The 72,089-nt window shown below is 37.8% G+C and overlaps 1 protein-coding gene and 1 long non-coding RNA gene across 5 annotated transcripts; both read left to right on the forward strand.

Annotated features, from left to right (window-relative positions):
- The first annotated feature begins 22,198 nt into the window (after positions 1 to 22,198).
- Positions 22,199 to 48,831, forward strand: LYPLAL1 (lysophospholipase like 1). Of its 4 annotated transcripts, none has more exons than XM_080586583.1 (5): positions 22,199 to 22,252; positions 26,235 to 26,334; positions 36,197 to 36,366; positions 47,034 to 47,149; positions 47,752 to 48,831. In XM_080586583.1, exons 2-5 carry the CDS (start codon positions 26,288 to 26,290, stop codon positions 47,989 to 47,991), a joined length of 573 nt encoding a protein of 190 aa, XP_080442709.1. In that variant the 5' UTR covers positions 22,199 to 22,252; positions 26,235 to 26,287; the 3' UTR covers positions 47,992 to 48,831. The 4 variants fall into 4 exon arrangements, with proteins under 4 accessions (XP_080442709.1, XP_080442711.1, XP_080442710.1 ...); XM_080586585.1 differs by lacking the exon at positions 22,199 to 22,252 and adding an exon at positions 22,271 to 22,601; XM_080586584.1 differs by lacking the exon at positions 22,199 to 22,252 and adding an exon at positions 22,271 to 22,596.
- On the forward strand, positions 36,373 to 42,866 carry LOC308192698. The gene is made up of 2 exons (XR_013949023.1): positions 36,373 to 38,232; positions 41,646 to 42,866. It is a non-coding gene; the product is annotated as an uncharacterized lncRNA (long non-coding RNA).
- Positions 48,832 to 72,089: the final 23,258 nt, after the last annotated feature.

Here is a 72,089-nt window from a genome sequence, read left to right on the forward strand (position 1 = left end):
TGTGAACAACATAAACTGTAAACAAACCTAAAGAGGGAAATTTGGTCCACGAAATATAGCGCTTTAGGTTCCAGAGATTATTAAATCAGACAGTTTGCTCTACCATTAGTTTCTGTTGAACAAAGGTGGTCTACTTGTGTCTTAAGTGTGCATGACAAACAATGAGATAACGTTGTGACAAAGTGGTAGGATGCCAGGCAGTGCTGCAATGTTATATTAGAGGGCACAGTGCTGTTCTTCAACTCCTATCAAGAAACATCACACATCTTTAAAAAGATTTATTTTGTAAATATTGTGTGAGATTTTACCAAAGTGGAATGCTAAATGAGGTAAAATCATAACAATGCTACTAGACAAGATGCCAACATATCTTAATTTATCCAATTCCTTATAAATTCTCACAAATCATGTTAATTTATCTTTAGAAATGCCCGAATGCTCTCAATGTGCCATAGTGCTTAGTCAGACTGGGAAACAGGTCATCGTTCTGTAAAGACCTTTCTGAAAAAACACCCACATTTCTCTTCCAAATTGTCATCCGGGATGACATCTCACTGCAAAGTCATTGCTCTTGTTCCCTTTTTTGGTCACAATCTTTCTACTTCCTTTCCCTTTTTCTAAAGAGTACATAAACAAAATTTCATCTAAAATGACAAGTCCAGTTCATGATAACTCTGCTGGTGAACTACTAGGAAGGACATTTGTAAGCATTTAATCTTGATTGCCAAAAATGTTGTTCTGTCATCTGGAAACATGTCTCACCATCAGGAAAGGCTGGAACAAACCTGACTGCAACTAACACACTGTCATTATTTTGGTGACATGAACATTCTGTTGCAAGACAGCCCACTTTTATGCACATCAACCCATAACTTGATTGGCTTGCTTTGACTGCCACTCCAAGTATCTCGCTAAAATTTATACAACCCATATTATATCTCTATAATAGAAAAAATCTGCTATTTTAATGGAACATGCAAAAGAAAACACCCAAAGCCATGCATGTTTAAGTGATAAAGGAAAATGTGACTGTTAATGTTTTCATAAAAATTAGAAGTGAAAAAACTTTAGCTTGCCAAAATTATCTGATGAAGAGCCTTATGCTTCCTTATATTTTTAAAAATATGATCTTGTCTCTCTTTCCTGTACAGCCAAAATTCTGGGATGGCAGCATGATGAATTGTATTATAAAACATATTTAAGGATAGAAATCCAGTATACATAATGCGTTTGAACTCTGTGAGTAACTCATAATGCAAAACATACAACCGTTCCAAAGAAAATCTATTTGTGATTCCCATTTAGTACTCCAAAATCAAGTGAAAAAGTAAAATATGTCAATATAAAAATGCAGTGACAAGCCATAACCACAGAGATCACTTCAGCATAAACTTTGAAGATCCTGCATGAGACCAGGGATAATTATAAATAAACATGTATTCAATAGTCAATGTTACCTTTTGATGCTGTTTTGATGCCTATAAAATAGGCCCAATACAAGCAGAATGGAAAAACATAACTGTATCTAGTCGTGTTAGAAGCAATGACTTTCTTGAACACCACAATCAACACGCTTGAACACTCAACATTTCTAACTTGCCTTGTCTGTTGAAACACTGAAAAAATTCACAAATATGTAATGGAACCATGTACTAGCAGTAGCCAGGTATGTTCACGATTGCATTTGCATTGTTGTCATACATGGAATTGCCCATCAAAGTCTGACCCAATACAAGGTACTATTCAAAGACAAGAGAAAATAAAAAAATGCTATCAAGCTAAGACAAGGTGCCATAAGGGCATAAAGAGAATAGTGCAGCCAGGATGACAGAAGCAGCATGAGAAAATGCCTATGTGGAATCAATGAATGTCTATAGTTAAGGTGGGCAATCTATTCTGTCCTTTGCTGCTATATCTCTTTTATATATTTATATCTTTTTAGCCTGATGCCTAAAAGGGGGGATAGACAGATTTCTTTTAAAGTGAAAAAGGAAGTAGTGAGTTCTCTATTCTATTACGTCAATATTTTGTCTGACAAAGTAAGATATATTGATGCAAAAATTCTGTGTATGTTTACATTATGAATCTAAATGGTAGCATACACTTTGAGGCAGTCTAAAGAACCGGGCATCATTTGAGAGTCCTTTAGGAAACTAAGCTTGTGCTTAAATTGTTGATTCGCTCTTGCATAAACTGTCTATTCCATAGATTTATGCCTTACAATAGCAATTAGAAGCCACACAAACAAGATTTCCAAACATTTACAAAGGACTTGTTTGTTCTTCAGTTTCTGTTGTACCTTCCAGCCTTCTCCAGTTGCACAACAAAAGAAGAAGCAACAATCACAGGTGATAGGAAGGAAAGGTCTGGCTGGACTTCTGAGAAAAAAAAAAATGAAAAAAAAATCACACTGCAGGACTGGAATAAGTGCGCAGAGGGGCTGTAAAATCTCCATTGCTGGAGATACCCAAAATTCAATTGGACAAGATCCTGAGCAACTTTGACTTTGCAATTTGACTAAGAGGACTCCACAGGTGTAAAAGTATACAATTCCACTACTGTGACAGGGGCCCTGTCACATTACACCAGCAGAGACTGGTGTGTAGGGCCTGATTTTCTGGAGGGAGTAAACTTCAGTTGTTTCCGCTGAAGTCTATGAGAGATGTCAATTTTCATTAGCATGAGAAAATTAAAGGTAGGTCACTGAAGATTCAAGGACTGGATTTTTAAAACTCCTTTATGGAAGGTATTAATCATTGAGACAATTGCAGACACATTGCTCCATTTACCTACCCTAAAACTGTTACTAAAACTCCATAGAAAATTAGGCCTTCATTGTCTTACGTGTCTCTTTTTTTAGTTACAAGGCTCAGATCTCTTTTGCTATCCCACAGTGCTAATATGTGGTGCTGTGTTTATTTTCCAGGTCAAGTAGTTTCATGCACTGGAAATTTAACTTTGTACAAATAATATGAGGGAAAAAAAAAAAGAAAAAAAAAAGAAAAAAAAAGATAATCTTAAATCTACTGAGTTTAAAGGGAAGAGAAAAAACTTCAGTTCACATGATTAACTGTCATAAGCACAGTACATACCATCAGAGGTGCCAAAGCCCAACTTAAAAGGTTTTAAATGTTTCAAGCTGTGCAAGCATGCGTTTCTTCAAACAGGCAGAACTGATTATGATGATCACAGGCAAAACCTTAGTTAAACAGAGGATGTGCAATTTTTGTAAATTGTTATACTGTGATTACTAACTATTCAAGTAAATGGTTTGAAAGTTTATTAGCATTAGAGTCTTTTTTTCCCTTCTGTATCGCTGTGAAGAATAAAGAATGTTGCAGGTGAAGAAAATTTTTGTCATCAACAAAGAGTAGGCAATGAGTTCGGGGAAAATCAAACTTTCAATAGATTCAATAGATTTCAATAAGTTTGGTAAACTTTGGGATACTTTTTATTCCTGAATAACTCATTTTTTAACAGCTAAAGTAAAAATACCACAAAAATGCTGATTTATAGATTTTTTTACCCCTTTATTACTTAAAGTCTATACTTTCTGTTAGTACCAAGAAGCTGAATGAACACCTGCTCCCCGCTGTGTCAGATGTCAGGAGTATTCTTGACATATTAGATGAATGGACAAAACGAAACACAGGAAATATTGAAAGTAAGGATAGGGTCACAAAGTCCATACATTATATCTTACCATTCATGTTCTTAATTCTAAATAAAATGTTACTCAGCTGAAATATATATATTTTAATACTTTGCTCAATCAGATAATGACAGTACAAGGGGGGATGGTTTTAAACTAAGTGAGGGGAGATTTAGATTAGAGGTTAGGAGGAAATCTTTCACTCAGAGGTTACAGAGGCACTGGAACAGTTTGCCCAGAGAAGTTGTGGATGCCCCATCCCTGGAGGTGTTCAAGACCAGGTTGAATGAGGCCCTGGCCAACCTGATCTAATGGGTGGCATACCTGCCCATGGCAGGGGATTTAAAATTAGATGATCTTTAAGGTCCCTTCCAGCCTGAGCCATTTTATGATTCTGTGATTCTATGATATTTTTAAAAATCAACTTATTTAAACTGGTACAGATCATTGTTTGGCTATTCCCAAATCTCATTTAACTTGTACAACAGACTGAATTGACAAAGATATTGACCAAGCTAAGTATTTAAATACGGCTTTGTAAGGGGTAAGTTATATCAAACTCAAGTTAAATTTTAAGTTAAACTTAAAGGCACATATTATTCTAGCTAAGTAGTACCTGATAAACAGCTAAATCCTCCCAGCCTACCTCCAGAACATCATCTTCACAATTCAGCTGCAGAAGCAGATGAAAACTTCTGGAGGCTGTGGAGGAGAACATCTGAAACTGGAAAAGCTCTTTGCCTGGAAGATGATGGAGTTTACATCTTCAGCTTAGTTGAAGGCTAAATCTGCTCCTTGCTGGGAGCCTCCTCCCATCATATGGCCCAATTAACCGGTAGTTCCCTAGTACAGAAAGGTCTGCCTGTGTAGATAAGATCACAAACGGAGACTTAAACGCATACTTGGTATGTTGTGTATATCAGAGTCAGAAATTTTAGGAATAACATTGTGACTTTCAACCTCTCCAAACAACAAATGATCAAAACTTATTTTCCAGAGAAATATGAGATTGTTTTTTTCCAAAGGGCCTAGTTTTACAGTCCTATCATTTGCTCTCCCAGCTGGAGACATCTGAAAGAGGCCTCATTTTCAATAAATGGTAAACATACCCTTCTTTTTAAAATGTTGCTACCATTAGCCTTCCATAATACAATGCAGTGTTCCACTTGTGGTTCATGAAACTGTCCATTGTCAGGATGGACTATGCTTAAGTCCACTGAAATAATGATGTGCTTAATATTTTCCTGGTGGGATTTCCTGACTAGTGAGATTCAGAGCACCTGGAATAAGCCAAAATTATTTGCTCAATTTTTTTGGAATATGAGCAAATTTGATTTGTTCAGGGTGACAAAACATCCTGACTCCTATGCCTGGCTCTTAGTCATAGTTTCTTCTTTCTTTCATTTAATTATCTATTACATGAAATAGGATCTATAACCAGCAATAAAAAACTGGGTTTGTGTTTTTTTTTTCTTTAAACCAAGCATCTCATAATGAACTGATGCACCCATTGGCAAGTATCTCTCTTCCTCTCCAAATACAGATACATACTTGTCTGTCTATTTATACTTAGCCATTTCTCATATACACATAAATATTTGTACACTTTATGAATATGTATCAATTTCTGCACGCATTATACAGAAGGATAACATACAACCCCTAGTATATTGAGGTTGTCATTCTAAAATATCGTTAAATTTGTAATGGAAAAAGTCAGATCCAAAGGGAAATCTAAGAGGTTGATTAATACCAGAAAAGGAATAAATAAGATTGGAAACAGAGTAGACGCCTGAAAATCTTACTTGTTTCTACCTAAGGTCACTAATTTAATTTTCTCCTACCGTCCATGTGGTTTTTGTTTTTTAATTTCCAGGAATTCCTGACTGTTTATTCTATAGCAAACCAATGGGATTTTGAGGCCACGGTATGTTGTGGGAAATGTCTCAGTAGTATGTGTTCTTTGTTAAAAGTTGCTGTGGAGCTGCCTTGGTGTAATTGAATAAACACTAACTATCCCACTTTTAAAAGGGAGTGTAATCACTACATCAATTAATGCCAAATGTCTGCTTAATGGTTAAGACAGAGCTATGTGTCATCCTCCCAATATTCAGCAAAGAAGTGTTCCATAAGTGCCTTGTAATCAAATTGCCAGCTTAAAAAAAAAATAAAAATCTTCAAATAGATGTGTGAAGGCAGATGGCTTGTTTATATGCGATTTTAATAGGAACAATGTTTTTCTAATAAAATCTTGTGTGATTCATCCAACATGTACAGCACAACAAAGGAAAACAAGGAGCGGGCTATACACACACACATACCAGGCTCTGATTATGCTAAGTGCTCCAACGCCTGCCCCATGCCCGGCCAGCAATGCTCTCCCTCCCTCCAGCCCAATGCCCCAGCTGTCTGGGTCAGGGTGCTGAGCTGGGGTTCAGCCTCATACTGATAACTGAGAACCTCCTCATTTTTACCCTCACCACATCCCTCCCCACCATGGAGAAACCCTTAATTATAAATGCAGATGAAAGACATAACAGAGGTGCTGCCATTGGCACTTGGTAAATATCTGTCCCTGATCTGGGTCCAACTTCATTTGTCCCTCCTTACCTCCTCCCATTGCTAATACTCTTCCTAGTGCTTCACAGATGTTTTCTTATCATGCTACTGAGTGGTTATTTTTCAAGTGGCTTCTTATAGCAGATGTTCTCCAGGCATGTGCTCTTCAGCCTTCTGTTGACATTATTTCTCTTACAAAAGAAGCGTAGTGCTGCGCTACTTTTAAAAGGAGGAAAAATAAAACCCAGAACTTCAAATAAACAAACAAATCATTGGGGATTTTAAATACCTACTGATAATATTATGACATCCCTAATCAGCTTGGATGTTGTTATTATTGCATACTTTACAAAGCAGCTCTTTCAAAATGTCTCTTGCTCAAAGGCTCTAGTCATCCTATCTAGTTGCAAGACAATTCTTTTAGCACTTAGCAATAAAAGCTACATGACAAATAAAATGTGCCATGCATATACTTACTCTTTAAACACACTGTTTCACTACCATATTTTGACTAGTTGCTTTATCAAAAGAAGTCCGAAGATAAAACAATCTATGTTTGCTTTTATGCTAGCATGTGAATTAATGCACGCTTCATGTACTGGGGCTTGTTCTCTTACTTATTTGGCTTGAGCATCTTTCTGGTGTTTCATTTTGGTTGCTAAAGCAGATAAACTTGTGAAGAAGAACTCATTGCAGAGAAATACCATTGGAGGCTGGATTTCAAATAGAAATGTGCAGCAAAGTAGTCATGTGGAAATAAAACTGGGTTGGAGGCACTACCTGGGTGGAGAAAATAAACAAATATCATACAAGTTTGGGAGCTACAGCCAGTGGTCTGGTTTCCTGGCGGGTATAAGCTGGAATTGCTCCATGAATTAAGACTTGGCTTCACAGGATCTCTGCCAGTTAAAACCAGCTGAAGAGTTAGCCCACAGCCCACAGCTTTTGGCTTTGATGGAATTGCACAACCCAGTACATGCCCTTGATGTGGAAGCATGGCCTTGAAGAATGAGCACAAGAGTAGAAAATCTTGACTCAAGCCACCTCGTGCCTCTGCTCCAGTTGGCCTTTCTATACAACCAGTTTATTAAACAATGCTTAAAGTGCCTGATTCATCCTCTTTTATGCCAGTGAAATTGTTGGACCCAAACCAACATAAAACTGGAGCCACACACGGCTCAATTAAGCCCAAGGATTTTGAAAGGGTTGAATTAGCTAATGCTTTTTCAGTTCTTGTTCATTTAAAGCAGCAAATTCATCTCTGTCTCAGAGACTTCTTTGACTTCAGGAAACTTGGACTGTGGGGTTGACAGAGAGCTGCGGTGTGACAATGACAGGGAACAAGGGAACAAGGCAGTCCACCCACCGGGTAGCCTTCCGTAACTCTCTGAGACTTCTGCTCTGAGGCTCAGTTTTAGCCCTGAACTCACCAGTTTAGGGAAAAAGAATCCAACTTTTTCTGTTCACAGACTCTCTGTCCTCAGCCTAACATCACTCCTTTCTCACTGTCCCACATACCACCAAAACATCTGGGCTGGAGGCCTGTGCCAGAACTCACACCAAGATGTCCAATCAGTCAGGATGTCCCCAAGGACAGGACATATGCCTCCTATCTGACGACTCTCTATTCCACTACTAGTTTTGCTACACAAGGAAAATCTCAGTGCAATGGTCAGAGGAAAGAGTAGGATGTAAGCAAAAAAGGCTAAATACAGTTCTGTGTGTGCATTCACGTGTATATTTACACACACACACACATATATAAGCTTGCCTCAAAATATATAAGACGGATGAGAAATTTCAAGGGTGAGTACAAAATATTACCGTAAAGCATAAGAGAAATAAAGTAGCTGACTTCGAAAAAGTGGAAAGTACTTTTGATTGGATTTCTACTAACTGTGGGAAAGCTACTAGGGGAAAAGTGGGAAATGTTTAAGCAACTGTTGGAAAGAGTGCAGTTGAAATTCTTCCCACTTCAATCTAAACAGGGAAAAGTGCAACATAGGCCATTGTGGTTAGGTAAGGAATGAAATGCAAAGAGTTTTACAAGCAGAGAGCTGAAAGCTTTTAAAAAAGATAAACAAATCTGGTGCAGAGGATTTTGAGGCACTGTATGTAAAAATAAGCAGAAGTAAGTTAAAGGATCAAATTAAAGGAGCAAATGGAATTACTGAATGCTAAACTACATAAATATTTCAACTGACAACAATGGGCTCTTTAGACATACTCATATTAAAGAAAAAGGAAAATATAATAGTGGTCTCCTAAAAATGCACCAGAAAAAAAATGAGAAACAGGGACAAAGGAAATGGTCTAATAATAGTATAGAGAAGCAAGGGAAAAAACAAGGATTACATTACTGTTCCTGATTTAGAGCCCAGTCCTACAGGAACTGAAATGCATCTCTTTACTCCTTTAGGGACAGATCTTCAACTATGCCAGGTGGAGGCGAAAACAGAAAAGGCAGGAAAAAGTGGACACTTTGTCCCCCTTTTCCCCCCATTCCCCCACCTTGGGGTGACTAGGAGGGTAGTTCAGGTTGTAGGGGATGGAGGGGAGGCATGAAATTCCTGCACATTTCACCTGGCTGCAGTGATCCTGGAGACACCTTTCCGATATTTGGGAGTCACTGGGATGAACTGTTTCCTAATCACTTACTAAATAAAGCCCCAAGCTGATGCCAGAGAGCAGGGTGCTATAAAGCCATTACGCTTCAGCACCCTCTTCTTTAGAGAAATCCCAAGGCAGCCTAGTAACACATAGATTAACCTCCTACCTATTTTGTTTATACCTTGTGTCCATGAAAGGGAAAATGGTTATTTCAAGAAAATATCAAATCTCAGTATAATGGAACAGATTGTAAAATGCTATGAATGCCAATCAGGTGGCCAGTGGCCTGGGATTTTTGGACAGCAAAGATTTGCTTTACTTTGCTCTCAGTCCCATGGGCCTCCAAAGCAAGGCACTCATGCAGAGGAGGATTTAGAGAGGCAGTGGACTAAGAAGACTATACCCCCTTGGCATTAATGTATGCTCATGCTGTTTGATGGAGAGAGCCCTCTGCACTGCACTGCAGTGGATATACTAGTATTTTTCCTTCAAGTTTTCTCTCCCCATCTGGCTCCACACCTGGTATGTGTTAGACTTATTTTCAACGATGATGAAAAACATTTAGGATGACCTAATGGATGTGTACAAAATAATGAAGGAAGTGATAATGATGCACATGGCAAAACATCCTCCCATCCAAGAGGCTCAACAGCCATGAAATGTGGCAGAAGCACTCTAAACATAAACATCAAAAAAAAAACCAGTAAGAGCCTTTTTCACTAAGAGATATAAACACCTGGAATAAGTGGTCACACTGGGCAATAAAAACAAATTGCAACAGTGATTTAAGTATTTTCATGCTGCTGCAAATAAAAATATGAAACACTGGAAAGCAGGAATGATATAAATAGAACGAAAATAGAAAGAAGACACTTGGACACATCCATATACAGGCCGCAGATGAAATAAAAGTGACTGTAAAAGAACAACTGTTTATTATTATTAGTTATCATTATTTATTTGTATGAAGCCAAACGTATACGAAATCAAAGCCAGATACTTAGAGTAGAACTTTATGCATTTACTTACTAGCCTCACAAGAACAAATCCTGTTTTCTTACTTTGAGCTATCACTGTTCAGGATGTTGGCACTGACATATTATGCCCGATCACTCAGGAAAGATGCCAACCTTTCAGAGGTTATGACCACTGTTACCAAGAGTATGTTCTTCTTTGAAAAACACCCTCCTGGCCTCTCAAACTGATTAGCTCCATTTCAAGCTAAGTCTGAATCCAAACTCCAAATCTAAAACCTCAAAGGTGTAGTTTTGCCCCTAAATCTGAAACTTGGACCCTTTCCTGGTCCTCCTTCTTAATAGCCTTATGGGTGCCACAACAATTTACACTTGCTGAGTGTGTAGCTGTGTTCATTTCCTAAAGACTGAGGTGAAAAAATACATCATATATCCTATGCTTATATACGTTTTGACACAGCTTTTGAAAGTAGTGTTAAAACAGTAATAATGTTAAAAATATGGAAGTAAATTAAATTTCTTCTTCAACAGCTCTACTCTCTCTCAGTTCTGCAAATTTTTGCCCCGAGGTGGAATGCTCACATGCTCAGATAATACTACCCAAACACACTGGATGACAACCCTCTGTTTATACACAGGACAACTCTCAGTCCAAGTTTCTCTTCTCAGTCCTCACAAGCTGCTTTTTGTGTTGTTCTTGACAGATGGTGCCTCGGGGCCAGAAGCAACATGGTTTCGTTACTGCGTTGCCTCGATGACTGCTAATTACTGCCCGCTCTGGATGTAGGCTTTTGTGATGTCTCAGCCTCAGCATGCTGCAGCTCCCGCCCCACGTCCCACAGCCAGAGCAGCAGAAGATGGAGAAGGCTGGAGAAGGCTGTCAGTCCTCACTCCTCATTGCTCTCTGCTGCCTTGGGAGCTGGCCACTGAGAAGCTGCATCTCATTACTGCCTCTGGACAGTGCCGAGCCACATTCACGGATGATGATTAATTCAATGAATTTGGCACGCAGAAATGTATTGAAATTGCATTATTCCAGTGAAAACACCTGGATGCCCTTAGGAAACAAATATAACAACACTAGTATTGAGAGAAAAAGAATTACTAGGAATTTCAAAAGGGGGAAATAATTCGAAGCCATAGCTTTTTTATATCAGAACCAGCTTGGTAAGCCAGACCCTTTTGTAATGTTATCAAACGCTGACACATGGATGACATGCACAGTACATGTTTCCTTTTCTGCTAAGATATTAGGGCAGAACTTTCATTTGTTGAACTAACAAGTTCTGCTTCAAAATTAAGTTTTTGCAGATGTTTTCTACACCATCACAAAACAAACAACAAAAAATATCAAAGGAGTTATACTTGTAAGCCTCTTAAATTATATGAAAATCTACAATTTTGCCTTACTCCTTCATCCTTATGCTTTTTGTTAAGATAAGGCACTGGACAATTTGTGTGTCACTCAGTTTTCTTGCTTCTCCCTTAATAAAATAGAGTAATATTGGAAGATGCAATAGATTTACGAACCCCATCCTCATCTAGCAAGAGTGAAAGCTCCTGGTAAAACTCAGAAGGCAGGGTGTCTAAACCCATAATTCTTCTACGTTACCACTACAAAGGCTCTACTATTAAATCACCTCAGGTAAGTCAAAAGTCTCGTGGTGGCTCAGATTTTTGGAGCTTTTCTAAAGCTGAGATTCGGAATTACAAATGGTCACACAATGCAAAGAATCAGCAAAAAAAACTTTACCTGAACAACCCCATTTAGTATTTCAAACAGGCCACATGGAATGGCAGTCACCAGGTCAGACAGGGGTAGAAAACAATTTCACCCCAAAATCTATTCTATAGGATTTTATTTGTTGTTTTAATTAGAAAGAATAAAACTCTGTATTCCTAAGCACTGGCATCAGATACATAACAATTTCATGTACTTTGAGATACCAGTCATGTATCTCTCAGTAATCCATTTCAGGACAATACAATCTTATTTCAGTACTCTGAACTAATCAAATGAAGGCCAGCACTTTTCTGCAGATATCTCTCACGGTCCATTCTATTAGCAAAAATGTGAGATTCCTTTTAAATCTTCAATTTCTGCATTCAGTCAGCAGAGCTAAGTTCATATATGATCTTATGGAATGAAAGAAAAGGTATATCATATTGTGACAAAGGCGTTTATTTTTCACTTTGCAGTGCTATGCAAGTGCATCTTCTCAAGCTCCCTGCTTGTAACATCAATTTAAATGAGATAAAACAGAGCAATTCATTATTTTTCTGCAACTTTGACCTGGTTTGCAAAATCTTTTCAGCATATACAATTTCTTGTGTACCTTTCTGAAAGAGTTTTTTAATTCAATGTTGTGGTAAGAACATTTTACACTTCAAGGACAATCACCTTTGATAAAAATATAAGGCTTCAAAACCTGCAACGTTTCTTAACGTAAAATACAGGAACGATTTTCACTGATAATCACTGTAAGAAGATACACAAAGGTATTATGTTTATATAAAAAATACACCAGAAACTGAGTTGCACCAGTCTTGCCTACACAACTATACCTACAATGTGATAGATGACAAATGCTTGCATCACATTATGGACCTCAGTAGCTTTTCATTCTGTGTATCTGAATAGCAAAATATGTGATACAAAAGCCATAGCATCATTAGTAACTAGAGCTAAACTCATATATTTGCATATTTAAACTGCTGTGTGTGTACTTGCAAATTGGCATTTGCTTGTTCAAGATCTTAACAATTTTGGATGAGAACCTTCAGTAAAAATACTGATTTTGTTCACTATAAAAACTAACCATGACAGAAATCTCTTACTGAATCTGTACTGAACTTTGGCTTAACTTGAACAAAACTTAGATAGCAGTGACTCTTGCTTCCAGAGTATCTCTAATTAATAATACACTAATTTGAAAAAACTTCACCCAAAGTTCCTCTTGGACCTCCTCTTAAAAAAGGCCTATATTCTCTTCCTGACCTCTTTCCTAGCAAAGACACATAGATTGTGTGCAGAGTTTATTACGAGATTGATCAAGATAATTGAGGTATAATTTTCTCAGCGATTTCTGTCATCATTTTTAAAGGCAGAGATGATTATGTTTCTCTTTCACCCATCTGGGAAAACACACTGTGTTCTCATGTAATTTGAACATTTCAGCAAGGATGTGAGACCATCTTTTTGGATGTCTCTGCCATTAGGCCATCCTCTCCTGAGACTTTATTTTTTCTTATTAAGAATTGTCAACACTATCTCTTTTTCGGAAAGAACCAACCACACCTAAGTCCTCTCTTCCTCTCTGGCATAACAGCCAATTTAAAATCTAAAATGTGGCTTACGGTTATAAAGATCATTTAATATTCATTTGCTCCTTATGAAAATCTTCATGGAGAATTCCTTTTCTATAGCACATGCTTTTTAAAGAATGATTATTGAACAATTATGTGAAAACAAGCTCTGTTTTCTTAAAGGTCAATTCAAACCTAAACTCCTGAGTCCCCTAATCTTGCTTGAGTGACCATATGAAAAGTTCTCTTATTTATGCCAGTCTTCCTGGGCCATAATTTCAGTGAATTGCTCTTAATTGAATCTAACCTTTCAGAAGAACAAGATCCTGACTGCTTTGTTATATTTCACTCAGACTTTTTTTTCCCTCTGCACTATTCTGTGTTTGTAACTGTGATATCTTCCACCACAAGAAGCATTCTTTTCCTGAAATACAATTTCTTTGGTCCAGTATTAGATAATTCTCTGGATCTGTGATGACAACACTCTGTTTTACTGTTATCACCTATACTGCAATCTACTTTAACCATCAGTGTTCTACCCAGGAACTTTGTATCGATCGCTTTCAGTCCTTAACACTTGAAAAGGTTAAGGTTTCAAGTCCAAGTTTTACCTCAGCTTACTGTTGAGGTAAAACCAAGACATCAAATAGCTTAACACAAGCTCTAGTGTACATTATTGCGTACGTAGTTTGTTTTAGTGGTTTGACCCCCGACTTTGTTATTTTTCTCTTACTGACAGAGATAAAACATTCCTACTGGATGGATATAAGACCAGTGATTCCCAATGATATTCGTGACACAAGCATATCTAAGCTACAGTGTCCACATCATCTCTAAGTGTCTATGTCCACATTAAACATTCTTTGCATTGTATATGTACAGAATCTTTGATGTACCCTGTGCACCAAATCCAGTCACTTTATAAACATAAGCAAATATAGCTGCTTGCTCTCATTTGACTTAGAGTAATAATAATAATAAACACACTGTTACAGCTTACCCTTTGGCAAGATTTTTTCTCTACTACCAAAATAATGTATTTGACCTAAGCTGATTTCTGAAAAGAATTAAAAAACTTAAAAATAAAATTAAATTGCATTGTAAACTTTGAAAATTTGGATCGTAATGGTTGCTTTTAGTTAATTAAGCAGGACTTCCTTCAGGACTGTCAAAATCTCTTTTAAAAGGAACTGTAAATTATTCAGCATCTATCTGGAAAGTTCAAAGCACTTCAACATTTTACCCAAGAGTTTGCCTGATCTGACTGGCAGCAAAATAAATATGATGGGTGGTCTGTTTAAGGCACCTGTCCAAGTCCAATCACATTACATTTCTATAGTATCAACATTTGAAAACACTATAGCTGTTGCATCAACAAAAGTGCATGGGAATATCTCCAAAGCAGATGGCAACTAGCACATCACAAAAACATGCAGATTCCTGAGCCAATTTATATAGCAAAACAGCATCTACCAGAGAGCAAAGAAAAGAATAATTAGCATATTCAAACGTTCAGAACTCCACAACATCACATGGTTTATGCTAGGGACCATGAAAAGTAATTGCTCTCACGTAATACTGGCTTTCATTTGGATGGGCCCCGCTTCAAGCAGGGTTCAGTCAACTAAGTAATTCCCTTTGAATCTGAAAGAATATACAATTCTTTTGAAAATTGTGGCTAAATGTTGCATAATGGAAAGCACAGAAATCCAGGCAAGGATTTTCATAATCCAAACACTTAAATATTTTAGTGTCAGCCCCTTTAAAGAGATATGTTTCTAATGTCATAAACTTAGCATATTTTATTCTAATTCACAGGCATTTAATAAAGGTCACATTTCCAGACAACAGTGAGCAATTTGCACCTACATAATACATAACTCTTCAGGCCAGATTTGTTCATATACCATGTGCCTAGGCCTCTCTGCAAGTGCTTCCAAAACCACTGATTATGTTTGTCTGAAAATCTATTTAATCTTCTACGTAATTCTCTCTGTGTTAATTGACTCAGAATGGAGTCATCCAGTTTTTCAGTTTTCACAAGCATGAGAATTCATCCAGGTATATAACGGAAGAACTGCTCTACAGCTAGACTTAGAGCAAATACAACACCCCAGTGGGTAACTTTTTTACAGTGACCTGTTCATAATTTCCATACTCTAATTCCATAGTTCCTCTGTTGCAGAAAACAAAACAAATCCTTGTTATTGCTAGCGTGACGGAGCTGGTTTTAAAAATGCAGGTACATTTCAGATATGGCATAACTGGATAATAGCCACAGCCGTCATCTTCCAACTATGAGAGTTTAGAGATCCAAACTGGGATTGACTTAGACTGCTGAGAGGCATGATTTTCAGTTATCTGCTAGTAGTTGCATGGCATTGATCTGGAATCCAAAAACACAAAACCAAGTTAGAAGCTTAGGGTGTGTTAAATCTCACTGTAGACATCCTGACTTCAGGTGACCATAAGTGTGCTAATTGCCATAGGCACCTGCTGCCATCCATAAATAGACCAGTGTCTCTCTTGACTACAGAAAAAAAAGTATTACTGAAACAGAAAAGGATACCTTAAACTCCAATTATTTGTGAACAGTAAGGAACAACCACAGTTTTTATGATTCTTAGCACACAGAAAAAAATGGTATATCCAGAATTTATTAGCAGAAATTACAGATCAACTCTTTTGGGACATAATCCATTTAAACACAAAACAAAACCCATAACTTAATAAATATGTATATGATATTCACTCTGCATATTGTCTTTATATTCAATAATAAATTTCTATGCAAGAAAATTTCATAGATGTATCGTATGCACTTATACCATATCTGGTCTATAATGAAAAAGATAGATATACCACATAGTTTTATCTTCAGGCATTACAGGTGTTATCTTAAAAGCTCAAAGTACAGTATTACACCACACAATTTACCTCAGTGTTAATATTATACATGTATGTATGTACATGTTGGACACTCTTTTAAAAGAATTTGTAGCACTGACATTAAAATAATTTAAAATAAAAATATGACACATTCCATTTAAATAAATTGGGTTTCCATTAATCCATTGTCTGAAAGTGGAACTATATGTCTTTAGGATTCTCTCAGATTTCCAGTGTTCCAGAGGTCTTGGTGGTTGATCCTGTCAAATAGTCACAAAATTGTGCTGGAAATGTGAACAAGATACTCATTTTCCCAAATGAAACGCTACAAATTTAAGCCAATATAAACCTGTCAGAATTATGCCTCTATAAGTCTCACACCAGGGTGTGGTGCTGCACAGCTGAGAAGCTGAGCTAATAAGTGTTGAAAAATGCAAAATGCTGCTTTATGGCATCACGTAAATTGGCACAAAAAAAAATAAATAAATGTTTGCACCTACGCCCCAGTTTTAACAAATAAATGCCAAAATGTGGAAGCCATAGGAATGAAGTCCCACTGGTATGAAAGCGGGAGGAAAACAACAAATAGGTCTGTCAGACTGTTCCATATGATACATTTCCTGAGTTAATAAAAATGTGTATATTTTACCTGCTGAGGCTCAGAAGGGGTAAATTAATCAAAAACAATAAAAATGTGAAAAAAGATAGTTTCTACTTGCAGATTTAAAAAGTGATTTCTGCTATTTCCATGTTCCAATGTCATGACAAGGTCATGAGTCCAAAAGACTCTTTAGTTGGGTCCAACATATCTTTGGGTCAACCAGAGGAGTTACTCCAGATTGACAGTAATGTAACCAAAACCAGATTTTAGCATTAAGAAAGCAAATTTAGATATTGTTGTGACTGTATAAAGACTTGCCAATATATTTATGAGCAAAGCCCTCTTTCAGACTTCCAATTTATACTGGCAAAAGTACTTCACATCAACACGAGATCCTTTGGTTGGATAGATTACATTTCTGTGGAGAAAATAGGAGAGCTTGCTAGCACAGCTATGTTATTTGAGAGCGTGATATGTTTAACACTCCCAATTCCCATACCTGTGAACGCAGAACAGGGCAGCATGGAGCTGAGCACACCCATTTACGAACTCCAGTGCAGTAATCTCACTAGAAAGCTCCCATTAATATCCAGAATTCCTAGTTCATAAACCAGAACTCAAAAAAATGGAGTCAAAATTATGAGAATCTAAAAACAAGAATCTTGGGGATTTTTTTCTTGTATGTCTGGATTTTAGGTTCATGTTTTCAAAGCTTTTTCCTTAATTCAGGAATGATTATGTCCTTTTAAACTAATAACAACCTGAGGTTCATATTCAGTCATATTATGTGCAAGAAGTGGTCTTCAAGAGAAAAATACCAAAAAATGCAAGGAAACCAGGAGTAACAAAGTATAAATGGACAAAGGATCCTTCATTCTGAGATCCAAAATTTTCCAAAGATTGGGATAATGTTGTGTTCCCAGGACAGCCATACTTCCACAGGCGATCCTCCAACGGAGTCAAACCCTCCCAGAGCACTTTAGCCTCCTCCAAAACATCCTGAACTCACATCTCCCCTGGCCAAGGTGAGTATGGTGATGCTTACCCAGGGTAAGGGGATGCTTACCCAGGGTAAGCATCTCTGAAATACTGTTTGCAATTTAAAGCAGCTTGGCCAGCAGCTGTCAAGTCAATGTAAAACCAGCCATACCAGTTAGCAGCCGTAACTCTAATTAGTAACGTATTAAAAAAAGGCAGACAGCACCAGTCCCTGCATTAATAGAAAGCAGCTTCGCTATTTGCTGAAAACACTGTTAACGTGGTTTTGGTAAGCCCTGAGCATGTCTGTGGGATTCCTTGGGGAATTCTGCATGAGGAACATCCCTCCAGGCTCCAGCAGGCTCTAAGCTGAACAAGATGGGCCAAGGAGCTTGCCTGGGAGATGACTGCAGATGCAGCAGCCGAGTGGACGTCCAAATGACTCAGAAGCAGCAAACCCGCTACAAAGAACAAGCAGAAGAAACACACAGGCCCTAGTAATGTAGCCAAGACTGGATTTGTTTTGGCAGGGTGTTGGCTAGCTGCAGACTCAGATTTCTAAAGAAGGGAACTGCCTCCTGTTGTCCCTGGGACTGTGCCCTCATTTGTTTTTAAACTAATTGGATGGCATGCAGTAAATATCTGGCTTCTGCTAGCAAAATTATCTCACAAGACCCTAAATACTAATTATACATTGGGCCAAAAAGAACACCATTTGTTTATTTATTACTTGTTTACCTTGCTGTGGTAACTAGAAACACTGGGTCAAGATCCCGTTGTGCCAGACTGTATTCAGATGCAGAACAGTACTTGATTTTCTCTTTACAGACTAATTTTGCCCACCAAACTGGATGGTAAATAATATCTGTAATGCACAATATAAGGGATGTAGCCTGGGAGCTACAGAGGAGCTTTTTTTTCCTGGTAAGGAACAGAAGAACCAGGGACCAAAATATATTTCTCACTGGACAGAAAAACAACTTTTCAAAATCCACATATTTCGAATGTTGATCATTTGCTAAAAACTAAAACTTTTTATTAAAAAAAAATCAATGTAAATACATTTTTTGTTTGGATTGGTGAGGGCATGAATCATTTAGCATGATAAATGGGGCACTAAACCGTGCATTTGAATAGCAACCACTACAGCACTTCCTACCTCTACCGTGGCACTTTAGCAGAGAACTATTTGGAAGAATTTTTTTTTAGAATTAGCTATGCCAAGATAGACACTCAAAGAGTGTCTAAAAATAAAACGTGCCAGATAAATTTTGTCAAATTGCTGCAATTCATCTCCTGTGAGTGAAACCACCTGCAACCTGTTCTAAGGAACTAACTTATTTTATCATATCACAGTAACTGGCATGATGGTCTTAACAGACAGAGTGGACAGATCTTTCAGCATGCAAAAATATGGGAGAAAGATATAAGAGGAAGTATAAGACGGATGGAATGTACAAAAAAAGTCAAAGAAATTCAGCATACAACTTGAATGCCTTTAATTTTTGCTTTCATTAGAAGAAAGGAAGTGTATGATGGCTGTCACTCAAGTAATAAAGACTAAATATAAGTGATGCAATCTTCTGACACAGTGACAATGCCGTGTTATTGAGAAAGAAATATAGAGCGTATGTGGAAAGATCCAATACTTGATATTTTTATTTCCTGCTTCTGTCAAAATCACCTAAATTCAAGCAGAATTCAGATATACTTCTTTGTAATCTTCTATGATGATTCAACTCATCACACCTTTAAAAAACAAAAAACAAGGAGAAAAAAAAAAAAGACCACCACAGTAACCATACAATATCTACAAACTATTTTTCAGTGTGGGATTCAAAGGTATTAATTCTGCATATACAATTATAACAGTATTTCTTGATGTTACCTACGTAGACATGGTGTACATAAACATTACTCTGCAACTTACTGTTCTCAGCTAAAATTAATTTTGAAGTTTAAAGCCATTTTAAACGAGAAAAATATCAAAACAGTTGCAAGTAAATTGAACTCTTCTGGTTTCTTCTGAATTCAGTCAGTATGAGAGGACACAGTCCAAACAGAAAGCCCTGTGAACAACAGCCTATCATACGGAACAAAACACAGTTCACACTTCACATTTAAATTTGTTAGAAAACTTAAATGTGTGGACACATATTTCAATTTTTTATGCAGTATTTAAGTCAAAATTGAATCAATTTATTTAAGGCCAGGAAATTTTTTTTCCTGAGAGAAGCAATTGCAACACAATAGGCTTTTAAGGGTGTGAGAAGACATTTTATTGAGGTTGTGAAATGTAATAAATTCCTTTTAGAGATGTTACATGTCAGCAGTGAAAGACTAGTAAAAAAACATAAGCATCAGAACTTAAGCTTATGCTGGTTTAAAAAAAATAAATTTGCAAGCTATTTTCATACTGTCTAAAATTTTCTAGAGCTATTAACATACTGTTAATTCATTCAGGATAGTCCTTCCAGTTTTAGCAGCAGCCACAATTTTCATGGGTTTTCTGTCTGCTTCATAGCCCAGTGAAATAACTATAATCCTTTTCTACTTCTTACACCAAGCATATTCCCTCATTCCCCTCCTTCTTAGGATAGAAGGCAAAACTGGCAAGGGAGGAGACATTATCTAGCAACAGAAAACTCCCAGAATTGAAAAAAAATATCTCGACCATTTCTGAGCACTGATTTCAGCTCTATCACGGTTAGAAAGTGTTGTTTGTTGTTTGTTTTTGTTTTTAAAGCCATTAAAGTATTTTCAAATATAATTAAAATTTAATATAATTAATGCAATTTAAAAATCCTAAACAATGGATTTTCCTCTGGTCTGTAATAACAAGTTATTACAGTAAGTTTGTTGTCACCAGAACTGTAATTCAGCTCTTTTCCATTTATGTTTTTTCATAGCTCTTACCCTCTCCAAAAGTTTCTACACTGTTGGCTAACTTGTGTTTAATTTTTGAAAATTAGTGGTCTTTTCCCTGAAGCCCTCTTCATTCAGTGAAAGACAAAGATAGCTCTTTGCTTGTTTTCCAAGGGAAAAGAAACTAGATTTTAGAACTTGACTGTTTCTCTTCAAAAACAACAACACACAAAATCCTCTAATCCTAGCATACTATTTTTGCATGGTCTGATATTTTATCCTTTGTTTTGTTCCTGGCATCAAGCTTTATTTACTGGCACAAAGAAATGTTGTACCTCCAGCCTTCTAACTCACCAAGGCAGGGAATGAAAAACCATAGTTTTAAAAAGGCTTGACGATGGTTTGTTGCCATAACTGTGCAGAAGAGTTTGTCCAAAGCCACCCATCACTGTCGTACTTTGTTCAGTCATCCCTGACATACAATAGCCCTCACAAAACTATAATGCCCATGAAAGAGAACATGATGTATTAAATTATTATAAATAAGTATGATGAAGTGAATGGCTATGTCCTATAATCATGATTTAAAAACTTTCCTGCTAAACTCTTTTTTTTTTTTAATAGAACCTTGATGTCTCAAATATAATTATTTTTGTATTTTGAAAGTCAAACAAAAAGTAAGGTATGTCTCAGCTATCAGACACTAACAATACTGACTGACTGCCTGGGTGATACCACTTTGCTGAGATTTCGTTCTTGAATTGGGCAAACGAGACTGTAGAAAATCTTGGATATATCAAGAGGGATATTTCATCCCTCCCCAACATGCAATTTTCTCACTTTCCACAACTATCAGATTTTTTCCTTCTTCTATTTACTTCATTGACCATCTGCAGAATGCTCCTAGCTATACTAAAAAGACAGCTGCTCACATTTTTGTAGGGACATCATAACATGCTGGTGTGGCACTTCAGTTTTAACTGGTGCCCTAAGATTTCATGGCCTAAACATTTAAGAAAATAGTAGGCAGAACAGTAATACAGAAATACAAGTACAGCATGCTCTTCATATTACACACACACCAATGTTTCATCTACTTAACCCACAGGCCATTCTTAAGGTAATAACATGCTACCTCAAGAGGCTAGGGTTTCATTACATATTTAAGGACTAACAGGTGTGCCCCTGTGGCTTGCCAAAATACTTCATGATGAACTGCAAAACTAATCTGTAAACTTGCTGCTCACCCCCTGGATCACACTGCACCTGGCTAGTGAAATGGCAATAACGGAGTTTATGCTTGGTCATCTCTGTTCCAGTGCTGCAAACCTCAAAGCATCAAGGCAGGTGGTTAATCTACACATTACTAGAAAGAAGTCTTATGACCCTGATGAAAGTGCATATTTAACATATTAAAAAAAAAAAAAAAAAGTAAACGTGCAAAAGAATACTCCTACTTTTTATTCCCATATAGCAGCACAGTACAACCTACCAAGAACATCAGGGTCACTATGCTCAGAAATTAATTAAGGTCAGATAAGCTTGCAAATGGTCACTGGGCCTTTTTTATTCTGGTCCTTGCAGACCTTTCACTTTCTGAAATGGGGTCTGAAGGAGCCATCAAAGGGCCCTTTGCCACCTGCCTCTCCTCAGTTCATTTGCCAATGGGGCCTTTATTCTCACAAATGTGCACCTGGTGAGACTGAAGCCTAATCGCATTTCCAACCACCTAAGCTACATAAAAGGGACGTCCTCCACTCCCCTCCTTTTGCTGTTTGATCCCTGGTTTGCCCACCATATGGTATTTCTAAATATAGGGTCTGTACAGATATAGTGTCTTCTATAAATAGATGGCAGTGATAGAATATGGAATTGAATGGAGTGAGAACTTCAGAGCCAGGCCTAACTCAGAGAGCATGGCAAGATTTTTACTTGGCCTAGTAAAAAAAAGGGCAGATTTATAGGTACCTATAGAAACCTAATTTTAAACCTAAGACAATGCTGCTTGAAAGGCTGAAGAAGTACAGACGAAGATGAAAAAAATCAGTGAGAACAACCCAGTAACGCTGCAGTTTTTCTCTATGGCCTGGACAAGAACAAGTAACAAGCTGCTTCCCCTGGAGTGACAGTGCCCGGAGCTGGGGGCTCTGGGCACAGCTGCGGTGAGGCAAACCCCTAATATTTATTTATTTTTATTTTCTCAACGTAAAGCCCCCAGCCTTTCAGGCCCGGCTGCAGCGACCGAGTAGCGTGAGAGATATCGCTACACAGCCCGACTGTGCCAGAGGGGCGAGGAAAGCTCCCCCGTCGGCCGGCCGGGCGCTACGAGGCGCCGGCAGGGGCAGGCAGCAGCTGCTGGGCAGGGCCAGGGCCAGCCCGGGGCCGCCTCTGGGCCGGGCCGAGGGAGGGAGAAGGAGGCGGAGAGCTCCGGGCATGGCGGCGCCCGGCGTGCTGCAGCGGAGCGTGGTGCTCCCCGCGGGCCGGCACAGCGCCTCCCTCATCTTCCTGCACGGCTCAGGTGGCTGCCTCCCTCCTTCCCTCTCCCCTCCCACCTTCCCTCTGCGGCGGGGCAGGGGCTCGGCGGGCGGGCCTGGTCACGGCGGGGCCGAAGGGCGAGGAAGAACCGTTCCGGGCGCTCGTGTCCCCGCGGCTGTGGCCTCGCCTTCCCCGCAGGGAGCCAGCACGCCGGGCCGGCCCGCAGAGGTGGCGTGCCCCCTGCTCTGCTGCGCCTGGTCATTCGGCCTCCTGCGAAGGATGGGGGCTCGGGCTGATGGCAGAGTATCGCTAGGTTCTTCTAAGGTTGATGGCAGAGTATCACTAGTTTCTTTTAATGTGTGCTTCTGCTGTGCACAGTGCCTCGTCAGCAGGTTGCCGGCCAGTGCCTTCTGGCCCCTGCCTCAGCCACATCGGTGAGCAGCCTGCGGGCAGGACCCACAGGGTTAACCGAAGGGTTAACAGAACCGTTAAATAGAGCAAAAAGTCTACGTAACAGAAAAAGTGGTCATAGGTCACAGATTAGTAGATACAAGGCCTTGGAAATTTGTTCTGTTGGCCTTTGTGCACGTGTCAAAGTGCTTAATTCCTTCCGTCTATCTCTAACCTTTGCTTTTTGCTAGTAATTATATCTAGTTTAACGAAGATGTAGGTGCTTATTAATTTTATTTCTATAATACAGATTATTTACGTTTTTCTCAAATCTTGTATGTTAAAAAATGAAAGTGAAAGGCTTGGTAAGATGTGTTCAGCCCTCTTGTTAACACTAATGCTTTTATGCTTGAGGAAATAATTTCCTCTCATGTTGGAAGAGTAAGGAAAGATTATGGTTAGAGGCTGATGCCACATGTGGTTAAAGTACTCTACAATTTTTCATTTTTGATATGATTTCAGTCATAGTATTTGCGAGGGAGAAGTACAAGGGTGCTTTTTTTTTGGTTTGGTTTAGCAATTCCGCAGAATAGAATTTAAAACAGAGGTGGCCACAGTGCCGCTGCTGTGGGCTGGCGTATGGAGCGGAATTGGTGCTTTCTGTACAGTACTGGTGATGGAAAGTGGCAGTCAGATGGCATGAATCCATAATGCTTTCTGCAGACAAAATGTAACAAGTGGAGAATGGAAATGCAAAATGGTAGAGAAAGACACTAGAAAATTCCCAGTGCTGTACGTCTAATTTTAAATAAAGGATCCATCCGTTTCATAGCACGGCAAGGAAGGCAAATAAATCAATCTTCTACTGTGCTAGATGTACAGTAACTTTATAGACTTCAGTGTATAACTTTGCATGTTGTAACATGCACTTACGTGTAAGTTTACAACTTTACTTGACAAATACAGAGACAAGATTTGAAAATTCAAGCTATATTTTGAAGGAAAGTAATTCATGTTTTACTTCAGAGGGGAGAAAAAGATAGTGTTACCGTTCGTTTATTTCAGGTTTGCAACAGATCTGACTGTGTTACTTGCCTATTACCAGTAAAGGTCGGAAGAACATAGTGTTGAAATCTACGAACAACTTGAAAGACAAGTTCTTTGGAAGTCTTCTGCTGTCTCCTCTCCCTCTCCTCAAAATCATGTTATTACTGAATCGAAATGCTTTACCTCTGCATACAAGTGCTTGCAGATTGCAGAGCCCTTGGACTATGGGGACTCTTGGCACACACAATGCCATAATCAATTTTTCTATTACTAACTGAACTTTGTTAACTTTTCGTTGACAAACTAGCTCAAGAACTGTAGATGCTTGTGCTGAAGTTGGCGAAGCTTAAGAAATGCGAGTAAATAATAAAAGATGTGTTCTGCATCATTAAGGAGTTTACAAAGACCTAAGTCCTAATCCTGCAACTGTTTGCATAGTTGCTTAGGTTTACTTTCATGAGGGTTGGTCCTGTGCAAGTGCTTGAAATGTGTAGATTTTCTTTGTAGTTGGAGGGGAAAAAAGAGTGTAAAAAAATTTTATTGATGCCTTCTTAAGAGAAACATTTGGGTTTCAACAGTGTCTTCTGAGAGGTTGTATTGGGACTTCAGACCTTACAACTCGTGTGAGGAAAGTGCTTGTGTTCAGGAGCATCCAGTTAGAGATTTAAATTTGATTTTTACAGTTTAAAATAGCATAGAGTAAGATCTGTGTTGGTTTGCAGACCCTATTGTTTAATTGCCACTTGGAATACTTAGGTCAAACAGAGTTTCGTAGGCTGTATGTGCTCAACCGAAAAAAAAATGCTGGGCTTAGATCCTTCTTGCTTTCCTTTTTTTTATTTCTGAAAATGTATTGTAAATGTAAATAAGTCTCTAAATTTTCTGTGAATGGTAAAGCAAGAGAAAACCTTCACTGGGGAATTTTAATCACTTTAGGAATAAATTGGTATATTCATGTGTCATTGTTTGGAATAAGCCATGCAAGGTGGCAGTAAGCCTGGATTAGGACAATACTTTTTCTTGTGCCGTGGGTGTGTTATTGAATACAGTGAGTTTTAAAGTCAACCTGACCAATCTGAGATAAAGTAATGGAGCAGACTAACTCTGATGTATATTTGTTCACAAGGAACACGTGCAGCATTTGAGTTCTTGTATATCTGTTCATTGCCCTTCAGTCAATAGGGGTTTTGTCTATATGCTGAGTTGATAAGACCAGGAAAAAAGCACGCTGAGAATCAGATCTCAACTAGTCTTCAAATGGAACTGTTGGATTAATGTTTTTGAGCAGCCTGCAAGATATTTTAATTCAAACTCCCAACTATTCATAAAAGTGTTCAAGATATGAATGTCTGATACTTTGCTTAAAGCTTATGTATAATACTAGCATAATTAAATGTGAAGGTCTTCCTTATTGCTTGACTAAATTTTGAAGTGGATTAATATAAAATGCTGTAGTAAAAAATGATCCATTTTTTCTAAGGGAAGCAGCAGGTTTTCTAACTCACTTTTTAAAATGTTCACTGGTATGTTTTGTTTGTTTCTGTTACCAGCAAATAAGGTAAGTTGCAAGTAAGACACAAAGCCTTGTGGCCTGATTAGGAGGTACACTGGACTGGTATACACTGGATGTAGTAAAGTATTTGTTAAGCTTAAGCTGTTGAGACTCCTAAAGAGTCTGTTTCTGGGAATCTTTGAGTCCATCTTCATTGTGAAAGCAATAGAGGTTATTAAAGAATATATATATATAAATATACAATGTCAAATATATTTACACTACATTTCAAAATTAGATCTGATTTTTAAATCACAAAGTTAATCCTTCAAATTGTTATAGTTTTTCTTCTAAATGCACAGGATAATTCTTATTGTATGCTTCATTGTGATACAGGTGATACTGGCCAAGGAGCAAGAACATGGATAAAACAAATCTTGAATCAAGACATGGCTTTCCAGCATATAAAAGTAATTTATCCAACAGCTCCTGCCAGGTATTGCACAGTATATTTTAACAGTATGATTAAATTACTGTAGTCCAGTACTGTAAAATATGCTTTTAAATATTGGTACAGATTGTGGTAATATTTCCTTCTTTCTTAGTCTATGCTTTTTGACAAAAATCAGCGCTCAACAGTGCATTGCTGTCCTGCATTGGTAATGCTGAATGGTTAAGACTTCACATAAGTCACAGTTTCTAATTCACTTTCAAATGTTGTCCTCGTAGCCTCTTTCCACATCCTTGGTGCATGTAGAAGATACTCCAGTGTGTGTTGTAATGGTATTACAGAGCTGTATTCTGGGTCACTGTCCTACCTATTTTAACTTCCGTAAATTAACCACTAAAATACTTTTTTGTATTTAATGCCAAGCTTCAGTCCTTATTGGTGGTTGATCTTTGTGACAAGTACGATATGAAAGATCTTCAGCTACTGGAGGAAGGACTGGGAATTTAAAATTACACGTTTCCTTTACTTTGCGTCAGACGCAACTTTTTAAAAGAGAATTGTGTTCAATGGTCGCTGTAGGTAAAATCTTGTTAGGTGACATTTGTCATAGTGGTATACTAGAAATAGAGATAAAAATATATACTCCTGTCAATTTGGAAGCTAAGGAGGTTAACCAGAAAAGGCCAGAATTTGGGTACCTACCTTCATATTTAGCAACCTAAAGACTTGCCTTTATATTTCAAGGATGTTTAATTTTTCTTAGTATCAGTCCATTTTTTAAGGTGTCTTTGGGCCAAGGTTATGTCTCCTTTAAAGATAACAGGACTTAAGTTTCAATCTGAATTTGTTCTGAAGTGTGGTTGGATGCTGAAAGGGAAGGGAAATTGTGACATTCTACATGGACTTTCAAGGTACAGAGGTTTGAAAGAAAAAAAATCTTGGAGGGTATAAACAAGTATAATAGTAGATTTTGTCTGGCACTCACTAATATGTTAAAAGCCTTTCCTTGACCATGTATTTTTGTGATCTACTTAGGCAGGAAAAGCCATTAAGAGACTGTGTGAATATACTCACTGTAACAAAAATCAAGCCCATGAGAAGTTTTTGAACCAGTGTATCTGGGGTTAGTAGGTAGTAGATATGACTGTCTGTAAATAATGTGATCATTAGCTCATTGACAGGCTAAAGTGATGGCTAGAGTTTTCAGTATTGTATCAAACATGCTGATGGGCTCCGCTTCTTCCCAATCAACAGCAAGTACAGGAGAAATGCTGAGGCTTTGCTTCCTTATGAAATTCTTTCTTCACATGCTATGTGTAGCCAAAGCATCTCAGACCGTGTCTGTTAGGCCAGTGCTTCACTTTTCCATCCTACTGCAATTTTGAGGTCCAGTATTTTTCTGTTTTTTGGATAACCACGTATATAAAGTATGTATTAATAACCAGTAAGATCAGAGTCAAATGAATGGCATTTGGGGGAATTTGTTTTTATCATAAGGCTTTGGTTTTATTTAATTTGGTAAAGGGATGGGAAGAAATATATGGTTGTAATTGCAAGATCTGAGTAATAGTTAACTTTTTTTAATCTGAGGCCATTCTTACTCATTTCTAGAGCAGATTGAAGTTGTTTAGGATTTGATTCAGAAGTGTTTCATAGCAAAACTGTGAGCAGTTTTGTATTCAAAGAAAAAAGTACACACACAGTTTGGCAATATGAAGTATGCTTAGGAATATTGATGTAGAACCCTCTGTTGCTGATAAGCACTGTTAGCTGACATAGTGAAATAAAACAGAAATCCTTAATATGATAATGTTTGCCACTGTTCACAGCAATGAAGTGAAATTTGTGAAGGTATGGATTACTGGTGGAAACAGAAGTAACAAGCCTTTGCAGACCCTTTCAATGTTGTTTTGGTATTCAAGTTCAAAACACACTATGCTTTTTGGAATGTTTGCAATGTTTGCTCTCCTTCTGTCCACAGAAAAGAAAAACAAGGCCTAGAACATCCAAACTTGAATAGCAACCAGTAAAATAATTTTATCTGCATTAGCCACTTGAATATATGCTCTGATCTTGTGTGTATGTGTAAATATATATACACATGCACATACACAAAACATATATGTTTTGACAAGAATGCTAAATGCTTCTGGCATCACAGGAGAATTAAGTGTCCTTGATAATGATACCCACAGGTGTACAGATAATGCTGAAGAAAGTTCTAATCCAGCCTTTGAACATGTGGAAATAAAGAGTGGTGCTGGTAAAAAGCTACAGGGATGAGGGGGATGGTAAACCTGCCACTGCATTGTCAATTTTAGGAGCACAGTGCAAAGCTTGCCAGCAGGTTTTTACACTCATGATGAAATCAAAGAGAAGCTTGAAGTTAAGCAAGATGTGGGATTGCTTGGCTAATAGGATCTTCTGGCAAAATGCTGCTTATGTGGATGTAGTTCATAGCCTGTAAGCTCCTGTCTTTTCCAGCATAGCTTACCACATACATGTTGAACACTCTCAAAGTATCTATGCCAGTAAAAGCAGGTTTGATGATACAACTGCAGTGTTACAGGCTCTCACAGGATAAAGTGCGGGTCAGAAATACCTCTTCACAATTCTTACTGATACAATTCTGCTGATAGGTAGATCTGTAGACTTGGCCTTATATGCTCTTCAGCACATAAAAAAGAGTTCTGAAAAGCAGTGGAATTCAAATTTTTCAATGAAGCATTATATTTTTTTGTTCTTTGTGGAGGGTGGATTGATTTTGTTTCAATTTATGTAGATTTTATCTCCAGTGCTGATACATGTGTTTTTCATTTATTACTGCAGCATCAGATGTTCAGGCGTGTTTTGATTCAAAAGTCAATACATTTGAAAATTATTTTGGAAAACCATCCCAGCATGTAATCTAGAAGAATTCTAAAACATGTTTTCTGCTTGATTAGCATTGATTTCAGCAAACACTGTAGAGGGTACTTTCCTTATATGGGTACAAGCACTAGAACAGTTCTGAACTACATTTTATAAAAAATATTTTGTACTGTTCTCCGTAGGTCTCTGTAAAATGCTCTAGACCTTTTTATAAAAGCTTGCTTTTATTTGATCAATCACTTATATAATATACAGGGTCTATGTAGAGAATAAGCACTCCCCCAAACAGGTAAAATGTGTGCAGCATTTTCACGCTTTCTCCATCACTTTGGAGTGTTTTAAGTGTCTCAAACTTGCCTGTTTCCTGACTGAAAATAACAATGTAGTTAGAAACTGTGCAGCTGTTTTAATAGCAAATCACAGTAAAATAAATTCTTGCGGTTAAGAGCATGCTTGAATAATACACAGATCTGAAGACTCAGTGTGATGCAGCAAGAGTAGCAGCACCTGAAAGTGCAGTATGTTTGGAAATTAAATACCTGAAGGTGGTACATGCAGATTTTGTTCAAATGTCTTGCTTTACAAACTTGAATTTTAAGATTATTCTTCTTAGAGAGGGTTTTTACTTTCTCTGTAATATAGGCAACTGGGATACTGAAAATGAGAAGTTTTTATTTTAGTAGATTGCTCTTTCAGCTTTAGCTTTCTTTCAAGACCAGTACTAACACGCCGGTGCAATGTGCTAAAGACAACAGAATTGGTATTTCCTCTCCCTTGTAATGCTAGTGCATATCTCCTAATTAAAAAGCAGAATCTCAACTTGTAGACCTAGTATCTGATGCAATCCTTAAAGCCACGTCTACAGTCACAGTTTTAAAGGAAAGGGTTTCCTTTTTCCTTTTTTTATTTGGGTCAGGATGGTTACAGCTTTAAATACTGTTTCAGCTGCTATGCCTGTGACTTAAACATTAGGTTTCTATTGAGTTTCTAAATCAGAACTGAATACCACCCAATTTACCCTTTTTTTAATAGAAAGTGATAGTTTAAATTGGCATTGCAGGAGCTAATGTGGTAAAGTTAAAACCATTTAGGCTCCATTTGTTTTAATAAGTATACCTTACCTTCTATAATTCCCTTAAAAAATCTAGGTCAAAGATTCTTTGCGTTGTCTAGCATTCCATTCTGACAGTCCTCTTCTGCAAGTCAGAGAGTAAACTATAAATACTGCTCAGGCTATTTTGTGGATCTTTTTGACATTCACTCAACATACCTTTCTATGGCCAATATGTCTCTGCAGAGTTTGTCTATTTTTTCAATATATTCTAATTTCCGTTGTCTGTAACTATGTAGCTGCTCTGAGCTTCTCCGTATTGTATGCATTGGTCTCCATCCTTTTACCTAGGTTCGCATCTTTGCTCTGCTCACGGGTGGAAATGAGTTTCATCTCATCACAGTCCCCATTTGGCTATATTGCAAAACCACCAGACAGTTTGGCACCATTCAGCTGCATTGGCAGTCTCTCCTTGTGAGAGGCCTAGGATTGGAAAAGCAGCAGGGGTACTGCAGGTCAGACTTGAGATGGATTGGCAGAGCCGCAATGGGGAGCGTGCATGGTGCCTATCATAGTATGTTTGGCTCAAGCAAATGTTATTAATCCTTCACTTTTGTGAGCCCTAACCTCATTCATAAATTTAACACAAAGACGTCTTTTTAGAAGTGGAATTTTGAGGGACAAGTGAAAAGGGTTTTGGTTTGTATTATGGGGTAGCTCTTTCTTCTCCTCCTAAGCAGAAATTTATCATATTCTGTATAATAATGATGAAAGCATGCATGGATAAACTTCATATTTTCCTTTTATTGCTCCTCTTCCATTAGCTGAGGAAAACGTGTATATACTAAATACTATGTGGAATGCAATAAGCTCTTGTCAGAGATGCTTTAATAGTGCTTGAGGGAGACAAGGGAAAACCTACTGGCAATAATCTAGGATTATTAATCCTTTTAACTACATCACACTCTTAAACATCCTTTTGCTTTTCTTCCCTAAACCACTTTCCAATGCTGAAGAACTGGAGATAGTCTTTTACATATAGGCCCTCCATCAAGCAGTTGTGGGATTCTAAGTTGTCACCCTGTACTATTGCTTTACAGTCTTTTTAGAGTTTTAAGCATCTTGTGCTTAGCTAATGTCATACATCCATCTTCAGTGTTCTTTGCCACCAGCTTGTGAAGGGATACTGTTCTGAAAACTAAAATATCTTTCAAACCCCTTAATGGAGAACTGAATCAGATCAGAGCCTTGGTTTGCCTCTTGCAATTTTCTTTCAGTGAATTTATGAAGCAGCCACAGGTAATGTGGGAAAGGTAATTTATGGCGTACTCAACCACAATGTTATTGCTGTTTCTCTGATATGTACAAATCCACAAGTGACCACCCCTACACCTGGGGAAAAAAATCTGATACATATGCTGGGATTACCATACCACAAAGTTTCACTGGTAAGCTGTGCTGAGCCTCAGATTTAGCGTAAAGTACAATTTGGATTAGATCTTTGCATAATGCTTCTGATTTGAATAAGTGGATTCTCTGCCTTCCCCCTATCTTTTTCTAATTCATTTTTTGATTCAAGTAGACAGTGGGAATCAAAAGCAGAATTATGAACCAGGTTTTCTGTTGCAGACTGGGGAGTAAACTTGCTTTCATTGGAAAAACTGCCATCAGTTTTAACAGAGTCAAGACTTGCTTCTAGAACTTGAGTAACCTGGCAATGTGCTCTGTAGATTTTCTTGAAGGCATGTGTAGACTTCTAAAAGACAACATTACAAAGTCTTATGTGACTCTGTGCTTCCTAACTGAAAGGAGATGGATTTGGGAAGGAAGCAAAATTAAAGATTTCAGAAATTTTAACATGTCTTCCTTTATGTGAATCTTGAAGCCTAACTTCATGATAAATTCCCAATTCTGTCTGACATCTCAGGAAGTTCTGTCTGGAACTTCAAGAAAGTTGTAAGCCATCACCAGTGGTTTGGGGTTTGTATTAGCAGGGTGATCGTAGTGCTGAATGTAAAGGCAGTGATATATTTTTTCATTAGGAGGAAGAGTTGGGGGAAGAATACTTACTGTTTATCAAGGTGCTGTCTCATGTTTCTTATTCAAAGCAGCTAGTTTTCTTGCTGTTGTATCCTTTTAGGTCTTAATGTTTGACAGGGACAGTGATTTATTGGTTAACAAACAAAACACATTTAGTTTTATTTGAATTGCTATGTTAATAACATTTTGGAGATGGAGTTTTGTATGCCTTTAGATCTGAATTTGAACCTTGTGTGGCGTTACTTGGTTCCTGTCCACTTCTGTTAAGATTACTTCAAATTATTTGACACAATTCTAAACATGGTTAGGCCTCTGTGTTTCACGTAAGTGGAAGAAGATGGAGGCATTACTGCTTGCTTTCGTTACATTTTCATCATTGGTACATAACTTACATTAGCAGAAGCTTACCTATCTTTAATTTGTGAAAACATGAATGATTTGTGTTACTTAGGAACTTTGCAGTGAAACCAACAGTGAAGATCACCTCTGTATTTGAATATATGCTTAAAAGATTAAAAGGTTGACAAATACAGAGTTTTACAGCATATGTTTTCCTTTTAAGACATTCAGATGTTAGGTATGTAGGATCTTCCTGAAACTGCATTCTCATGTTCAGTCCTTCAAGAAGTGTACTCATAAGGCAAGCATTATAGATGCTTACTAACCCTTTAAAATGCTTACACACCCTTGAAAAAGACCTGTGAAGTAGTAAGAAAAAATGGCCTGGAGCAAGTGTTAGGAAGCATTTTAAAGATTCTTTTCCAGAGGGAACCTGCCTGCAGTTTCTAAATGCTGTTAGCCGTGTCTCCCTTCCATCATCTTATCTCAGTTAGAGAGTTAGTGCAACTTCTAGGAAGTTGTTTTAAACATCTCTTAAAATTGGGAACAATTTGGGAAGTTGGATATATCTGGAAGAAGGACTCGTGATTTTTGTTTTCTGATATCTTGAATCCTTTGTGTGCTCCAGGGGCCTAATAAGCAAGGGAAAAACACATCCTTCAAAAAAAATGAACAAAGTCTGGGGTGTGGGCAGGGCTATATATTTGTATTCAGAGTTTCCAAAGCATGTGGTTTAGGGGCACAGAGCTTTATTTTTCAATACCATTTAAAAAGAGAATAAGTGAGGCACACAAAAAAATGCATTAGGACTAGTGTTTCAAGTTTCGATTGAAATTAGGAAAGTAAAAAAAAATAAAATAAAATAAAAATAAAAAATCCAAACTTAAAATGACCATTTGGCCTGATACTGTCTATAACTGACATAACTGACCATGCCGTGCTTAATTGGAGACTTCACTCCAGGCTTATTTCTTTGCATTAGTGTGTTTTAGTCCAGCCTCTTGTGTCAGTGTTACATAGGGAATTTTTTTCTTTTGTGGTTTAATTGTATGAAGAAATTTTGTGCTGTATTCTTGGAGCTGTACAGATGGTTCCATGCCAAACATATTTGTTTACCGTGGTAATGTCTGAGTTGTAGTGTGCCAACTAATAAAGGGATTTATTTAAGGAACAAGGTGAATGACTAAAACAGATGTGCCAGTTGGGTGAACCATTAAAAGAATCTTACTTCTCAGCTTTATGTAAAAGTTATTTTTAATGCATTTCTGAGAAATCAAGAGTGGTTGCAAGGATGTTTTTGAGACAGCTGAAAGAGTCTTGCCTGTTTGCTTGGGGGTCTTTTCCTGTGGGATTAAGACACATTAGCCTTTGAAGAATTTGCAAAGACAGAAAGGTAAAAGTCCTGAGGTTTGACTTCTGATCAAGTGTTATAATCTCATCATGGACTTTGTCCTGATTCTAAATTGTCTTTCAGTTATGGGGAAGTACATTTTAATATTTTTGTAGTCTATTTCCTTTATTTAAGGCAAAATATGTATCAATTATATGGAAATCATGGGTTGACCTTCTGTACTAATACTAAAACCTTACACATCTCTTCTAACATATATGTAAGTTACTCTGGTTTTACAAGAAAATAAAGCATTCTGGCTCTAGCTGCTAAGTGTTTTTACCAGGACTGATGTAAAAGTGTTTGAGAAACCTAAACCATGAATTAAGTGCTGTTTGCTGAAGTGCTTAGTCTGTTGTACATCAGATCATCCAAGTGACTTTCAGAAACTCCATGGACTCTACTGTTGGTAATTTTGGCTGGAACGGCTCCTCTTAGAAACTGATAAACTTAGGTAAATTAGAAACTTGTAATCAGAAACTTGTAATCTTGTTTCTTAGGTGTTGATGAATTCATTTGGGAAGAGTCCTAGATACAGTCTTAATGCTAGGAAAGTAAAACAGTTTTTTCATTTATCTTCAGCTTGTTGGGTGTATGAAATATTTCCACTGAATTTCCTTTACTTTAATAGTTACCTTTTTTAGTGGAGAAGTAAGGGATAATTTAAAAAGTACTTGTTAATTCTAGTGCTTAAGTAAAGGTTTAGTTTCAAATTAAGCGAATGAGGGACAACTTAAGGTGTGCTCTGTACTAAAGTTGACCACATACATGTGTGCCATTTTGAGTAACAATGGATTGTTTCAGTTTTTACGTACTTTTCACTGAGACTGTGTTCAAATAGATGAAACAGTGTAGTGTGTGTACCTGTCTGCTGTTCATTGCCTCTTTCTTTATGCTTGGTTCATCAGCTTTTGTCATGAATCTTACATATTACATGTTCATAGCACCTGGCAGAAGAAAATCTGCATTCTCATTTTAGACCTGTGTGACTGAGCAATACAAAAAGTCATCAACCTCTTGTACGCTTCTGCTAGTGGAAGCATTTGTGTGTTTGGAATAGACATTTCCATATATGAAACATCTCTGGTATTAATAAAAGCAGAATTTGTTCCTTCATTAGGAATAATTGAAATAGTGGCTTTCTCATTTTAGGCTAGTTGTGGTTTTGTTTAATCCTAATACTGAAAAAAAGCAAGAGAGCACAGAAGTCAATGTTAGCTTTTCAGTGGGTTCTCATCCAGACAAATTTATCAAAGGCTGTCTGTTTTTAGGCAAATCTGATCTGTAATCTGATCTGAACTCATCTGAGCTTAAGTAAAAAAAAAAATGTGCCAGCTGATTAAACATTGCAATTAAGGATTTTAGGGGGCTTGGTTTTGAGCTGAAGCATCGAACTCAAAGCACTGTGTTTGGTATTAAATTGTGGAACTGTTGCAAGGCACTTAGATCACCTTTCCTGGGATTTCAGAGCTCAATTAATCTTCTTTATTTAAAAACAAAGAAAAGGCTGCTTTAAATTGTACCTTTCATGGTTATCTGAGGTTTGGGCAGCAAGTTAAAGAATCTAAAATACCAATCTGACAACACAGTATTATGGAAGGAAAAAATATTGTGCCTTTAATTTGTCTGCACACCAAGCAATACCTCCATGGCATTTATTTCAGTTACTTTTGAGGTAGTTGCCTCATGAAGGTGAGGATGGCTGTATTTATTTAAGAAAAAAAATTAACAGAAGGAAGAATTTTTCTGTAAATACATGGAGGTTCACCCTCCGTGTATTTACAGAAAGTAGCCCTCTCCTGTTAATTTCAACAAAAATAAGACAACTGGATCACATAAAGCTAGATCCTTCAAAATTGTCTTGTTGAGCAGTTATTTCAGTCTGTCCTGTTCCCAGGTAAATTTCAACCCAAGCTTTGTTTAGGATTAGGAACCTCTTGACAGGATTATGATTGAAAGTGTTTAGCTCAACTAATGAACCTTGACATTGAACTGACTGAAACTTGCATCTTATAGTTGCCAAATGTCGTCTTCACTCTTGAAGGATGATAGTGTTTTGAGTGCTGGAAAATATGAAGTGATTGAATTAGAGCTGAAAGAGGTTCCTTCTCTCCTTTGTTGGGCGGATAGTGAATTGTTTTTATTTATCAGTTATGTGGACCACTTTGATCTTGCGCTTTGTTAATCATTTGTTTCTTTTCCTTCCACCACTCTAGGCCATATACACCCATGAAAGGAGTGTTTTCCACTGTGTGGTTTGACAGGTATAAGATCTCTAATGACTGTCCAGAACACATTGAAAGCATTGACTCTATGTGTCGGGGACTTACAGACTTGATCAATGATGAGATTAAAAATGGCATCGCAAAGAATAGGATACTAATAGGTAAGACTGTTTTTTAGAAAGTGTTTATTTTAATCCTTCTAATTGAGATCATCTACTTTGAAATTATTCTGCCCTGAACTCACATGAGCATGTCTTGCTTCTGTTGAACAACCCCTTCAGCAGCCAGTCCTCAAGGATATTAAATAGTTATTTAAACTTGTATCAGATGGTGAATGAGGCTAACTGCAAGCAGTACCCTCAAAAATGTAACTTGAAACTGTTTTTATTGTAAATTATAATTTGTCGTCGTGATTTAAAACATAGAGTGAGCAGTGCTTTACTTGAAACAGTGAAAAATGTATACCTCTTACCTTTTGCCCTCTTCAAGGATGGAAAAGCATACTTTCCCAAAGCAGCTTGTATTTTGGAGAATGCAGAAGTAGCATATAAATAATCATGGACTTTTTCTTACTGCTCTAAACATTTTGGTTTAAGCTAATTCATGGGGAAACAAGTCTCATGTTACACCACTAAAGATTAACACTTGATAACAAATGATGTGTTAGCTGTCATATTTCATGTCTGTCTTCCTGCCCCTCTTAATTTCCACAGGTTTCCAGCAGCCTTCACAGTAGTTCTATGAAATAGGTAGTGGAGTGTTGAGGCCAAAGAAGTAGCGTGCGTGAGAGAGGGAATGAGAATTCAGGAGTCTTTGGCTCAGTATCCCATTCCTAGACCACAAACTATTTCAGGTTAGGGAAAAAACTCTTAATGTGGGAACTTTTAAATTTATGGTCAACTGAGTCATGCCATCAAGCTCCTGCATGGTGGAGCCACTACCATTCAGCCTACGTGTTTTCTTGGTCCAGCCCTATGTTGCTCTTTGAAGGCCTCTGTTTACTTTCCCTTTCTGGCTTGTTGCCCTGGCTGCTGAATGCATTGTTTTGGATGACTGTCAGCACACTCTTTGATCTGTCTTTCCTGTATTATACCTGATGGCTTGGAAACAGCTGAAGAAGCACAGGTGCTTTTTTGTAGGGTGAGCTGGGAGATGTTCTGTTTACAGATCCAATTTGCTACTAGGCTTTTCTCCTTTCTCTGTAGCCCTCAAAATCAGTAGTATTGAGACTGCAGAGTATGAAAGGTTTTTTTTGCAAGTTGTAAACAGAGTAAGGAAGCTGATATGCGCCAGTTGTTTCAGCATGTCTTTGGAAGTCCCTCTCTCTGCATACTTGCATGCCTCCTCTGTGAGGGAAAAAAAAAGTATTGATACCTTCTTTGTTCTTAAGAACATTGGTTTCAGGCTTCTAGAGTAAGGTACTGTTTCCTTGCCTCTGTTACAGATGTTGCTTCCATACAGTTGAATCTTATTTTTATGTAACAAACAAAATAAGGCAGTCCTGAATTAGCTCCAGCCAAAGTGCAGAAAGGAATCTGTTTAAAAAAAAAAATTGTCTAGTGGAAAATGAGTTGTCACATGGCTGCACAAGATTGTGCTCTTCAGTGGGAACTTTGTGCTTTCTCTGTGCTGGTTTTAATGACTAGCCATCATGGGATCCAATGGAGAATGAAGCTGAACAGATCCTGTGAGGTTTCTGTGCATAAAGGTTGGTTTAAATATCAGAGTCAGCATAATGTGACATCCTTGGTTGTTTTAGGTGGGACTATTATGTAAATAGTTTCCCAGATTCTGGCATTGTTTCTTAGAGGAAATCAATTCCTGTAAAGGCACCCAGCAGCCTTATAACATTTTTCATCAACAGAGAATGTGAGGCCACTGTTTATGAAGATGTATTCAGTCCCTCTGCACCAAATTATAAAGCCCATAATGATACATGTCTTACAGAAGGTACAAACAAAATAGCTTAGAAGGGGACTGGAGGACACGGACAAAAGTCTGTGAAGAGCAGTGGGGGTCCTTTTCAGGTAAGTCACAGAATCTGAGAACAGTTGCATAAGCAGGGAGCCACAGAGAATGAGATGGTTATTAAATGGTTAAGGAGAACTGGGTTGTAGGACAGGCTATTTTGCAATATGTGGGAGTTTTAATGAGTGGAAAGAAAACAAAGTAAGTATGAGGAGGGTAACAAGATTGAAGGTTATGGTTTTATATGGAATAGTGGACTAGAAATTACAGGCTGAGGATGAGTGTAAGATATTGTTAGATGAGGGCGAGCTAGGTGTTGGGCAAGCAGGAAGGTGGGCAGCTGCTGACAGCTCTGAGGTGTGGGATAAGAAGGCAAGATCTGAGGGAGCACTGCGTAAAGGAGAGCGAGTGGGATGAGAGGGGAAGCAGGGGCAGGCACTTGAGCAGTGGAAAATGAGAAGCCCAGCACCTGGTGTTCTGGGGGATGATTGTCCTTCTGGAGTCATTCAAACTTTCCACCAGGCTGAAGACTATGGGTACAGTAAGATCATGTGTTCTGAGAAAAATTACAGCCTGTGCTGTTTGGGTAGCACAGTTAGCTCTGAAATCCAGAAGCAGCTGCCTGTAGAGCTGAACCCTAAACCTGAGGATGGAGTCTGGTTGTGTCATGCCCCTCATTTTCTATATCAATAAAAACATTGCAGCAACCTTGTTTTTAACAGCTGTACTGTGAATCTGCTTCTAAAGAATTAATGCACTGGAGATAAAGTATTATTAAAACCTGCAAGTAAATTCACTGTACCAACCAGCTTATAGTGGCATGTGGCTCATCTACCCCTTCTTTTTTCCTGACAGTTTGTGTTGCTTTCCCCCTAATACAGAGGTCTTTGGATAGAAGTGGACTTCTGGTTCATTGAGGTTTTTATTCCCCTGACCTTGTAGGGGGAAGGAAGGAAAACTGTTACTGAAGTATTAATTATTCAAAAATAATATCATCCTCTGAATTTGATAATGGAAGTCACTTCCCTTGTCACTTCCTTTGATGTTACTCTTAGTGGTCTTCCTGGCTAAAGCACTTGCAAATAACTCTGTAAGTAGTTTATATTGACTTTGGAGATAAGAATATGATGAAGTTTGTCAAATTATGACACTTGGACCTTATTAAAAACGGAATGTAGTTCTATATAAATGTCTAAATTCATTACTAAATTAGTTAAGCAAATAAACACATTTTGAAATGTGGGATAATCATTTCATTTTCTACTTAAAGCTGAGTTGTTTTTTGGGGGGTGATGGGTCTTTTTGTCTATTTCTTTTCTTTTTTTTTTACCACTTCCATTGTGATAGTGTGTAAAAATACAGAAATAGCCACTTCTCATTTGGAGCATACTGATTCTGCTCAATTTGGTCAACTACATTTCAGTGAAAGGCCGTCCTTTTGTTCTCTGTTCTTGTTTTAGTACTTCTTTCCTTCTTTTACAGGTCACTTTTTGTATAGTGTAGAAATGCTGATCCAAGCATGTTGGGCTTTGCCACCTGTAGTCACTTGTGTAAGCAGCCAGTGAAAATAAACTTTCAGCAACAGTCCTGTAGATTTGACTGTATGCCAAAAATCACATGCATGATTCCTAACCCCTTGTACTGTAACAATAACACAAGACACACAACCACTTTTGTTTATTGCTAGACTTCTTACATAGCTACTGAACCATGGTGGAAGTAACATGAAAGTTCTGTGCCTCTGTGTGTGTAAATATTAGCGTTTCCATCTGTGTGTGTGTGTGAGAATGGGATGGGGAGGAAATAACTTGGCTTTGACATCCCGGAGAAAGAGGATACTGTAAATATGGTGGGAAGATGAAAATTCAACAGTGAATCATTAAAACACTGGGCAAACTACTTCACCTACAATCTTGGTATTTTATGATTTTGGCCTTGAAAGCTTTGGGTGTCATCTCATCTTGTATCTTCTGTCTTTATTAGGGAAATGTTGTCTTTCATTTAGAGGGACTTAATACCTTGCTCTCATAGAGTAAATTTTTGGTTTCGCATTACCATTTGTCACTACAGTTCAAATGAGATTTCTTTCTGTACCACCCATTACATGGCTTTGTGGCTTACCTACATTATGCTGATGAGGTCCTGGGCTCAATGCAGTACTGTTAGTCTATCTCACCCATAATATCAGAAAACTTAACATTAATTTTCAGTGCTTCAGAGTAAATTTGCATTGCTTATTGATGCACCTAAAAATGAGAGGCTTTGAAAGGTGGCAACATATCAATTTTGATATGCAGTGTGAATGACATTTCACATATGAATGACATAGTTTCTGTTCTGTGATCAGTTTAAAAACATGAATACTTCTTGTACTGTGAGCACAAAGAATAGGCTGTTTTCGTCCTCTTTCCATGTTACACAGTTACAGGTTGTTACAATCACCCTGCTTGCTTTTCAGTTTTAAACCTTTCCTAGTAGACCATATTTCCTACTGCTCTAGTCATTCTTCTTTGTCTCCTTTGGGCCGTTTTCAGCATATCTATACCTTCCTAGAAATACCACCATAGATCAGATGCAGAGTTTCATCCAAGGTCTTTTAAGGCTGAGATGACTGGAAATGGTTTCTTGCTTAGTTCAGTCCTTTTTTTCCTAGCACTCTGACATCTTATATGTAAGACTTGTGATGCAGTAGAATCTCCAGTTGACTTATTTTTAAGGAAAAGAAGTCAATTGGAGGTTTATGTAGTTGTGTAGATAACCTTGCAGTTTGCCCAGAAGTGGTACTTTGCACTTCTGCATATCCTTCAGGCATTTTTTCATTTCTTCAGTGCCATATAAGATTCTCATTGTCTCCAGTATTGGTTGTACATTTCTCAGCTTGATGTCATTTGCAAATATAATAGGGTGGTTCTTGACACTTTTCATTGTGACACCATCACTATCTCCCCTCTGAATGTAGTTATCCTATCCATTTTATACCTTTACTCATTTCCCCTGTTTTACAAAATATAAACATTTTAGCTGCAAGCAATGCAGCAAATAGTTGCTAGAGATTTGGTTATTTGAATCATAGGTGGTACTTCCTGCAAAGAAACAGAAAATGTTCTATTTTTAAGGAAGGAGTTGAAAAGAGGGAGGATTAGTATTCAGGATGAGTTTGTTAGTGCATCAGTTTGCATGGAAGAAGCAAAGGTATGAGATGAAAATATGGAAGGAAGTAGTGAGCAAAGCTGAGGCATAAATGACAGGAGGTGTTGCAAAGGAAGTTTTCTAAGTTTATTTTTTAATGTAAGTTTAACAATGGGGAAACTTTTCTTTAACAGAATGGCTTGTTTGATCTTACTAGATTTTCTCTTCAGTGACTGGCACTGATGTTAGACCATGTTTATACTTAAAAGGTGGTGAATATCTTTTCCTTGCTGTGCTCACACCTAACTTTTTCCTCTCTTCTTTCATTTTGACTTGCCCCCAGATGTACTCCTCTTCTGTACCTCATGCATACTAAGTTAGGACTTCTCGTGTTGGGAGCAAATTTGGTTTTGGAGTATTGTCATGCGTCTTTCTCCATCCTGCTGGTTATAGCCTGACTGCTAAAAGAAGAGGTACTCACAGCAGAGCACCATAAAACCACATAAGGGCTATGGGGGTCTGCACTTGTAGATATTTCAGAACTCATGCTCAATATTAAAAGTGCCCATAAAAATGTCAGGTAAGTATTGCAGCAGGACTCTGTCATTCTTAGAAACAATCATGAACACACATGAGGTGTAGATAGAGCAGTAAGAGCAATACTTTGATAGAGTAATATATGTAAAAATTAATTTGAGACTTTTCACAATTCCTATTTTTTTCTGTTGCTAAAAAAAATTATCATTCTTAGGTACACGTATTGAATTCCCCTCTACCACCTGTTTCAGTTGAAAAAATGCATAATTGGATTGTAGTTTTATTGTGAAATGATGCATTAGAAACTATCGTATACTTTTTACAAGAAAGCAGTAAAACTTGTGCCACTTAAACACACATTTAAAAGCTTGTTCTGTTTTCTGGGGAGAAGGTTGAATAGCAAATTTATTCATGTTCCTAACAAGAGGAAGTGGCTGATGCAGTCAAGGGAAGTTGCCTTTGTTGTTGTAAAGACACCGAGTAACAAACAGAGTAACACTTCTAGCAGGGGTTAAACCATTCATTTCAGTTCTGCTAGTGTGTAAGATTTGGTAAAGTTTCACAGATAGGTTAAAAGGAGAAAATTGCTGCTCTGAGGAAATTCACTTGAGACAAAGTACATGTTGAAGCACTTACACAGGAGCAGTGTTCTGGGAGTTCTGTAGAGAAGGGAATTTGATGTTCCACTGGCATTTTTTTACTCTTCTGTTATTCATATATGAGCACTGTTAAATGTATATAATACTTCCATTCACATGCGAAAAAGGAAGGTCAGAACAGAAAGCTTCTTTGCAGATGATGTGTAGAACAAGGTTTTGCTGTTACCATTAATAGAAGGTAAATCACAGAAAGTCCCTAGGGAGAGCAGAAAGTAAACTGAAATGTAGCTTTAGGAAAAAAATCGTGATAATAAACTGATTAAAGCAACTCTAAGTTAAAATCTCAAAAAAAGAAAGGAGAAATTGAGAATGAAAAATGGTGGGAAAATGGAAAGAAAGTTAGGTAAGAGTATGTAATGTATTGTGATGATAACAGAATGGGCAAAGGCAATTTCTAACTGCTGGTGTAGCCTCAGAACAGAAGTTAACTTTCTCTGCTTGCACTGTGCTGGCACAGGCTCTGTGGCATCCAACTCTTGCCACTTTGTTACCAAAGCTGTACTGACAAATTTGGAGAAATTCAGGGAAGATGAAAGACAACTATTGGAGAGAAACAAAGGAAGAAATGTTGCTTAAAATAAACACTCCAAGATGAACCCCCTACGCACAAGCCTGTATCCTTATCTTATAAAAGCCTGAGGCATAGCTATTCCTCTTCCTCTTGATGCGGTGCTGTGCAATGTGCTCGAAGTGATCCTGCTTGGTGGGGGGTTACTCCTCTTCAGGGGTCCCTTCCAACCTCAACAATTCTGTGATTCTGTGCTGTAACAAAGCAGTTTCTGCCTCTGCAAAAGTAACTCATGCAAGATTTCAAGTTTTGTCTCTGCAAGCAGAAGATCTGTACCCTATGCAGGTGGCAGAATTCATGCACTAAATATGATTAATAATGAAGATTGCTTCCTGCCACTGTGATTTCTACTGTTGAAAAACAGCTGTGATTACTTTTTTTAAAAATTATGCTGGAAAGACCTGAAAAGTGACATGGTTTGGTGTTTCATAAATCCATAATCATTATTTGTAATAAAGTGACTAAAGCATCCTGGAAGGTGTTGATGATAGCTTCCTTTTCCAAATGATAGAGAAGTCAATGAGGAGAGGTGCTATCTTGGACCTCATTATCACCAACAAGAACAGGCTGGTGGGGAATGTGAAGCTCAAGGGCAGCCTTGGCTGCAGTAACCATGAAATGATTTTACTGAATTGAGTCCATTTTGTATGCACTTATGTTTTAGCCTGTGCATAAACCTCCTTTGTAATGCAGGAAAGTTAATGCAAATGGCTAATTGCTTTCCTGAAATGGAAGGAGAAATAATACTATTAGATCACTGCTCCTGCACATTATAGATCCAATCTTTATTTTAACTCCTAAGCAATAATCACAGACCTCTTTAAAAATAGATAAGGGGTGGAAAAATGGAAAATACGCACAGTTTTTGTGTGAAACATTTGTAAATTTTGAACTTTGTGTACAGCCTTTGTTCTCTTAGCATATAGGTTTGTCTTGAAGGGTCTTGCTGCGTTTTGCCAATTCCCATTTGAAATGTAGTGTCATTTTTGATCTGAACTTATTACAGTCTGCTTAGCAATGCTGTAAGGTTTCAGTATTTATTATACTGAAACCATCAGTGTACATAAGTACATTTGTACTTTTGTGTTGCTTATGTTCTGTCACTTCCTACATTATTTCATGTAGTATCTGTACTGTTTTTATCTTAATCTGAAATTTGAATTCCGTAGAAGTAACCAAATGAACATGCCTTTTTTGTGTTATGTCAAACTTACACTGTAGTGCTTCTTGTAAATGAAAGATTTTGCCTCCAACTGCAAATGCTTATCCAAATTGTTGTTTCTGAAGTATTTACAATATGGCGTCTGCTCAGAGATTGTTGTGTCAAGTGATAAAATTCAGGTTTTCCCCTAGAAAACCAAATTCAAAGAGCTATTCCTATGTATTACATTTTCTCATAGTAGTATAAGCCACATGAAAGCACCATTACCTAATATTTTTCTAAACAGAAGGTGACTGCATTGTCAAAGACTGCTGGTGAGTAATTGCAGATAGAGTTGCCAGATTGTGACTAACTGGGTACAAAATTTTAGATTAAATCATTTACAAACTAGTAATGAGTTTTCAATACAAACTTTTTCTTTATTGTATTCTGAAACACTTAAAATGGGTTTTATTTATGTATGGAGAATATTTGTAAACAAATGCAAAAGGATCTCTTACAGTGTAAGTGCCTGGGTGGGAAAGGTACAGCATTATTCAGAATGATCAAAAGGAAATGAACAAGTAAAAGACTGGATTCCACAGAAGAGGATAAAGAAAAATTCAGCTCAGGACAGGTTATTTATGTAATAACTGTGTAACTTGCTTTGTTTTTATATACTTTCTCGGAATCTGTGTTTTTCTCTTTGAATGCGGGGTCAATGGTGTAATTTTTGTGGTTACTCTGAGTCTTGTGCAATTGTTTTTTCATTTTCACTGTCAAATTCTTATACATGTGACAGAACATATCTGGTAGGAAATGATGATGCAGGTGAAAGGCTTGCAGTAGTATATTTGATCTTTTTGTGAAGACGGGTTTCTCCAAAATTTCAGGTGATGAGGGCTATGCGAGGTTTCTAAAGTGTGCTTTGCATTTGTTTATTCATGCTTGTTCCTTCTTTTCCTTAACAACCTATGTTTCTGAACTGCCATTGGGCACTTAGACACATTGCTTTTAACTTTAAACTAAAGATTGATTCAAAGAATAAACAGCAGGTCTGTCTTTATTTACCAAAGATAAATATCGGTGTTACATCGGTGTTATTAGCTCTCCAGTGCATAGCTACAGAGTGTATCACCTGGTTTGAGGATACAGCTCTCCAAATCGATTTGAGGACTGTGTTTACAAAGGAAGGCTAGACTACAGTTTTCCCAGCTGTGTATTCTACTTTCTCCCTAAGATTCAGGTTCTGTAAGTCATGAAAATTCAGTTACAGTTGTGGCAATATTCATTTTGAAGACTACAAGGTGACAGCAGAAACAAAAATTCAATAGAAATTCTGATAACAAAATGATCAGCAATGAAAAAATACTGTTGTGTGGGAGAAAAATCACTTTGTCTGGATTAGTCTAATGATTGTAGGAAAAATTCTTACATAAGTCAAGCTAAATCTTCCAGTCATGGTGCAGGATGGACTGTGAGCTTGAAGGGTCTCAGACCTGGTGGGACCTGGAGTTAAACATGCTGGAAGATTACCTATTAGGGACTGTGTTGCCTTTACCACACTAGTAATTGCAGAGTGCAGCATTTTCTGCCTCTGAACCTGCACCAGGGACTTGTTGTGTGATCCCAGGATCCAGTGAAGTGTCCAAGTTGCTTGGTGTCAGTGGGCTCAGTTTCAGTGCTGCATAGGCACTGATTCCTTTGGCTGGGCTTTTGTCTAGCAGCCGTGTGAAACTTCTGCATAGGACAGCACTAAGTCAACCCATGGGAGTTTGTACAGTCATTTCAAATGAGCTGTGCTCATTTTGAAGTCTCCTTTTGATCACTCCAGAAAGGTAACAAGCCAAAATGGTTGGATATTTTGTCTGCTACTTTTGTATGTATCTTTCAATCTCTAAATTCATGTCTTGTGTGTGAAAAGGTCTGTGCACAGAATTTTGCAACTGATTAACACCAGTTAACAGCCTGGCACAAACCAATTATATCACCAATACTTGTATGTTACAGCTTGCTCTGAGTTACAGTCACAGCTGTTCTGCCAATTGTCATCTGTATTCTGAAGATGTTTTAGCAAGCCAGTCATTCTTCCTGCTAGTAATTATCTGGATATAGTCAATATAATATCCTACGTACTGTGTCCTTGTGAAGTAACGCACTTGGTCTGGATTTCTTTCCTTTCCTAATGAGTAAACGTTTGTCATGTAAAAAAACATCCCTGAGGAATCCTCACATGAGGAATTGGTGCAGCTTAAGAGACCACTGGAACACAGAAGGCCGTTAATTCAGAGATCTTGTTAGAACTCGGGTGGGGTATGTTGCTAATTTTCCCTATTATCTATCCTAAGGAGTAACAATAAAAAAAGACTTCAAACTCTGTGTGATAGTCTAGTGATGTGAATGTTTATCAGTTATGTACAATAGTAAAAGATCTTTCATGCATTAATGATATTAGCCTAAGGGGAAAATAAGTTGCATTAAAAAACGGAGAATTCTGTTTAAAGATTTTGCTATGTTAACATCACAGAATATATAGCCATGGCACTCAAGTACCTGGTGGGGACCATACAGAAAACACCTTCTAAAGTAGTGTTTTGGCCAATTTTTTTCCTAGTAATGACTCTTTAGCAGTTCTTTAGCTGCCCACTCAATTCTTAATTGAATCATGTTTTGATTAAGATTGTAATAATCTTCCTGTTATTCAAAATGGTTTTCAGTTGCATTGTGTATAAAAGATAAAAGTCTGAAGATAAAAATAATCAAACTGGACACTGGGTTATAAATACATAGTAAAATCTAATCTTTGTTTCTTTTGTTGCATTGTAGGAGGCTTTTCAATGGGAGGTGGAATGGCAATGCATTTAGCATATAGGTTTCATCAAGATCTGGCAGGAGTCTTTGCGCTGTCTAGTTTTCTCAATAAAGACTCTGCTGTTTACCAGGTGAGTATGTGAAAAGCTTTTACAGAAATATTGCTTAGCTAAAAGAAAAGCATGATAATTAAAAAATAGTGTTTTTCATCTGAGGCAATAGATTAATATTCTAAACTTAAAACATTTCCTGGAAGTAGATAAGGGTATTAGGGAGACAAGGCTTTAAAATTATCCTTGATGTTGCTTTTTGCACAGACAGAACAACTACTGTGTTCAGAGTAAGTCAGTGTAGAAGACAGATTAACAAATTAAATGCTTTGCACGTTGTCATTAGGTATTACAGTCCCTGTAGATGTAAATATACTGTGAAAATTTGTGGTGAATTAAAACACTCATGGGCTCCACCTGCTGTCTTGAATTTTTTCTGTTTCTCTTATTTGGAGAGGGACATAGCCCTAAATGTAAACCTTATAATTTGTCAAGAGGTAACACATGGGAATTTGAAGTGCAGTTTTTTCCAATTATATCTCCTTGTTTGCTTTTGTAGACAGTATATGCACACTAAAAGGCAGATAAGTAAATGAAATGCTATGTGAATTGTCACCATGTAATTGTAACTACTCTTTGAAAAATTGTAGTGATGTGTCTAACAGTGTTTCTTCTCCATCTAGACTTTGAAAAGAAATGAAAGCGTCCTTCCAGAATTATTTCAGTGTCATGGAACTGCGGATGAATTAGTTCTCTACTCTTGGGGTGAAGAAACCAACAAGATGTTAAAGTCACTGGGAGTATCAACATCCCTTCATACTTTTCCAAACCTTAACCATGAGTTAAACAGAACTGAAATAGAAAAACTAAAAACCTGGATTCTAAAGAAATTGCCCATTGAAGAAGCAGAGACAAATGAATAAAAGATGCAGCTTTCATATACTTTCTGATGTTTCTGGGTTTAATATCATATATACTATAAGCACACCTTCAGGTAAACACTTATATTCCATACACTTCACTTAAGTAATGACATGATGGTGCTGACTATTAAAACTCACTTTATCATATGGGTTTCTCTTTCTGTTTTGCCCGGTTTTTGAAGACGCGTCCATGTCAGTCTATGGGACATAATGACTGATAATATTAAAAACATTCTTAAATAATAAAACAATATTCAGGAAGTAACCCTCTGCATTTCTGCAGTTCTCTTTTTGTGTTCTGAAGTGGAAAAATGTGCAGTGGTATGGTTGTCTTCACTGGCAAGACAGCGGACCAAAGGACAGTCATTAAAATAATGGACCTTTACCTGTCAAAATACAATTTGCATTAGTTAACTTAGAATGGTATGTGCTTGTGTTATATTTTTAAAAGTCACAAGTAGAAGTGTCTAGCTATACCACTGACTCTTGGTATTACCTGCTATCATTGTGGTGTTTACAGATCGAGTTTTATGTGAGCTAACTGAGGTCTGTGTGGCTTACCATGTAGTTTAAAAAAAAAAAGCCATGATTATTGTTAAGATACTGTTTTTGAAGAAATCATTCTTTGGGCACTGTTCCTGTAGAAACTTATTTTTGCCAGTAGTTTCACTTTGGCTTTCAAGATCACATTTTTAAATTAAAAGATGAGGATACTTGACTTCTCCATGAACATTTAAAAGAGTTGTAAATAATGGTTGTGGTATAAAGAAACCTTGTATCCATTTTAATCGTGGATGATTCATCTCTGTGTCAGTTTGATAAATTAACTCAGAGTATAAATATCTATTTTTCTGTAATTTTTATGCTTTGCTTTTATTTCCCCCTCTTCTGCCCAATTTTCTCCTCCCCAAATTCAGTAATTTTATTAGCATGACAAGGTATCCAGCCTTTTGCCAAAGTCCACAGATCCACGTCTCTTGCTTAATCTTCTCCTTCCCCCTTTTCTGAAGAGTGGATCTAGGACACTGTTGTTTGCTCTGTCACAGCAGATTCTTGCCAGTACTGGCTATGACTCCAGAAGTGTCGGCCAGCTCCAGGGGACTGAGTTTTGTTCAAATTCTCATGCACTGAGACCTAAGCCAGCTTTTACCTATCTTGAAGAATAAGCAAAGGGGAAAAAATGTCACTGTTCAAGTACAAGGCATGTAATTGGCAGTAGCAAGTAACAACTTCCTGCTGCTAAAAATATTTTGCTTTATTTCATTTTGCTAGCATTAGCAAGTCAGCAGTCTGTTCTGAAAAACAGGACTTTAAATGGCACATGAAAACTCTATTTGAAACAGTAACTGAAAAGTGTTTTTTCCTGGTTCCCTAGGCATCCTAATTATTACAAATTAAATTGAAACAGGTGTGTTCAGAGGCAGCTGAGCTAACATTGCTTTAGTCCAGCTCTAATTACAGTCTTTGACAAGTAGAGTTTTAACATTTGAGTGATAATACATCATTTTGAGTTTTGCACTATTTTCTGCTCTTCCTGCAGTTCCTATCAGGAGGCTGTTTGAACCACTAGTGCAAGGTGGTAATTCATTTTGGTGGCAAGCACAGCTGGATGGGAAAGTGGCAGGCTCCTGGCAAGGTGGCTTTTAATGAGGCTGGAGAATAACACAGAACAGTTGAGAAATTATTAGCAAGTCAAACCCTGTTCTTTTGGCAGGTTGTTGTTGTTGTTTGTTTTATGTTTTTTTCATTCTCAATAATTGCAAATACAGTGGATACAGAGTTTGGTTTTGTTCTCTTGCTGTAGACTGAGAGCAATTACAAAGGCCTGTGTACATTCATGACATTCTTAGAAAACAGTGAGGTCCCTAGTTTGTCTCTGTTTCCTTCCATCTTCCTTGGTCTGTGACTGAAACTCCAGCAATGCAGGAGATGCATCGTGACACAAGACTGGAAGTCTGTTAGGCCTATACTCTAAGGGGATCCCAAATCTCAGAGTCTGAATTCAACATTTTTGGAAGGTAGAGAACAATAGTATTTTCCTTCAGTGTGCAGATAGCTACGGTGAGGACAGTGCAATTTGTCTGGCCCATTTGCTGAGGATGGTGTGGTTTTGTGTCCCAGATGATACCTTGCTAAGATGGACAAACAGATTAAAACTTAGCCCAGAAGTTGGACTGCCAGTTGGTATTGAGAACCAGCCAGAGGCAATATTAGTCCTTGAACACAGTGGGCCTGCTGTTAAATCTCTAGTCAAATGAAAATTTTAATAGCCAATGTTAGCCCAGCTGCTTGACAGAATGTTACAGAGGTGATCTGGATAGGTTTTTCACTGTCTGGGCTTTCCTTTTTGGCCTGGCCCATTTTCACTACAGTTTTAAAATTCCATTTTCAGATCGATAGTGGAGCACAAGGCAGTGGTTCATTACCCAAATGGGCATCTCAACAAAGCTTATGGCACTACAGCTGTGGAGTGTACCTGTTGATTGCTGGGCAGACTTTGAGATACTTGGTACAATGCTTAAAGATCGGGAAGTGTTCCCTTTTGACTAACTGGAACTGGTTGTATGTTAGGCAGGGATGCCACCCACTAGATCAGGTTGCTCGAGGCCCCATCCAACCTGGTCTTAAACACTTCCAGGGATGGGGCATCCACAGTTTCTCTGGACAACTTATTCCAGAGTCTTACCACACTCTGAGTAAAGATTTTTTTTTCCTTATCTAATCTAAATCTACCTCACTTTAGTTTAAAACAATTATGCCTTGCCCTATTGCTATACTTCCTGATGAAGAGCCTCCCCATCTTTCTTGTAGGCCCTCTTTAAGTACTAGGAGGCTGCTACAAGGTCTCCCTGGAACCTTCTCTTGGCTGAACAACCCCAACTCTCTCAGCCTCTCTTCACAGGCAGCTCCAGCCCCTTGATCATTTTTGTGGCCCTCCTCTGGACCCACTCCAACAGGTCCACATGTTTCTTGTGCTGGGGGCTCCAGGGCTGACTGCAGTGCTCCAGGCCAGGTCTCACAAGAGTGGAGTAGAGCAGGAGAATCGCTTCCCTTGACCTGCTGGCCATACTTTTGATGCAGCCCATGATACAACTGGCTTTGTGGGCTGCAAGCACAGCTCATGTTCAGTTTTTCATTCTCGTACACCCCCAAGTCCTCCTTTCTCCCATTTCTTTCTTTCAGATTGAAGGAGAAAAAACATTTTTAGTGATACGGTCCTGTACATCATTTTGAGGAATAAATGGGAAAAAATTCAGTGCCAAGCATGGATCCATGTCGCTTGAATTACTGAAGATACAAGAACATTAACTAGGAAGAAGATGGCTCTGTGCTGATCTGGAGAAGGCAGGAGCGATTAGTTGGCATGCTGTTCATGGCCATAGCGGAACTCTTCCAAGGCCATTTTTTAAAAAACTTAGAATTTGGCATTTTCGCATGAACGCTTAATTTAAAAATATAACTGAAATAACTGACTGAGTAAAACTATTCAGATTGATATTATCTTGTTGGATCTTGGTACTGTTTTGTTGAAAAGCAATTTAGTGAGCTAAAGAGTACTAGTTTAAATGAAAATTTAACTCTCTTGGGCTCAGTGAGGGTGTTCTGTACTGCTTCAGAAACAAAGCCCCAGTATTTGGACTCTTCTTAATTTTCTGATATCACACAGTTGTATTTCAAATGTTTGAAATCTGTGTCTCAATTATTGCTGTGAGTACCTTTTGAGTAATTAGTGCGCTAGAACAAGCATGCGGAGCCAGAGAACAAATGTAAAGGAGGCAGTAATCAGCTGATCAATGTGGGAAGCCAAAAGTCATTGGTAACATAACTTTGACATTAAAGTAAGAAGTTCTCTACTTAATCTCTTCTCCTGTTAAACCTTTAGCTCTAGTTTTTTTAGTAAATCATCTTTAAAGCTATTTAACAAGTCTCTACAGATGAAGTGAGCCAAGTGGGTGAATGTAACTTGTATTTATAAAGATGAGATCCAGATGGCAAAACATGGAAATGGGAACCTAGTGGGCTATGACAGAATAAAATTTGTTAAGACATAGATGGAGGAAAGCAATGGGAGTTTACTTTCCAGTTAGCACACGTTCTGGGACAGCTAAGAAGGTTGAGAAAACTTAGAAGACAAACCTATTCCGTGACTGTTCTGACTTGAGTCAATCTTTGTGATGCAGATAGTTAAAGGTACTCCAGAGAAAGGAAGTAATGCTATTACAAATTCATTCCGTTTCCTACTTTCTTAATATTTTTTTACCCCCTTCCATTGGGGGAATCTGATATCACTATGTAGAAGAAACAGCTGGCAGTTCTATTTTCAGGATCAGATTGCATGCTCAAATGTGTCTCTGTGCTCTGCCATGGGACTTCACTGCATCCTGTTCATGTCTTAGTTACCGGCTGATCAGTAGCACTCACCCAGAATGTGGGAGACAAGTGTTTTTCCTGTACAGAGTGGTGAGTGAGAATATTTGTCTTTACAAATGAGAGCCAGAAGGAAAAGTCAGTGGGTCCCCACCCCCATTCTGTATTACAATGGCTAGTTTTAACTAGAGATGTGATATGCCTGGATTTAATTCCCATGCCCATCTGTGCATGTTCACCTGTGTGCCAGGCCTTAACATGTTACCTATATAGTCCATTTATCAAACATCTGTTTAGTATTGATTGTATTCAGTGGAAGATTGTATTCACTGGAAGAGAGAAGGTATCACAGATTTTCTTTGCTTAGGTGAGTAGCTGCGAATGAGTTCTGCTTATTCTCCATCTCTCTTTTAAGAGAGTAGTTAACTGTTACAGTTGAAGTAGAGGAGACAGAGTATATTGCCTCAGACTACTGAATAAACTCTTTGAGTTTGAATAAACTCTTGTGCATGTGGGATACTGACCTGCCCACTCTCGGGCAGATTTTTAAAAAAATCTTCTCTGGATTTAAAAAAAAATAAGTGTTAGCAGTGCCTATGGTTTGGATCTAGTAAGGCCCCTTACTCCCCAGGGTGTAGCTGACTGACTACCTTAGCTTACCTAAGGGTGATTAAGATAGCTTTTGTGAGTGATTTGAGGTACAGAAATTGCACTCTTCTGTTATGTATGTGAGGGCTGTAGATGCTGCCTTGGTGTGGAGGCACCTGATTTTTATTTATTTATTTATTTATTTATTTGTGGCTTCTTTCTGTAAATCCATAGGTTCCTTTGAAAATGCAAGCAAAGGTTGCTTGTTCCTTATTAATTTAGGTTCTCAAAAAAAGTTGTGTATTGAGTGTTACACATTATTGTTGGATCGTGAATTGCTAGCAATGAGGAAGTTAGATGCCTGAGAACAAAGCCAATGAGACTTTGTAACCTAGGCCTTAAAACATAGTGAAGACAGTCAAAATAGGCCAGAGTACACTTACAACTTTTCCACTACTTCATGGGGCCGGTATTTTGTGGTTGGAGGATATGTTGCACAGGATTCTGCAAAGCGCTTATTGTTTTAAATTAAACGCAACATGAAGGAGTAATAATCTAATACTCTGATACTGATACTCAGAAGAAAACTGCAGAAGATTTATTAATAGATTGCTTGTGCTCTCTTGATGTAGTTGAAGGTGTTTGTCAGAACATATACAGTAGACATCAAACATCGTATTGTAGTTTGAATTAAATAGGCCATCAAGTCCATCCAGAAGTTGGACTTGATGATCCTTATGGGTACCTTCCAACTTGGGATATTCTATGATTCTGTGAGATGCTACTGTCATGTATACAGTAAGGAATTTATAAAATACAACTTCTGCTGGTTCATGACCTTTGAACTACACAGAACTAAATCAGACTGCTAGGCTTACCTGCTGTCATAGTTGATCTTAAATTTAAAAATCCTCTCTGGAGTGTGTTTCAGCCAAATACTAGTATTCTAGCATGTGAACAACCTCTGCTGCCTTAGAGCCTATGGTTCCCACTGATGGATCTGAGTAGCAAGTCTGACTTCAAAGATGGAGTTTGTTTTGTTTTAGCTTGGAAGGTTTAGGGTGAAATTCTTAATGTAGCCAAGGTCTTGTGGGGGGCAGCCAAAATAATTATGAATCTTGGTCACGGTACTATGCCAAAAATGCAAAGGCAGTGATTTAATACTTCCAGCGCAGTAAGAATGGTTGAATGCTCGACCATCCATCCCTTTCATGGCTGAATTTCATGCTAATTTCAGTTAGCAATTTTTAATTGCTAATCTTCAGCCCAGTTAAGGTAAGCCTATATCCGAGAAAGGTCTCTCCTTTAGGTTTACTTTTTCCTGAAGTTTAAGGTAGACCAATTTGCAGGTTAATGTGATGCATCATTCTGGCAGCAAACTTAATTTATACTTAAAATTAAGCTTCCCTTCCTTATGTTTACAGTGCGGAAATAGTAATGGCTGACTGATGACCTTCTGGGTGAGAACAGCACTGCCATCAATAATTTTTTTCCAAATACGCAGAAATTAAATCAGGTTCTAACCATAGACTTACCTTGACTTAAGCCTTGGTCCTGCACCTTTGAGAAAAATGAATGCTTTCTAGTATTGAAAAGTTTACAGTCTAAATAAACAACCAATGAGGAGCTCAGGGTTTGGAAATTGGAGGTATCCTTTCTTGTTATGCATTTTTATGTATTTTTTTAGTTAGGTTTTGCAAGTGCCTGTTGGACTGTCATCTTTCCTTCCCCATTGGTTTGGGAAGGAAGACAAAGCTTGTTTATAAGTAGATTCCCTGTCCTATTGACCAGGCAGCCTGTGGAGCAATAATTGGTCCCATGACACAGTACGTCAGATTTACATTTAGAAAACCATGCAGATTTTTCATTACAGGGAAAGGTTTTTATACTGAGACATCACTTGCAGCGTATATGAAGATGATGTGGAATGCCATGAACTAATTTTAAATAATTTTCTCAGTGATGAACCAGATCAAAAATGAAGGATGGTGCTGCCTGTATTTTTAATAATATGTTGACATATTATTTGGAAACAATGTGGTCCATGCTTCTGTTTGTATTTATAATTTAGCATGACTCATAACCAGAAGCCAGAACTGTCCTGGTGAAGAGAAAAGAATGTGATATTAAGATTACAAGTGCCAAGGCAGATTTTGTATATCGAAAGCTGACAAAAAAGACAATTTGCAGAGGTTTCAGTAAGAGCACCATTAAATCATCCTTGGCTCCTTCTCAATTGTTTTCTTTAAATGATGCTTCTCTAAGCAAAAATATAAACATGTGAAACACTGAAGGTGACTTTCTTGGAAGAACTGTTTTTTTCCCACTAAGGAAATATGTTTTTTCTGAAGATGTCCAATTGATTAATGCCAGACCACATGGAATTATTAAGTGAAATCCTCAAGATGTTCTATTGTTTTTATAGCACAACTCCATCACCAGTGTTTTTCTGTATGTGAAAATATTTGGCAGCTTTGTTGACCAGATAGGAAACAGTATGTGAATTCTGTGTTTTCATGTAAAGGCCTTTGTTTCATATCTAAAATTTAGGATGTTGATGCTCAGCTAAAACAGTGCCTTCATAATTTCTGTAGAGCCTCATGAGGAAGGAGAGGATTGTATTGTGCTTCCACTCTACCAAGACTAGACATACCTGTTTGGTATTTCTGAACATGGTTACAGCAAGCTCTTGAATTTGGCGTTAGCAGCTATCCCCACCATGAGCATGCAAATCACGTCTCTTCTGCTGGTATTACAAGAAGGTTCCCTCTTCATAGCAGAACCCCATACTACATTTGGCATGAGCAGCACTGAGAAACATACGTATTGTATAAACTCCCTTCTTGAAGCACTACCAGTACTTTGGTTAAGCCACTGTAAAACTACTGGTATGCATTTGTTCATAGTTTGGAAAATACTGTTTTCATTACAGTAAACCAATATAAACATCAGCAATATTCCTATCAAACAAATTAGTTCTCATGTGAAATGTATGGTAAGTAAATTTGTTGTGTAGCCGAATACAGTGTTATTTAATGGAACTTGATTTGGTGCCAACCAAACATATGGATCTTTAAATGCATTCCCCTTGTGGCTATGTTGAAATCATCCACCAATAATGTGCTGAATTCCCTTCCAGACTTGCAGGCTGGCTGCCCTTATTGTATGAGGTTTTGAAATGCTACAAATAGTATTGATGGAAAAAAAGAAAAAAAAAAAAACAGAGAGAGAGAAAAAAAAAGAAAAAAAAAGGACTTTTTTCAGTGCAACAATCTTTTTTTTTTCTTAATTATTTTTCATAAAAATTTTACTCGACTAAAGCTTTTATTCTCTCATTTCTCTGCACTTTCCATCTGGAAAAGAGTTTTGCTTTATCTTCAAAATCCATGAAGTTTTTTTCATTCCTTTGAGGATTTTGTCTCCATTTCCCTTCTATTTCTTTCCTTTTTACCAGTGGAAACTGATTGAAAAGGAGGGAGAAAAACTGAAGAAAAGGCAAGGATTTTTTTTTTTCCAATGTTTAAATTATTACTGTAGGAATTACTATTTCTGAAGAAATACTTTTTCAGAAAGCACTGCTTTTTTTTTTTTTCCTTAATTATCACAATCTGTGTTCTTTGACAGGAAGCAATATTGAGAAAGTTTTGCTTCCCAATCACATTGCTTCAGCCATCACCTTTTCAACCACAGAATTTTAATGGGATAACACAGTAGGTTACATTACACATACAGATGAAGTAATAGCATAGATCCTTCCCTACCAGACATTTCGTTGCATACATACACGTACTACTTGTGTAGCAGTATTTGAAATCAGTGTTGTTCCCTTCTTGTAATGAAACAGATACACGTCAGAGTTTTGCATATTGTTCCTCCATAGCAGTCACTGCTTTAAGGTGGGCTTTAGAAATCACTGTACTGTAATTAACTTTAGTCACTTAACTTTAACTTACCTCACTGCAATTTCTTTAAAACCTTCCCTTTGTACTTAAATGTTGAAGTGGTGCTAAGAGTGATGGGCCTCATTTTACTATGTCAACTCCCTCCTGTGCTATAACCACAAGTGAGTATGGTATAATGCTTTACATGTATAACATCTGCGTGCGCTGATGTCTCATGTAGCCAAAATTGTGTTTTGGTTTACTGAGACCATTAAACAGTGCAAGTCGTGTTCCCGTATTTGTGCCCAGCATCACATTCAGAACTTCGAACGTGTTTTAACTTCTGGCCGGCTAGCCAAACCTGGTAACACTACCTGACTGTGGCACGCAGGACTTACGAGCATTCAAAAATAGCTCAGCATCCAGCTCCAGGCACTGGACTGAGACCACCTGGGAAGGACTTGGCTTTAGAGCACAGCAGAAAAATAAAATGTTCTTTCAATAAATAATTAGAGGACCTGTTAACGCTATACGGAGTAGAGCAGCATTATCTGTGCCAGTTCCTTCTGTAAACTGGTGTAGCTCCTTTGGGATCAGCTGAACTGTGCAAATGTGCATCAGCCAAGGAGCTGGCGTTAGTGGAGCTGCTGGGGGTTCGACGCCGAGCCGGCTGAGGAGCCAGCTCTCCTGCATCATACATCATGTAGAAGAGGATGTCAAAGAGGCAGTCCAGTGGGGTGATTTCTAAGGCCTGAGAAACTGTAGGTGAAAAGGTAGCAAGAAGCTGGCAGACAGAGAGGGGCACTTGTGTTGTGATTAATGTAGCAGCCAGTGGCAAGCTGGAGGATGTTCTTGCTCTCTCAAAAACAAAAACTAGGGGCTAATTATAGAGACACTGATGTAACGGGAACATTCTGACACACCATTATCATCATAACTGTAGCTGTAAGTCCAGTAAATTAAAAGGTCTGTTTTCCTTGCTTTCTGTGTACAAATTCCATTTCATAACATTTGGGGCTATTTCAGGGAGGTTACTGCATTCTGTAGGTGATTAAACTTACTCAGCCATCAGCAGCTTGACTTGTAACCCACCCAAGGACTGCTTATAACAGTGTTGATTCATTTTGTTATTTCTCCTGAAAATCTCTTAGTTAAAGGTGAGATGTGGTCTACGGAACCTCAAGTGCCGAAAAATTAAGAGCTCTGTACAGCTAAAGGAATTAGGTGTTTTGTTAAAAACTTGGTGAGGATGGAATGAGGAGGTAAAGCAGTCTGGGGATTGAGTCTCGTGTGCTGTACTTCTACCATGTAGTACCAAGAGCAGGGCATTCCTTCTCTAGGAAGCCAGCACAAGGGTGAGAGGTGACTTGTTGGCAAAAGGCTCTGTTGTGAAGGGGTTCAGGGCCACCTTGGAGGCTGCATGCTCCTCATAGTGGTGCAGGGCATTACTTCTGGCCTCCAAGAGCCAACAGGTCATAGCAGTAATACGTATCTGTGTGGTTTTGCGTAAATCCAAATTCCATCCTCACATGTTTGGTGACACAAAAATTTAGGGCATGTTTTTGCCAGATGAGTGCACCAAGTCTGTCTGCAATCTTATTTGTAGGCCTGTGGTTCCACATGGAAACCGTGGCTCGTGCCTGGAGAGACAAAACATCGCAGTCTTGAGGATGTTTGGATCCCGCGGTGCAAACAAAGGTGTACTGAGTGAGTTGCTGTCATAGCAGCATGCATGGGAACGGAAAAAAATGACATTATCCTTCTTTTTTTGTCATTAATGAAAATTCAGGGATTTATGTTTTTTGTTTGTTTGCTTGTTTTGTTTTGTGTTGTTTCTTTAATCAAAAGCAGTCTGAATATTTTGAGCCGGAATAGTGTTCAGTTTTGACAGTCGATACTTGCGAAGCAAATATCAGAGGTACAGGCATGGTTCACTTCAATGGGACATGGTTGGAGAGGGTGAGGGAGGACAGAAAAGACAGTGAATAACCTGCAGAGGAAAGACCCTGGGGCCTGTAACGTCAGCTGAGAGAAGACGTAATACTTACAGGGGCCAAAGGGGGATTAGACAATGTCACAAGACTTTGAGAAGGGCAGAAGGTTATATGTTCCCCAACCACCACTTGGAGATAAGCTTCTGCTTAGGAAAGAATCAGCAAAATTTAAAATTTACGTGATGTGCATAAAATAAAAAGCTTTGTCTGCTGATCCTTCTGCCAAATATAAAACCTAGTCAGAAGCTTTTCAAAGCTTCATAATCTTTTAAATTGTAAATCAATGTTTTTACACTGCATTGAGATTGCCATTAACTACAGACTTTGTAATAAGCTACCACAGAAAGGACTAGAAGCCAGCAAATATTTCTTGCTAATAATCTGAGAACAAACTCCTAATTCTCTACCAAAAGACTGAAAAAACGTTTCCCAAATTCTGTTTCCAAAATTCTGTTCAGTGTAGATTAATCTGGGAGGGTTCTGGAGTTTTGGTTATACACCAAATAATTTTTTAGGTCAAGATTGGAAGATTACTAGCTGAAAGATCTTTGAAATTATATTAATTTAACATAACAGAGTGAAACAAAAGTCAAGCTCTAAAAAAAAAAAAAAAGAGAGAGAGAAACTGTTCTGTCTAGTTTCTCTGTACTAAATAAATTGTTAAAAGTAAAACAACTATATAATGGGATACATGCAGAGCTAGAAACTCTTGGGTTTTTGTTTGTTTGTTTGTTTTTCAAGTTTCATGGTTTTATGCTGTATTTCATAAAGCTGTAACTCCTATAGACTTGTGATTATGCAAGAATTTCGCTTATTAGTATGGTCCAGTTTTCAGTCTTTACAGTTGTGGGGAAACTTTGGACATGTTCTCTAAAAACTCTAGAAATACAAAGGAAAGGGGAAAAAATACCAAATGATATATATTTAAGCTGGTCTTACAATTTAGGAGTATATATTTGAGTGAACTATATTTGAGTGCTATGTTTCACCACCAGCTTCAAAATGATTATCCAATCTCAAGAGAAATATTTGCTAAGTAATATGACCAGGTCAAGATGAGGCTGATTCCACTGTATGACTTCACTACCATGTATTTAGGAAAAAAAAAATAAAATACAGACGTGTAACTTAAAACTTCTTTCTTGCAGATAAACTTACATTTTTATTACTGTATATGAAATGAACCTGGAAAGCATCTCATCACCATCCTCCTTAGTACATTTTTTTGTGTATCGGGAAACTGTTACCACTTATTCCTTGCTGTTCTGTTTCTAGTTGAAATGTAAGTTCTTTGGTCTTTCCTCATATGTCATGTTTTGTAGGTCTGTATCATTTTTATTGTTCTTCTGCGGCTTACTCCTTTTTAACACATGATGCTCAAATTGGGTAGAGTGCTCTGGATGAGGTCTTGCCATTGCAAAATTTCATAGAGTAACTACTGCCTGTCTCTTAGGAATGATGCTCAATTTTTTAACACAAACCAAAAAGACTTTTACCTTCTTGCAGTGCAGTAGTATTGACATGTGTTTGGTTTGTCATCCAGTATAACCCCAGATCCTTCTAAATTAATGTGTTTTGACTTAGTACAAAAACTGTAAAAGTTGTTATTACTATTATTATTATTTTAAACTGAATGGGCTTAAAAATAAATTCTATTTAACTATCTTCTCTTAAAAAAAAACGGGGGGGGGGGGGATGGGGGAGGGATTAGTTTTTGGCTGGAAAGCTTTTATTTCTAGTTTCATCCCAAAGCAAATTTTTATGGCTGAGTTATAAACCCCTGAAAATTGCAGTTCATAATGGAAACATTGGCAGACCCTGAACGGCGCCGCTGTAAAGTAGAATGAAGCTTTAAGTTTTTCCACTTTTAGACCTGGAATAAAACTAAATTACAACACTTTCCGTACAGGCATTTGATTTTCCCCCCAGTAATTTTTGCTGGATCTGCCCAGTGTTTCCTGACTTCCTATGTTGCCATTGGACTTTTTCCTATTGACTAGGCAGTTCATTTAATTCAGCCAATAGATTTACTAATGAAGATACTCAAAGTGTTGTTTACCAGGGCAGAGGATGCTAGGAAATGTTATGTTGGCATGAAGAAAGTTACAGTTTTGCTGTATGGATGAAATATTCAGCCAATGGGGCTGGAACAGAGGCTATGGGGCTCACAAAATGTGAAATGATAAGGGTCCCTACAATGTTAGTCTGCAGAATGGAAATATTCTTCCACACTACATCCAAACCCACTGAAAAAAAGCATATGCAAAGGTACTCTAAGAAGAAAATATTAAGATTGTTTTCCTTTCCTAAGGCAGGAGAAATAGAGTAGCATTGTAATTTCTTGTAGCATTTCAGTACACTGGGATATTCCAACCAGGAGCTATTTTATCTCAAAGTGATGTGAAAGCAAAAGGCAGAATGGCTGTCACCAAGTGGACAGGGCTTTTTTCTGGAATTATTCCTGGAGTCATTTCTCATACTGCCACTGGCTACAGGAAGCCAAAGACCAACATGTGGGTTATTTATAACCATTTTCTAAATTACTTCAGTGCAAAAGATGTATGCAGTTGGTTCAGCCCTTAGTCCGCAAGATTTTCAGTGTGACTCATTTGGCCCCCATGGTGTTGTTCTTAAAGACTATGAAAGATTATGAAAGGGCATAACCAAAGCAATGTACCCTTGCTTTGGTGTTTTGGGTGCCTCCTTGAAGATGATTTTTTGTTTGTTTGTTTGTTATTGTTGTTGTTATTACATCCTCATGCACCTGTGGAGGTTCCTGGTATGAACAACTGAGGGCTATGATATTTTCCTTGCTGGTTCATATTTAACCACTTTGTCCAGAATTTTGTTCCTCAGCTCTGTGAGAACTCTTCAAGTTGTCAAGGTTGCTGGGACTTTGGCAGTGCTACATGGCCAGCAGGTACATTTCCTTGGGCTGTGACTGGGAGAAGAACTCACTGAGAGCAGCCCTGCAAACAACGACTTGGGGGTTCTGGTAGACAAAAAGCTCAGCATGAGTCAGGAGCACGCACCTGCATCTCAGGAGGCCAACTGCATCTTGAGCTGCGTCAACAGAGGGGTGGCCAGCATGTCGAGGGAGGTGATTGTTCACCACTGCTCTGCCACTCGGAGTCCTGCATCCAGGTCTGGGGCCTGCATCACAAGAAGGATGTGGAGCTGTTAGAGTGGGTCCTGAGGAGGGCCACAAAGATGATCAGAGGGCTGGAGCACCTCTCGTGTGAAGAAAGGCTGAGAGAGCTGGGGCTGTTCAGCTTGGAGAAGGCTCTGGAGAGACCTCATTGCAGCTTTTCAATACTTTAAAGGGAGTTTTTGAAAAATAGGAAGAACAAATTTTTGCTCAGGCAGATAATGATAGGACAAAGTGGAATAGTTTTAAAGTAAAAGAGGGGAGAGTTAGATTAGAAGTTAGGAGGAAATTCTTCACTCGGAGGTTGGTGAGGCACTGGAACAGATTGCCGGGAGAAGTTATGGATGCCTCATCCCTGAAGGTGTTCAGGGCCAGGTTGGATGACGCCCTGGACAACCTAACATAGTGGGTGGTATCCCTGCCCATGAGAAGAGAAAGCTCTGGGGAGACCTCGTTGCAGCTTTTCAGTACTCTAAAGGGGCCTATAAAAAAGGCAGAGAGTGACTTTTTACTTGGACAGATAATGACAGGACAAGGGGGAATGGTTTTAAACTAAAAGAGGGTAGATTTATATTAGAGATGAGGAAGAAATACTTCGCTCAGGGGGTGGTGAGGCACCCAAGGTGGCTTGAAAACCTCCAAGTTTTTTGAAAACCTCAGGTGGAGCAGACCTCAAACAACTTGGTCTTACTCTGAAGCTGGCACTGCTCCAAAGAGTTTGGACTAGGTGGCCTCCTGAGGTCCCTTCCAACCTAATTTTTTCTTTGAATCTGAATTCATTTTAACAGAATTACAATCCAATATGTATAAAAAATAAAAAATCCTGGTAATAGAGTGAGAGAAACAGATTTCCAGCTATTTACTTCCAGTAGTTGAGTTTTCCTTTGGAAAATAAAATTGGGAATAGTATAGACTCTAAAAGAGAGAAATCCAAATACAAGCAGCAGAGCTTAATATTTTAGTTCCTGTTTTTCAAAAGAAAAAACATCATTAACAAAGAGTTTATTTCCCCTGCAAAGCAGTAAATGATTGCAATATTCCTTAACATGCATCTGAAAGTATCAGTCATGTTCTCCAAGTATGTTTGTGCATGTATATGAATGTGTATGTATAAATATGTATAACTCATTCATATATTTTCAGTCGCTTAATGTACATAATTTTGCATTTTAAAAATAGTGATCTTGGAGCTGCACATATGTATGTTTTAGAAAACTGCTCTCAAAACACTGCATAATGTTATGAAAAGGTGATTTTCACTTATTGTTGATTATTTATTTATTTATTTACTTATTGTTTCTTTTCTTTTTTTTTTCATCTGAAGCATGATTGTAGAAGGTAAGAAATGTGAAGAACTGGCCTTTTGCTAATGTATTACCAGTACAGCAATCAAAGTCTTGTCACTTTGCATTAGCTTTACTTTGAAGCTTACCAAAAAGTTTGCCTGCCCTTTAGAACTTGTAGTCTAACTCAACCAGATGAATAAACAACCAGAAGACAGAATAATCCATGCTCCACAGCATGGCATGGCACTTTTGTTGTGGAGGCTCTGCGTGCAGGGGGCGTGTTTGGGGTGAGAAAATGGTTCTTCTGTATTCTGGGCAAATCCAGCTCACTTTTCCCTATCCTGCTCAGTGCATTTGTTGTCAATACAAGAACCAAAATCAACCAAGAGCAGATAACCCTGTGTTATAGGATCCTGATTGTTTTTAAACACTGATAAGGGCACTTTGTAAGACCAGATTTTGATTTGTAAGTGTTTACATTTGGAGGAGACTGAGAGATGCTAATGTCTCTTCTGGCATGTGTAGCTATTTTGCTTTCTGATGATTTGTGGATTTTACATGGCATAAGATCAAGCAATAACAAAGCTGTGACAGACAGGAGTGCTGGTGAGGTACAGAATGGGTCTTTCAGCTCCAAATATGTTGCTTACTTTGCAAGTCAGTGTCTGCTCATTCCAGTGACTTCTTTTATGAAAAGGTCATCGCTTCAGATACAAGATTTATAAATAAATAAATAAAACCCCAGTTGGATTGCATCTGTGAGTGGATGAAAGAGGGATCTGACCTGGGGTTTCTTCTCTGCTCAGGTAGTGTTTTTTTCCTGAGCCCCACATGTCCTCGCAAGACAAGCAAATGCACTCTCTGTTATTAAGCCAAAAGGAGCAGATAAATCTGACAAAATTTGTTTTTCTGTTGTTTTTCTCTTCTTGGTTTATAAAAGGTCACAGTGTGAACCACTTCAATGCCTTCCACTGTTTTCTTTTACGTTTTATAGTGCTTGCATGATCTCAGTGAGGGAGCATATTTATTGTGCATGCCATTCAATTTAGATTCAACTGCAGCAAATGATTACAACAACTTAGAGGAAAAAACTGGAAAATAAGTCCCTGATGTAAAACTGGTAACTGAGCCAAAACAGTAGTGCCAGTTATTTCAATGCCTCACACAGTGATTTATGAATTCACTGCAAACACATTTAACAATTTATTGGGACAACTGTGCATACTAACCAGCTCTCTTAAAACCTTAGATGCAAACTTCTTTTGATGATATTTTTCCTTTTAATATTTTACGGAGAGGCATTTGAAGGTGGCAGTAGGGAAAGCTTGTCTTTGCATCATACTTTTCAGAGCCACCCATGAGTTTATCCCTTCAGCCTCCACTGTACTATTTTATTTGGGAAAATGTATGCAATGTCTCATGGAACATAATCATTTTTTTCACATACACATATTGCTCGTGCATGTGCCTTCATGGCTTTTTTTCTGCTGCTGAAGAGTGTGAGAAGCAATTTGTAGTTGGCATCACTGGTGGTCTTCAAGCCTTTGCCTTTTTCTTTCCCAGTTGGAATAGATTCAACCTGCAGGACTTACAAGAAAGGACTGCTGAATGGAGGATTGAAGGTTGCAAGCAAGGACAAAATTTTAGGTAATTTGTAATTTAGATAATTTAATTTTTGCCAATTTCTTGACCTTGATTTTCTTGGTACATGCAGAAACTCTGTCAAACCTTTTGAACAATGTATGAGACACCAAAGTATCTTTTGATTAGAGAATATTACAAAATCTGCCTTCTTGCTAAACTGGCAGCGAGGAATGACCAGATACAGCCTACACGTTTTTTTGGTTTTTAAAACAAAAGTTTTAAAGGTAAATGGAATTAATGAAAGATCTGGTTTATTTCTCTATGTTCAGCTTAGATGCTAAGAGAGGAGATAGCCTAGATTTTGTAGTTTGATGATGTCCCATCCCACAACCCTTGGCAACATCTGTGTGGTGGTAAGGTAACGCAGAGCAAAGTGCCAGCACAATGTGGATAGTGAGAGCTATCTAAGGGTTTAGAAGTTTAGAATTATAGATTTGTATTTTACACAATGTGAAAGCTTGATCTTTGTCATCCCATGACTGACTACATGCAAATAAGGTAGATAGCATTATAAATACTTCAGAAGATATTCTTATTTCTGTAAATGTTCAGTAAAGCTTGGGTGGTAACGACAGTGGAGAAGATCACTTCAGTTTTGCTGCATACATACTGCCTATTTCCAGGGCTCAGGTATTTCAGTCCTGTTCCATATCTATTTTTAAAAGCTGTATTTTTGTGACTTACATACAGAGTCTCCAATGCACATTTACATGCTACAATGAGGTCATTTTTCTGGATAATTGGGAAAGTTAAGTAATTGCCTGAAAAAGTAAACATTTCTTTTCACATCCATGAAGCAAGTCTTAGAGCTGTTTGATACCTCTACTCCTGAAATTAAACAGTGGTTTACGTCAACATGAAATCCATCTTGAACTATCCTATGATGTCATGTGGAACTGCCAGGGCATGTGCAAGCTACTTCAATGCCCCTCATTCATGATGGGGAGCCTCATTGTGATTTCACTTTTCCCTTTGACAGTGAAAGGCAACATATAAAACATGGTATCCACATGATTTGTGTGTATTTGTAGTGTACCTGTTGACAGCTTAAGACACCAGTGGGACAGACTGGGTTTCCCTAGAAACTGGCATATTGGGTGTTCTCTCTATCTTTTATTGCTGTTATGCTCTCCAAAGCATGACCTTGTGGCTTTAAAAATTTGCTTCTTGGCATACTCATGCAGCATCAAGATACCTTTTTTTTTGATTGTTGTGTTTATTCAGCACCAAACAGAACAGTCTTAGTCTATGTCTAGTTTTCCTTATTTTATTTGGTTTAAGGTCATACTTTCCCATTTCAACCCTGTTGGTGATTGCAGCTTGTATGCTGATATCTCCAACTTTCACTTGGAGCAATTCAGCACTTTCCTCAGTAGAATTCCCATAAAAGTTTCCTAATTCATCAATCTTCAAATAGGATTTAATTATAAGATTAAGGTTCTTCTTTGTACTTTGGAGAGTATTTCTGAGATTACTGCTTTTAATGTAACGTCACAATCTAATTGCTTCTTTGCTTCCACCTACTCCCTGTAGTTTTTACTACATTTTCTCCTTTGCTGAACTCTTAGAATCAAGCTCCTTCAGACAAGACTTGACGTTTTGTCGTATCTCACAGTTTGATGACCCAAACTCAGACCAGGGTGTCAGTTACTTCTACTGTTGCTGCTCCCAGTAAATACTAGCATTTAAGTCACTGAGAAAGGAAATAATTTGGGTAGCCAAGAGACAGTTTGACAAGAGAACGGCAAAGTTTATATTCTAAAGGCGAAAAGAAAGGAACAGATTTTAAATGTGTTGTTGCAATAAAAACTGGTGCTGGGTAGGAGAAAGGAAAATAATCTGGTCTGAGAGGCTGGGATTCTGTGTGATGGAGTAGGCGGTAGAGCTGTCACAGTTGCAAACAAAGATGCTGTTGTGTTTTTTTGTGTGTTATTCTGTTTTTTGTTTGTTTGTTGTAGTTGTTTTTTGACAGTGTGAAAAAATAAGAAATCCAGGATGAGTTCCCACAAAGACCAGTAAAGGGGCACCACAGTAGCTGAACTTGAGTAGTCATTCATGACAATAAGGAGCAAAAACAAGAAGAGAAATAGAAAGCAAGTGCCAGAACTGGATTCTCAGCAGAAGTCACTGATAGGCTTAGCCCTCTGATGATTAGATATCTTGTAATACTTCAGAAGATGCTGACATGTCTGTCAGCTCCTTAGTTTCTCTGATTAGTTCTGAATACTCTTAGGCTTATATTTGGAAGCTTTGTCTTCATTTCAGTTCTGCTCAAAAAGACTGTAATAGATAGTTTTAGAATTATATGCTGGATGCAGCTTCAGTTACTTTCTTCAAGGGAATCAGAACCTCCCAGGATTTCAACAAGTCTGAGTGGATCTGTCTGCTAGTAATAGACATCAGTCACCTTTTTTTGTTTTTCTGAAATATCAGAAATATCTGCTCTAGACTAAATAAACTTTTGTTGCCCTTGGAACTAACTGATCGCACACACTGCTTTCCAACCTCTGCATGGGTTTATCTTTCAAACCCACGTTCCCTCAAAAGCAGTATTTAGATTTGCCACTGTACCTTACCATGCTTCTGTAGCTATTTGTTATGATGGAGAAAAAAAGTAGCTTCTAGCTTATTGCTTCAGGAATTAAATGCACAATAAGCTCACAGCTGTTAAACTATGGCTGGCTCCTTCTGACACTTAATGATACTTTGCGCATTATTATAAATTGGAATGGGGTAGTACAGAAAATAAAATGATTCAGTTGCTAAGGGCTTCTATTTTTAAAGCAGATTTACACATATGTAGTGAAAGTTAACAAATAGCATCTTAACTAGAGGATAGGTTTACCAAAAGATATTTCTAATAGGAGCATTAGAAAAGATAATACAGACCCAAATAATGTATTAACATTTTTGGAGAGTTGTAGAAGAGCAAAAAGTATAAATGCCCCAATTTTCCCAATCAGAGTTACGTAGTCTTTGAGGCCTCTGGGGTGAGTTGCCAAAGAATGACAATTAAGATTTATCCTGTGTTCAGTCAGAGGTCAGGCTGTATAACAGCTATGAATCCTGCACCCTTCCACTTTCAGATGACAGCTAGATTGCTCACTTTGCAATACGGGGGGTAGGGGGAATATAAATATCATACAGTTAGTGACCTGTTATTATATAAACAGTGAAATGTTCGAAGTGCTGCCAGCCCAGCGGTGTGAGTGCTGACTTTGGTGAGCATCAGTCAATGTGGGGTTATGCAAAGGAATGGAGTCATAATGCCTCAGTGGTTCTGAGGTTTTATTCATATGCTAAGACAGAGATAAATGGAATGATGGAACGTATTTTTCAGAGTTAATTGTGTAATGAGGGAAATCATTGAGATGAATGTAACATTTAGGAGGTTGTTCCACTGACAGCCTTGGAAAAGAAAGTCCTCCTGTCTATTGGTAAAGTAGGCACTGTAAATGCACTATGAATTTATTTATGCTCTCTCTATCTGCGTCATCTTGTTACTGCTGGGATCGTGCTCTTTTATAGACTGGGGTCAGCATGAAGCAATTTTTTGTTCTCTTTGACATCTGTCTTACCAAAGGAGTGGTTTAAGTGTAGGATTTCTCTTGCTAAGAAGGAAATCAGAATTAATTATAGTTAATTGCAACAGCCATGTCACCAAAAGATCTACAGGAGTGGAATCTTTTTCTAGTACTTAACATTAGCAGGGTAACTCTAGGAGTTGGATGGTTCCTTCTTTGCTTGATCAAAGACAATTTTAGTTTTGATCTGTTGAGTAGTTTTACTGAAGAACAATGTTTTTAAACTGAGGCACACTCACCCACTTATAATAAAACTTCAGAGCAGTAAGATCAATGGGACTGGATCTTTTTCTTCTAGATTAACTATTCGTACTCCCTTTGGATGGACTTATTCTATCAGTAAGTTATAGTGCAATGTAAAAGTTTAAAAGAAAGCATTGACGACCACAGAAGAATCTCCATAGACCATATGATCATCATCGTACTGAATGTGCATCTCATTACTTTCAGTAGCTCATTCCAGGGTTGATTAGGGCTTGTATTTTGAAAGCGGCCAGCCAAAGCTTTCTTTAATTCAATGTGCCCTTTGCCCCATCAAGGGGCAAGTCCAAAATGGTCTTAGTCATATTTGATTTTGATTTTAGTTTCTCTATCATTTCAGTTCAGTAATGGTCTGTTTTGTGTTAAAGTTTATGATGGAAAATGTATGCTTTCTTGGAAGACAAATGGAAGTCGCAAGGGAACCTTTAACAAGTATTTCAGTATCATGCTTGGAGATATGAAGTTTTAAACTTATGAAAAGTTTCCTGTGTTGCAATGCCTCTAGTAAAACAACAGAGGACTAAACAGCAGACTAGAAGTCCATGGCTCCTGAGGCTTTGATTCAGTACATAAGGAAAGAGGGGAACAAAGTGCAAGAGGGTTTAAAAAGAAAAAATGTTACAAATGGTTGAGAAATAAAGTTTGATTTATTTTCAAGCCTCATCTGAGATGGATGACTCCATGAGAAAAAAGGATATACCAGAGCAAATAATGTAGTTTTAAACCTCTTTTGAATAGTAATAACTGCAATTATATGTCATATCTGGCTATGTTTTCTATTTTTACACAAAGTCTGTGTTCATAATCCATTCATTCAGATACCCATTGAACCTGACTTACACACTGATTGAGCAGTTTTCATAGAACCTGTGTCGATGAGCACCAAAGAGCCAAACAGAAAACAGCATTTTTTAACAGTTTTTTTTTTCCTCACAGCCATTGCAAGACTGTTAACAAAGTCTGGTGTTTTCTTTGTTGTTGTTGTTGTTTGCTCTTTTTTTTTTCCTGAAAGAAATACATAGAAAATAATCTTCCAGACAATGTTCTAGCTGATTTCCTATCAGACCCCTCCAAATATTTTTATGGTTCATTTAAAGACCACAAATTTACCAAAGTTTGAGAGAACCTCTGTTAGCTCTCTTAGCACATTAGAGTTTGTTCGTTAATTATTACAGTATTTAAAGAACAGCTCTGTCCTTCAGAGAAATCATTTCACTTATGAAAATATGATTTTTTTTCCCATGCACACCAGGTGTCCCCCACTGGGCAAAAAAGCAGCCTCAGTACTTCATAAGCACATGCACAAACATCTCCAGCTACAGAGATCCTGGTACAGCAGGGAAATAAATGCCAGAAGTCAGGTGCAGAAGAATCTCATTACCTTTGATTGCTTTACTCTGCCCTCATTAGAGGTGAGCAATTGATTACACACACTTTTGATCCCAAAGAGAATGATTTAGAAAATATCCAAGATTTTCACTTTGAAAATTTTTAAATGCAAAATTTTCCTTCACAAATAGTTGTTTTTTTTCACTTTTTGAAACACAGATTTTTATTATTTTTTTTTATTTTTGTCATTTTGTTGTTGCTGTCCATTTAAAATGCCTTTAAAATTCATTATCAAGGTCCAGTTAAAAATCTACCTAAAAAATCTACCTCAGCTCTTAGGAGAAGAATGAGTGGAAAATAATATCTTAAAAACTTAGCCCAAGAATGAAGCAATAGAGGTTGCTTTTTGCATAAACAAAGTGTTCTGGATTCAACTGAGATTATTTTAATGAAACTTATCTTTTATTTAAACATAAATTGAAAAAGAAAATATGTTAATTTGGGATCTGTTTGTCTTTTTTCTTTTTTTTTCCCTTTTTCCTTTTTTTTTTTAAGCTCGGCTGCAAACCTAAAATTCATTCTTCATCTTGCTATGTTCTTGACTGTTATTGTGCAACTACCTTAATTCAGCAGAGCTGCTGAATTCATTCCAGTTACTGCTGCTGTTGGAGCACTGCAGAATCAGTAAGCAAAACTTGCCTTCCAACTATTGGCACTGAATAAATGATGGGTAAAACTGAAAATAAAATAAATATTAAACTCCTTAGAATGGAAATGGTTCATCTGTTAACACAGGTCTGATCAGAACCATTCCTGTTTAATTTATACAATTAATTTTCAATAATGTAGAAATATACATTTCTACAATTCCTTAGAATGTAAGGAACTGGTTGATATCCTTTAAAAATGTTGGGGAATTTTCAACCTTTCTTTCTTCGCCAGATTTCAATGAGAGAGAAAGAGCAACAGCATTGTGAAGGTGCTGGTGAAATCACATCAAAACTGCACTATATAGCTCTGGTCACGTGTGCTCTGGAGTGATTAACTAAATGAAAGCATGCATCCCCTGTGAAGGGAAGATAAACACTTGGTTTGTCCAGCACAGAAAAAGGAGAAAGAGGACTGATCTGTGTGAGCCAATTTGGGGGATTAAGGGGAAAGGAAAGAATTACTTAAACTAAAGGACAGTCTTGGCCCATGAGCAAATGAGCTTGAACAATTCATGAATAAACAAAGCTTTCAGAAGAAGCTTAAGTACGGGTTCTGGAACAGTCTTGTAGCCAGGAGAAATGGGTGAAACACTGACCTACTTTCAGATGGAGCATAATTACTTCCTAAAGGAGCTTGTATAATGCAGTTATTGAATGGCCTAAGCAGCCAGTGCTGTGGTCCTTCCCCAGGCTGTGGTCCTGTCCTGTGGGGCATTGCAGGGAACACGAGCACAATAGCAGCACCCTAGTAGGGATGTGAATGACTGTCGCTTTCCTCAGTAATCTCGCATCGCACTCTTCATAAGAAGCTTTATTTTTCTTTGGTTAATTAAAAATCAAATTAACAATCCCTGCACTTCAATGATTTTGATTGTAAAATTTTGGAATGAGGAAGCAAGAAACAAACAAACAAAAAAAAGGTGAAAAAAAATGCAGTAGAACTGTCTTTTTCTTTTCTCTCAAGTTTTTCTGTCCCCTGTACATATTTGTTGTCTCACCAAGAGCCTACGATGTCAAGCAAATATTCTCAGTTCATCCTAAAGTGAAATGAAAGAAGAAGGAGTCAGTGATATTTGCATGATCTAGCTTTTTTTTTTTTTTGAGAATATTTTTTTCCTGAGAATTAATATGAAATTAAAACTTGCCGCTCTGATTATGATAATTAGAAATAAATTTGCCTGGTGACTGATGATCATTTCCATCTACTATTGCAGGTGCATTCTCTCTAATGAACATAATCCGCCTCCTCATTGGATAAATGGGCAGGATCACAAATTCAGTTCTCTGCATAATTAACACCCTCCA

Source organism: Anser brachyrhynchus, assembly GCF_964034855.1.
Source record: "Anser brachyrhynchus genome assembly, chromosome: 3".
NCBI classification, from domain to species: domain Eukaryota; kingdom Metazoa; phylum Chordata; class Aves; order Anseriformes; family Anatidae; genus Anser; species Anser brachyrhynchus.

Coding starts and splice junctions, on each gene's coding strand:
- LYPLAL1 (XM_080586582.1), top strand. CDS start 22,868: ATGGCGGCGCCCGGCGTGCTGCAGCGGAGCGTGGTGCTCCCCGCGGGC. Junction 26,335..36,196: donor TATCCAACAGCTCCTGCCAG/GTATTGCACAGT, acceptor CCACCACTCTAG/GCCATATACACCCATGAAAG. Junction 47,150..47,751: donor AAGACTCTGCTGTTTACCAG/GTGAGTATGTGA, acceptor TTCTCCATCTAG/ACTTTGAAAAGAAATGAAAG.